The following is a 72,089-nucleotide window of genomic DNA, read 5'->3' on the forward strand; positions in this document are numbered from 1 at the left end:
CACGGGTGGTTCCCTCCCCTTGGCCTGCCTCACTCCCAGGTGCAACCTGTCCCTTCGTTCAGCTGCTGGGGGAGGGCAGCTCCAGTCGGTCTATGTCCTTCAGCATTTTCATGTGTGAGTCTGACACCAGGCCCTCCACAACTCAAGTACCAAGGGCACAGGTCAGGCCCTCTGGTTTTCTTGAAGGGTCTCATTCTTTGGCTTAAAATAGGGAGGCAACAACCCTTCTCTCTCTCTCTCATTGGAGGAGAGAACACATCTCTTTTGTTCCCTGAAGCTAGGTAGCTTGGCTAATTCTGGCGAAACAGGTTTGGAGCCACTCCTTTTGCAAATCTGGCCTACTTTAGCCCTTAGTGTAAGGTGCTCAGCACCTATTGTTCCCCAACCTCCAGCCAAAACTCTGAGCCAAGGTGACATTAACATGGATCCTGGAGGGGAAACCAGTCACTGAAAACACCTCACAGTACTTCTTGCACAGCGGGTGCCTTTGATCTCCCGGCCCTCAGCCAGCCACAGCTGACATGTGACTCAGATAGGAAGTCTATTCACACCAATGCCAAAGGTGTGTTCGTTATTGCTATGCCACAAGATGTTTGAACGACCAATATGTTTGTCTTGCTCCAGCACAAATCTCACGCTTTCCAAATATACCTGCTGTTCATTGAAAAGAGTAAAATTAGTTCTATATAAATTATACTCAGTCTAAATGCTTTCATACTCACTGATTGGTGGCCTTGTGTATCACGACTTACATTCTTCATATTCGTCTTGGGTGGCTCACTGAGTGATGTAACACTACACCCTGACAGCTCCCAAATCTGCCCCTTTAATTAAGGAGATAAATCCTATGTTCAGCACAATTAAGGTATTCTGTAATCTGTGACTGGCTTCATTCTTAAGAATGTATCTGAACAGTAAACTCAAAGACAGCTACCCTAAAGTAATTGTTGCCGATCCAGCACTTTTTAATTTTTAAAGGGGATCTCTACATGCCAGCCTAATATATGCCACGTTGGCATATTGGTTATTTTGAGCTGAAGGCAATTGAAAAACAACAGCAGACAAAGAAAGAGCTCTCTGCCCTCCTCCTTAAAAACAGGGCATAAAGGTGACATAAATTTCCATTTATAAGGGTGTTCCCCTCTCGAGAAAACAGAGATGTGAGAGATGAGTCTGCATAACAAACCTTATTAAACAGCCCTTAATCTCCATACATTTCTTACTCACTTTTCTGTAAGTTTCTGCCCCTGGAACCCAAACACCCTTTCCTTTGTCTGGTCACCTTTCTATAATTTATCTCGTGCTCTTAAAATTCTACATAAGCCCTCAAGTTTAACTGCTTCTTTGGGTTTTCATTTCTTTTCTGTGAAGCCCTGTGCCCATGAAAATATTAACATCAATTTAAAAAATATATATGCCTTTTCTTCTGTTATTCAGTCTTTTGTTTAATTTGCATGCCCCAGTAACAGAACTTAAGAGGTGAGAAATTTTTCCTCTTTCACACTTTGGGTTGCTAGCCGCTGAAAAAGTAAAAAACTAAAAGATTTGGTAATGAATTAGGCTTTTATTGACAGGTTTCAGAACATGTTACCCCAAAATATAGCACTTCAATATATTGAAGATTTCAGGCTGAAGAAATTTGAAGAATAGTTTGTGTAGTGTCTGACCTTCCTTGAAGCAAGTCATAAAACTAAGGAAAGACTTTCTAATCTAGCTCTGATGCAGGTCAGATATGCTATTTTTTCTTACCAGATGAAAAGGAGCATCCTTATCTCCAAAGACAGATGGACAAAGAGAGAAATCTGAACAAACACCTTGCTAAGCTTCCTCAACTTACTACCCTTAACTCAAACTCTTTGTCCTAGCATATCTTTCCGCAACTTTCCACTCTTCATCAAACCTCGGATGAAAACACTCAGGTTTAAACCTTTCCTCGGGTCTTATTTCTCTTATGAAAACTACTGTGTCATGTAAAACTTTTCACCACATTCCAGCCAGATCCGTCTTTTTCCTTGCTCAAATATGCCAAGTTCTGTCACAGCTCAGAGATTTTCCTAGAATACCCCTTTGCTACGTTGTCTCATCCTCATCCTTCAAGTCACTTGCTCAGGGTGGCCTTCCTGTACCAACTCATGTAAATGCCACCGACCCCTTTCCTAGTTACTATTTAACCCATCACCCTGTTTATTTCCTTCATCGAGTAGCTGTAATTTTTTGTCCAATTGCTTCATAATTTGGTGTTGACTCTTCCCTCTCCTCTCTTCCCCTACTCCTATTACATTAATCTTTTTAAGGTCAGATACCTGGTCTGTCCTATTCATTCCCTTATCCCCTGCACCTAGAACAATGCTTGGAACATAGGCGATGCTCAATAAATACATGTTGAATATTGAAGGATTGAAAGCTACAGCCTTGTTCCATGCATCCCAGCAGTCTTCATGTTTGCTTCCTTTCTACTTGAATGAGATGATCTTGTAAGTTACCTGTGTTTGTTTCCTAGAGTTACCTTAACAAGGTACTACTAACTGAGTGGCTTAAAACTACAGACATGTATTCTCTCTCAGTTCTGGAGGCGAGAAGCCTGAAATCAAGGTGTTGGCAGGGCCATGCTCCCTCCTAAAGCTCCAGGGGAGAATCCTTCCTGCTTCTTCCAGCTTCCGGTGGTTGCCAGTGATCTTGGCATGCCTTTGCTTGTAGCGGCAGCACTCCATCTCTGCCTGCATCCTCGCAGGGCATTCTTCCTGTGGGTCTTTGATAAATGCTCCTCTCATAAGGAACCAGTCAGTAAATGTGGCCGAATCCAATCCAGTATGGCATCATATTATGTTGATTACATCTGCAAAGACCCTATTTCCAAATAAATTCACATTCACAGCTTGAGGGGTTAGGACTTCAACTTACCTTTGGGTGATACGTTCAACCCACAACAATAACTGATACAGTATTGAGGCTAGAGGCTCCAAAAAAGAAAATCCTTTCAACTGACTTTTCCGTGAGCCCTACCTGAAATTCCCTGCTTAGATTGATTGCCAGCCCTAGGCCGTTGGCTTACCTGAAGCTCTGATACCCTCTAATCCTCTGAGCTCTTCCTCTTGGAAGCGAAATCCTGGTATGTTAATAGCTCTGGTTGAACCCCCTGGTTGCCAATTGCTACTCATTCCTCAGGAGCCGACCACTAATACACCAGAATAGCTTTCACATGACATGTACTTCATTGGATCACTAGGAAGACCTAATATCCATTGTAGTTGTATAATTTAATTGTAGCAGCGGCTTTTTTTAATGGGATAGAGGAGCTAATCTGGGAATCTAATGGCCATTTTTAACACTGCATTTGTCCTTAGAAACATTGTAGATTGAATTGATAACCTAAATTACAAATAAACTGTTGGAATGGAATTGCATAAGTAAACAGGAACACATAGATATAAGAAAGTTAAAGATGATGTGAGAATCAAATAACAATATGCTTGTAACATAGGATTACAGGGTAATAAACAACTGATGACATTTACAAGTGCTATTGCTTCTAGGGAGGTTACAAATACCTTCAATAACTCCGAATCTCAAGGAACACAGCTCCAATCAGTTTTACTCAATGCCATACATAGGAGATACTCACTCCATCTTGCCATAAAGAAGGGAACTTGACAAAATGGGATTCTACCCAGGTAGCAGTCTCGCTGGCAAGAGATGGTAGTTTGAGGCCACCCTTAGCCGGCCAAAGGAGCTCTGGCTCTCTGCCTATTGGAGGGAAGAATTCCAGTACTTTCTTCCATTGTTGGGTGCATAGGGGGAATTTTATGTGATGTTATTCTTTGCTGTAGGACACACCTCCTCCTACGTTTCCAGAAGACGCAAACACATGCCATTAACTCCTCATAATAAAATGGGTATTTGCTGGATTGCATTGCACTAAATCAACAGTTACCTGATGAAGTGAAAGACTTCTCAGCGGTCAGAGGGGTCTGGATCATGGAAGCAGAGAGGGCAGATAGGAGTGAGGTATTTCTTTTAATTATCTACAAATAAAAATCTTTGATCTGAAATGGAAAATAATGTTTAGCTGGGCTTGATGTACCAGAGACTCTTGTCACGTAGGAATAATATTTGCCCAAGTGATACCTTTCTGAGGAAATAAACAGGTACACACCTACCAGGTCTTTAAAATCCTCAGAGCCCCTTGTTCTGGGATGAAGGCATCACTCCTTTGTCCTCAGTAGGTTCCCAGCAAGCAGAACCTAGCTGCTGATGGAAAGAACACAGACATTTTCCCTTAGTAATTATACTCTGGAAGGAAGATGTTTTTCACTTCTTAAAGGACAAACCAGCCACTCCTATATCTTAAAAATGAATCTTTGAAAGCATTTTGAAAGCCCATTTATCTCCAGGCTAGTCTCAAATAGATGGAGAGAGAAATGGAATATTCATCTTTATTCATCAAACATTTCTTGAGTCCCTATTGTGTGAAAAGTCTTTTTTCAAGGCACTGCTATGCATAACACAAAGATGAATGAACAAAACACCTGCATTCAAAGGAGAAGAGAGCAGAATTATGGTTGCAATCCCGGTGGAGTATGAAGTATGCTCTAAGGGCTTGACCTAGGTGGGGTTTCTAATGGGGGATCTGATCCTTGACTGATGATGGGCAAGATTTTTTAATATGAGGTGGAAGAATATTCTAGGCAGGGAGAAAAGCATGAGTTGGAGGTGAAATTACCCAGCCACGGGGCAAAATGTCATTTAAGGAAACAGAGAAATTCCAGGTAACTGAGTCATTATTTCACACTTCAGGTGGAAGGCAGAGTGAACACATAATTTATTATAACCTGGTTCTGTCCTGGACAAACTGGGACCTATTGTGTCACTAGTAATTGGGAAATTGCAAGAACAGCCTTTTTTTTTTTTTTTTTTTTTTAAATCCTTACCCAAGGAATGAGGATATTTTTTCCATTGATTTTAGAGAGAATGGAAGGGAGGGGTAAAGGGAGAGAGAGGGAGAGAGAGAGAGAAAGGAGGGAAACATTGATGTGAGAGAGATACATTGACCAGTTGCCTCCTGCCTGGGGTGGGGATCAAACCTGCAACCCAGGTACACGTCTAAGACCAGGAATCTAACCTGTGACCCTCCAGTGCGCAGGCTGACACTCTAACCACTGAGTCATGCTGGCCGGGGCTGCAAGAGAAGCTTTGATTGGGAGGAGACTGCAGTGACTTCATTACAGAGAACAGGGGTGGGGATGGGAGAAAGGTGGGGAGGCGTGGGCAGGCCTAGGAGTACTATATTAGTTCCCTGTGGCTGCCACCACGAAGTACCACAAACCAGGTGCTTAACATACTAGAAATATATTCTCTCATGGTTCTGGAGGCTGGCAGCACAAGGTCACGATGTTGGCTGGGCTGTGCTCTCTCTCAAGGCTCTCGGGGAGGATCCTTCCTGGCCTCTTCCTAGCTTCTGGTGTCGGTAGAAATCCTTGGCTTGTGGACAAATCACCAGCGTCTGCCTTCGTGGCATTTCCTAGTGTGGTCTTCGGCGGCATGCTGTCTCTGTGTCTCCTGTCTGAGACACCCGTCATATTGGATTAAGGATTCACCCTACTCTAGTATGCCTTCGTACTAACTGAACTACATAGGCAAGGACCCCATTTCCAAGCAAGGTCACATTTGGAGGTTCTGGGGGACACTCCTCAACCCAGTACTAGTACCAAACAGGGAAGTTGGACTGGGTGAAGATGCTCATGACACTCAGGCAGGAGGGCAAGGGGACAGGGACAGGGAAGTCCAGGTTTGGAACTGTGCTTCCGTGGGCAGCTTCCCCCAGGGGCACAGGGGGTGCTTTAGCTCTGAGAGTGCACTGGAAATGTCAAGGTGAGGTTGGAAGGCTGCCCACTGTATTCCATCCTGTGTCCAGCCCATGTTCTCAAGTCTACGCTTCTCTATTCTCTATTTTCCTCTTCTGGAAATCAAACCAGACTTGGAATTGGGTGATAGGAGTTCAAGTCATGATGACTCAGCTACTTTCAACTTTGGGCAGTCCTGTGACTTCTGAGTCTGTTTCCTCCTCTATAAAATGAGGATGTTGGAGGATGATCCATAAGGATCCTTCTGGCTCTAGAAGCTCTGACTTTAGGAGGAAGAAGGTGAACTATGCTCCCCTGCCCCTGTTAGGATACTTTCAATAGGACCCTTCATCATCCCCATCTTTTCCCCTCAATGTATCTATCGACAACATTTGTGGTTGCAAACAACAGAAATTTATTATCTTTTTAAAAATATGTTTTTATTGATTTCAGAGAGGAAGGGAGAGAGAGAGAAACATCAATGATAAGAGAGAATCATTGATCAGCTGCCTCCTGCATGCCCCAACTGGGGATCAAGCCCGCAACCCAGATATGTGCCCTAACCAGGAATCGAACCGTGACCTCCTGGTTCATAGGTTGACACTCAACCAGAGCCACGCCGGCCGGGCCAGAAATCGATTATCTTGAACACAACAGAGATTTATCAGAAAGCAATTGGGGGCTGGCACCAAGAACAACCGGGTCCCCCCTCATCTCCCATGAACTCTCCAAGTTTGTGATCTCTTACTCAAGGGTCAGCTCCCTGGGTGAGAGTCTCCTCTGTGTTGGGTGTGAGCAGAGAAAAGATAAGATTCCCCAAAGGGAGATTGAGTTGCTGATAAAAGGAAGGGTTGGACGGTGGACAGCCAAGAGAACATGCCTACAGCCAATAAGTACAGTATTTGGAATTCAGCCAAGGATGAAGATTTTCATAGTATATTTAGCCATTAGTATCTCTAAAGTTGTTGTATTATTAGACTGTTATCAATCTTATTTTAAGTTAGTGGTGAAGAGCTCATATTCTGGAGTCAGAGAGACCTAAGTCTGAATTCCAGCTCTGCCCCAGGGTAGTGGTGACTTTGGGGGAAGTTATTTATTGCTTATACTTACATACAAGGAGCCTGCTTCCTCATCAGTAATGTAGGGATGGTCAGACTGACCTTATAGGTTATTGTTAAAATTAAAGGAGATGATATATACAAAAGAGCTTAATGCAAAGCCTGGCCCACAAAATATACATTGCCTAGTAGTACATTCAGCCAATTTCCAAAGAAATGAGTCAAGTTACCGGCTCCATAGTACCTCTGAGTTCAGAGGCACAAACCAGAGTGAACTCTTCCTTGTAGAAAACCCCACTGCAAAGGACTACACGGAAACGCAGATGGCTTGAAACAAGGACTAAGTTCTCTCGGAGCAAGCACATTTCACGATTAAGGCAGAGGAGGTGTGGCAAGGGCTTCCCCACGGCGGCCCTGCGGTGCCCGGCCTCCCCCCGGGGGAGGGGACAGGCTGGGGTCCCCGCGCCAGGTGAGCGAACCTCGGCGGGCAGGCGCCGGAGGGCGGAGAGAGCCGTCCGGACCGCCTGGGCCCGGGCCCCCGGACGGGGAGCCGAAAGGGAGGACGGCGCCCGCAGGAGCTGCCTCCAGGGGGAGCGCGGGGCAGCCGCGGCTCGGACCCCACTGCAGCGCGGGACGGCTCCCCGCCTCCCTAGCCCCCCGCGCGTCCCCGTCCCCGAGTCCCGGTCTCCACGCATCCCCGCCTCCTCCGGGTCCCCGCCCCCGCGCTCCCCCGGCCCCTGCTCGCCCCGCCCCGCGCGCCCCCGCGTTCCCGCCCCGCACGCCCCCCCTCCCGCGCCGGACGCCCGCCAGCGCCGCGGGCCGAGTAGTGGGCGCGGGCGGCCGCCGGGAGGAGGAGGAGGAGGAGGAGGGGGCGGAGGAAGAGGAGGAGGAAGGCGGCGGGAGGAGGAGCCGTGGGGAGGAGGGCCGCGGGGCAGTCGCGCCGGCGCTGGGCGAGGAAGCGGAGCGGCCGCCTCCGGGTGAGCGTCTGCGGGGGTCGGGGCCGGCGGTGTGTCTGCTGCCTCCCCGGTGACCCGGCCGCCGGCCTCGGGACGCTTCTTCCTGGGGCGGCGGGGCCGGGGCCGGGGCCGGGGAGGCGGCCGGGGCCGGGGTCCCGGCGGCGCGAGGCCCTGCGCCTCCTCGGCGGGCCGGCGGGCGGGGAGCGGCGTCCAGGAGCCGGCGGGAGGGCCGAGGCCTGCTTCCGCCGCCGCCGCCCGACCCTCGGCCTCCCGGGCCGCCGCGCGCCGGGCCGGCCGCCGCCTTTGTGGCTCGCAGCCGCCGAGAGAGGCCGGGCTCGGCGAGGCCTGGGGCGGCGCGGGCCTGCGCGCTCCATCGCCCGCTCCACGCCCGCTCGGCCCGCTGGACCCCTCGGCTCGGGGCTGGGGACCGGGGACCGGGGACGGCGGGGCCCAGGCGGGGGTGGGGCAGCCGGGACCCCGGGCTGCCCTCCGCGGGGTTGCTGCTGGGTGCATTCCCTCCCCGGGCTGTGTGGATTGTGGGGTTCCAGCAGCTCCCCTGGACCCGGGGCAGGCCGCGGTTTCGTTTGCTTCGGGAGTTGGCAACTTCAGGGACACGGCGGTGGCTCCGTGTGGAGCAGGACTGAAATGTTGACATTTCTCAGTGTGGGTCCTGGCACAAAACTTGGAATGGGTGCAGGTACCTGTGTGCCAGCGTCACGTGCAGCCGGAATGTGGAATTCGGGGTTCCGTCCCCGCTCTCTGGAATTCGGGGCCAGGTGGGAACACGCGGTAGAGCCCAGGCTTCCGGGAAGGAAAGCCAGACCTTTGAATTCAGTGCCACCCAAGTTCCTTGACCGCTTTCCCTGGACCAGGCGACGCGCATCACAGTAACACTGTGAACGAGACAGAAGGGCTCCAAAACACGTTTCCAATGGGCCGTGTGCCCTGGCATGAAAACATGTTTGTCATCAAACAAAAGTAAACTGCTTTCTCCTTTTAGATGAAATCACTGGGGTGTTCTCACCCACAGGAGGCATGCGTTTCTCCACGTTTTTTTCTTAATCCACCAGATACCACCACAGGAAACTCGCTTCACTTACTTTAATGAATGAATGTTAAGTGGCTTATTTAGTGCTAGAGAGAGTTAAGCGTTATTGGAAAACACGAGTGGCATGGTTGGCCAAGTTTCACAGGTAAAACCCCAAAACGTAGCCCCTGATACAACTTTCCCCAGGCTCCTGATTTCTCAGTGCCGCTCGCCTGGTGCGCAGGTGGTAAGGTTCAGGATTTCACGGGCTCTGATGGAAATGTGTGGCCTCAGCACTTAGGTTCCAGCCCAGTCCCTGATTGCCCTTAGGGAAGCTGGTTCTCTGATCGGGGACCTGATAAGAATTCTTAGAAGAAGTTACTCGGTTTGGTCAGTGCTTGCCACTGGTCTAGTTGAGGATCAAACATGTTATTCACCTGAACATTTGTCTTTTTTAGGACTCCCTTCAGCATCTCTTTGAAACATTTTCCTCTCTTTATTATGGTCCTTAAATATCTTCTGAGTTGGTGGGAAGTATACTGTCCCTTTCCCCTTTTTATTTTTTATTTTTATCGATTTTTTTAGAGATAGAGGAAGGGAGAGGGAGAGAGAGAGATAGAAACATTGATGAGAGAGAAACTTCAACATCAATTGGCTGCCTCCTGCAACAGCCCCCACTGGGGATTGAGCTGCAGCCAAGCATGTGTCCTGACCTGGAATCGAACCAGTGACCTTCTGGTGCATGGGTTGATGCTCAACCATCTGAGCCACACTGGTTGGGCCCTTTCCCCATCTTTTAATGGGAAGATCTTAAACATGACTGCCACAGGATCCAGGGACACACTGCTGGGTGTCACCTGGCGCCCTCCCAAGGCAGCACCTTGCCAGGAGTGGCAGAGAAGGGGTTTGGGCACCATTCACCTGGGCTGTGCTATGACCTGGGAGGAAAAGCTGGCTGTAGGGACTGGATTCCTACTCGTTCCTTTCAGTGGCCCTCTTTATAGGGAACAGAAGCAAGTATCTTAAGACTGTCTTGTTATGCAACTTCACTCCTCACAGATAACTGGTAGTTTTCTCCATTGTGGTCAGTTGTCAGGAAACTTTCGTGTTACTAATAGTGTGTCTTTTATTTTGCTCATGGAAGTCATTGTGCGATCTTATTGAAAAGTCTTAACTATACTCTGAAAAAAAGGAAATGTTCATTTCTGAGTTTGTGGCAGTTACTGTCTTCTCTCAGAAATACAGTCATGTGAAATGGTACAAACTATGTTGAATTATGATCTTTATTTATAATCCAGTATAAATTTATAATCCAGTATAACTAGTGGGTGTGTATGCATCCATTTTAATACTTCAGAAGGGTAGACATGTAAATGACCCAGAACTAAGATCACTTTTTTGCTGTTTTCTGTTTGTTGTGCCTGTTATGGGAAGTGAAGGTTGTCTGTTTTGGTCCTCTGACCTCATCCCTCACCTCCTCCAGTTTTGGCAAGGGTACATCTGTGGTCCCTGTGTACTTTTGTAAAATTATTCCTTTTACAAGGGAGGAATTCAGAATGTCACAGAAAGAGCAAACTTTTTTGTGTGACTAGATTGATCAAAAGAGTTGTCCAGGTAAGTAAACTGGGAACAGCGGTGGGACATGATTTATGTTGGACCAATAGTGAAATTGGCATTAATATTTTATGGTTAATTTATTATGCTTATAAGTAGTGAAAGCTTTAGGACTAAGTGTACATTTTATTTATTTATTTTTAAAATATATTTTATTGTTTTTTTTACAGAGAGGAAGGGAGAGGGTGAGAGAGTTAGAAACATCGATGAGAGAGAAACATCAATCAGCTGCCTCCTGCACACCCCCTACTGGGGATGTGCCTGCAACCAAGGTACATGCCCTTGACCGGAATCAAACCTGGGATCCTTGAGTCTGCAGGCCTACGCGCTATCCACTGAGCCAAACTGGTTAGGGCACATACATTTTACTTTAAACTCGGGGTCTTCTTTGATGATTCACACAAACATCAAATTTTGCTTAGTTGGAACAGTTGTTTTTAGGGGGCTGCTAGTCTTCTTGATGCTTTCAAGAATAGACATACTAGGTAAAGTCATTTAAGATTTCAGTTCTCAAATTGCACCTAAAGGACATTTTGGAGGTGTTAGATCTTCAGTAAGTATACCTTACTAGCTTTGTGACCTTGAACATGTCTTATGTTCCCTCAGAGTCTATTCCTCATATGGGGCTAATGTGGGGGATACTCATCCATTTGACAGTTATTGTGAGCGTCATTTGTTTAAAGTAAAATCCGAGCTCTCATGGGTTACAGTATTTCTATCTGGTTCTGCAGAATTCACAGGTTAGGTATTTATTTATTTTTAATTGACTTTATTGGGGTGACATTGGTTAATAAAATTATATAGGTTTTGGGTGTACAATTCTATACTAAATCATCTGTATATTGTATTATGTGTTAACCACCCAAATCAAGGTTCCATCCATCACCATTTATCTCCTCTTTACCCTTTCCTACATCCCTCTACTCCCCCCTCCCCTTTCCCTCTGGTAATCACCATTACCAGACATTGTCTGTGTCTATGAGGTTTTTTTGCTTAACCCCTTCACCTTTTCACCCAGCTCCATATCCCCAGTCCCCTCTAATAGCTATCAGTCTGTTTTCTAAAGTCTGTTTCTATTTTGTTTGTTATTTTGTTCATTAGTTTCCACATATAAGTGAAACATATGGTACTTGTCTTTCTCTGAATGGTTATTTCACTTAGCATAATGCTTTCCAGGTCCATCCATGTTGTCATAAAGGGTAAAATTTCCTTCTTTTTTTTTATAGTTTTGTAATATTCCATTGTGTAAATGTACCACAGCTTTTTTATCCACTTATCTAGTGGTGGACACTGATGTGTTTCCAGATCTTAGCTATTGTACTAGTAAATAATGCTGCAATGGACATAGGGGTGTGTATATTTTTTTGAATCAGTGTTTTGGGCTTCTTTTGTTATATTCCCAGAATTAGAATCACTGGAACATAAGACAATCCCATTTTTAATTTTTTTGAGGTATCTCCATGCTGTTTTCCACAGTGGCTGCACCAATCTGCATTACTACCAACAAAGGACAAGGATTCCCTTTTCTCCACATCTTCGCCAACACTTGTTTGTTGCTTTACTGATGGTAGACATTCTGGCAGGTGTGAGGTGATACCTCATTGTAGTTTTAATTTGAATTGCTGTGATGATTAGTGACTTTGAGCCTCTTTTCATATGTCTATTGGTCATCTGTATGTCCTCTTTAGAGAAGTGTCTATTGAGGTTCTTTGCCCATTTTTTAAATTGGATTGTTTGTTTTTTTGGTGTTGAGTTTTATAAGTTCTTTATAAGGGTAGGTTTTTAAAAATAAACAGGAAATCTTATTTGCTTTATCTGTACAACTGCCTTTTCTCAGCATTGGTGTGAACTTTAAAGAGACAATGCATGTAGATGTGTGAGTTCAGTGCCTGGCCTATAACAAGTACTACTAATAATAATTAGATTAAAATACACTGTGATCGGTTGAAAGGAGTATTCTGGCTTATCAGCAATGTCTATGTAAGACTTGTTTTTTCTTGTTAAGGAAACCCTGTGTGGGAAAGGGTGAGAGTCCAAAGGGACAAGAAAAATGTCAATAGGAGAGGAGAGAGTGGGAGTCCACGTAAGTACTAATGGTGCCAGCTACTAGAAGCGTGAGGTTGGCAAATGCTTCCAGTGTCAGCCACCATTGGGTTCCTTGGCCCTGGGTCATGGCGGTCAGTGGTGGAGGATCGAGAACAAAAAAGGTACTACACATGGCCCTCTGCAAGGCCCCATGCTCGATTCATGCTGTTTTAATATTGCTTTATCAGTCTTAACAGCTATCATACTAAACTTGTTTCTTTAAATTATTAAAAGGGCATCCACTCGGCGACTATGTTTGGGGAGCAGTGGCTATCCCCTTGTCCCTGGGAGCAGACCATTGAATAAAGAAAGAAAGAGGAGAAGAAAGAAGACAAGATCTGGTCTCTGAAGACCTAGATGACAAGCAGTTATCTGAGCATCACTGAACCCTGAAGGTGTCACTGTGCCATCCTGAAATTTGCCAACAGGTAAATTTGGTTATCTAAAGAGGCATCCATCTCCAGCAGTTCGGTAGCAGTCTGAGATTACTGTATATTCAGTGTACACATTTGTATTCAAAGCTTTTATTCTGAAGGCAGAGGAATATATAGTTCGTATTAGATAAAATTTTCATCAAAAATGATAATAAGAGTTTAATGTTATTCTTTAAAACTATGTAGACAAGGTGTGCTCACCAAGTGCTCTAGATAGCCTCTTAGGTCGCTGCTTATGGTTGAACTTGTAGTGGTAGGTGTTGTTCTGGCCACACCAGAAACATGCTGAATGGTTGAAGCAGCAGTATAGTAACACACTTTTAAATCATACTTTGTATGATTTTCCTTTTATGAATTTTGCTTTGATGTTTATAATAAGGAAGGTGTTTGTTATTCAAGCTTAATTTCAGTTTTAAAGTAAATATTTTTTGGTAATAGTTATTTTTGTCTTTTGTCATTGCTTTTAAAGTGAACACATACATAGCACACACACGGAATAACAGTACTACCAGTTATAACAGACTCCGATTATGTAAGCATGTATCAAACGTAGAATTGCATTAGGATTTTAGTGATTTGGCACATTTGCAAAATTATTTCATTGTAGAATTAGGAGGAACCTCCTTATTATTAACCAGCTTCTTTCTTACCTAGATGATGAGGAAATTGAGACTATAAGTGATTGCATAGTCTTCCCAAAGTCACATACCACATTACAGATTTCATAGTGGAGTCTGGTGTAGACACCTCTTCTTGCCATTGATGCAAGATGTTTTATTTCCTCCTGGGAGCAAGGGAATTGGTGTTTGTGGAGGAAACCCTTCATGGAGGACGTCACAGTTGAGCTGGCCCTTGGAGGGTGACCTGCGTTTGATTGGGAAGAGCTATAGACGACAGGAACATTATCTCAAACAGGCAGAATCAAACCGGAGCTGTATGTTTACTTCCCTTATTTGATGGAGCTCATCCTCCTAGTGACTTCCTAGACAGGTGATGGGGCAGGGGGTCACGTGTGTGTGTTTGACACCTGGCATGTCAGAAAATGTCCATGTTCTAAATATTTGATGTATAGTCCAATTGGGTATAGATTTCTAGGTTACCATTTGAGTCGGTGGCAGCCTAACTCTGAAATCTGAGCAACAAATAAAGGTGTGTTTCTCGCTTTCACCACGTGGGCCTCGCGTTGTGCTGTGGGCCTGGCGTTCCTCTAGCTTCTTCCTTGAGATCCAGCCTACTGTCACCTGCGTTCCCCTCCCATCACCCATGTCTCGGGCTACCACAGCAGATGCATGGAGAGCCAGACAGGCTGGCACTGAAACACTTGGCGCAGAAATGACACATGTCGCATTTGCTCCACAGTCCATTGTCCAGAGCCAGCCATGCCCCTGCTGGGATGCCGAGAGATGTGGAAGCACACTGAAGTGATTGGCCGAATGTGTGCCATGTTGAAAGTCAGTTTCTCTGGGAATTTTTAAGGCGTTGCTCTGCCAGCTTCTAGTGCTATCTCTTAGTCAGCAGCATTACACATCCCAATCATTTGTATGTAATTATTTTCTCTTTCTGGATGCTTTATAGTACCTTTGTATTATCTCCTTAACTCTAAAATGTTACCATAATGTGTCTGATCGTTATTTTTTCTTTTTGGATAGACTGAGCAGTCCATGGATCCTTAGACTCTACACTTGGATTCTTGGATTCTGGCAAAATGTTTAAAATTTCTTTTATAACTTCTTCCCCTTGAATTTCTTTCCCGCCTGACTGAAGCTCTTTGTTGGATGTTGGGCCTCTTGAATTGATGTATTAATTTTTTCCCCTCAATTTTTAAGAATCAGCTTTTTTTGTTGTTGTTGTTGTTCTTTTTTGGGTGGTGAATATTCTCCATTTTTCTCCTTTTGAATTTGAATTCTGGCTTCAGGAGTTCTTGTTTTTTAACTGTTCTCTTCCCCACTTTTGAAAATAAATAGCATATGATTCTTGTTTCAGATTTGCGATAACTTTTTGTAGGTGTGTTTTTTGTTGCCTTCCCTTCCAGTAGGCTTCAATTTCAGCTTTCTCCAGTTTCTCTAAGCCAGTTAACACTGTTGTTGTCGTCTGCTTTCCATTCCTCATTGACCTTGTGTTTTATGGGGGTGAGGAAGAGGGATAATAAAGATAAAGAAGTATATGTTTCATAAGCTCATGCAAAATTTTTTTTGTTCTTTTTAATAGTTTGTGTTTGTTTTTCTAGCATCGGTGAATATTAAAGCCTTTTACCTTAGGGGGAACTCACATCTAATTTCTCTTTAAATAAAGATTTTCAGTGTGTGTTCAGCTAGTGTCATCATGGAGGCACATCTCTGTCACTGAGCTCCATGTAACTTAAATATGAAATGCCTGCTCTCCTATAGTGGGCAATTCAAATTATTTTAAGTTGGATCATTTTTAAAAAATATGTTTTTATTGATTTCAGAGTAAGGAAGGGAGAGGAAGAGAATCAATGAGAGAGAAATGTCATCGATTGGCTGCCTCTGGCACGCCCCCGTACTGGAGATCAAACTCGCAACCCCAGCCATCTGCTCTGACAGGGAATCGAACCATGACCTCCTGGTTTATGGGTCGACACTCAACCACTGAACCACACTGACTAGCCTTAAGTTGGATCATTTTAATATCGAGAGGTCACATGTGCAGATCCTACAATAAATTTTATGTTAGATAATTATCAGTTTACAATGCACATAATGTTTTCCATTTTGTAAGATTATTATTTGCTTAATAGGGCTATAGTATTAATTTGAATAATTATTGCTCCCCAGGATACCCTTTATCTCTAAAAATCAGAAGTGAGGTTTATGTATGCTCTTTTTAAAAAAATATATTTTATTGATTTTTTTACAGAGAGGGAGAGGGATAGAGAGTTAGAAACATCGATGAGAGAGAAACATCGATCAGCTGCCTCCTGCATATCCCCTACTGGGGATGTGCCCGCAACCAAGGTACATGCTCTTGACTGGAATCGAACCCGGACCCTTCAGTCCGCAGGCCGACGCTCTATCCACTGAGCCAAACCGGTTAGAGCTTATGTATGCTCTTAATATATATTTAGTAAATCTTATGTGTATTACTTTTTGTATCCCAAATCAGCTATTCGTAATTTCGTTGTACTTACAGAAAATGAGGAAAGACGATATTAACTGAAAGTTCATATTCTCTAATGCACTCTGAATGAAAAACTCATATATTCTATGCAAAAGCATTTGAGTAGTTGATAAATTGTTATTTAAATTGGATACTTTGTGTTGAGCTCTAAAGGCTGAGAGCATTCAAAACAGTTGTGTCACTTTTCAGTATTTATATTTTTAAATACTTTAAAAAGGATTTTTAATTGATTTTTTTTTTTGAGAGAGAGAGAGAGAGAGAAACATCAATGTGAGAGCGAAACATTGATAAACTGCCTCCTGCATGCCCTCTACTGGGAATCAAGCCCACAATCAGGGCATGTCACCTGACTGGGAATTGAACCAGCATCCTTTGGGTGCATGGGATGATGCTCAACCAACTGAGCCACACTGGCCAAGGCACTTTACAGTTATTTTTATGTGCACATTGCCTTTAGGAATTAAAAGTTTTTGCTTTAGTAGTTCAATATATTTAAAAGATTTTGTGTGTAAATAAATATAACTTTAAATTTTGAAGAATGAAAAGTAATGAAAGAACTTCATCATTGCACTGTTTGGTACAGTACCTCTGCCACTGAATGAAAACAAAAACAGCAGACAGATCTGTGGGCCTTACCTAATTATAACTATCCTATATAATAAAGAGCTAATATGCAAATGGTCATCACGCCCTCAAGCCCTCGTGCCAGAACTGCTCAGACACTCAACACTGGGGAGATAGGAATGGAGACCAGCCAGGCACAAATGAGCTGGCCAGAGAGGAATGGGGACAAGCCTCCCACCCCAGCTGGGGCTGCAGCCTGGGAGAGGGATAGTCTGCCAGCCCTGCAGTCCCAGCTGCCAGTGGCTGTGCCTGTGCCTAAGGCCCAGAAGAGGGACAAGCCACCTGCCCCGTGGTCCCAGGCTCCTGCGACTGCAGCCCAGGCAAAGCTGCCCACCCACAGTCCCCTGTGGCTGTGGCTGACCCAGGCGAAGCTGGCCCGGGTCCTGGGTGCCTGCGACCAGCCAAAGGTGGGAATCCTGGGTCCTGGGTGCGGGCCGAGGCAGAGGCAGTTAGGGGCGATCAGGCCGGTAGGGGAGCAGTTAAGGGCAATCAGGCAGACAGGCAGAGGGGTTAGGGGCAATCAGTCAGGCAGGCAAGCGGTTAGGAGCCAGTAGTCCTGGATTGTGAGAGGCAGTCGGACATCCCTCGAAGGGACCCGGATTGGAGAGGGTGCAGGCCGGGCTGGGGGACCCCCCCAAGCACGAATTTCATGCACCGGGCCTCTAGTTCGTCATAAATTCTGAAAGGGTTTTACTTGCTCAGTAGTTTAAACAGTGAGGCCATTCTTTCTCACAGGCAGTCAACGTGCTGAGATTGCTAAGGGTATTTGCTATGTTTTTAGCTAAAACATTGGTGAGTGCCTAGAAAGGTATAAAAATATGTACATTAAAAATTTATATGCACATTTATAAAAACTGAGGATTTGTTACATAAGTATACTTCTTTTTAAATCCAACATGTTTAAATCTGAATTAGAAAATTAAGAAATGAGTTTATTTCATTAACTAATTCTTATAAGCCAGCTCCATTAATATTTTAAATGATTGAATCTATGAACTCTTGTTTCATATTTAGTTGACTAGTAATGGGTTAAACACAGTTACAGGGAAAGATGCTTAGAAATGCTCACTGCAGGTTTAGTGTCTGAGTATCTGCATAGTTTTATTTTCATTCAATCAGATACTCTTGGAGCTAGATAGGTTTTAGAGATCAATGTGTTATGGGAAACTGAGACTCGGGAGATTCACCCAGTGTCACACAGGGAACTTAGTGATACTTTATGTTTTTATGTAAGTGTTCTACAAAGTGGGAGTGAATCACTTGAACATTTTTATTAAAACTTTTGCTGTGATTATAAATTCATTCTTAATTTATTAAATTTTAAATTAAAAGTGGACAACTTTAAGTCCACTTTTTTTTTTTTTTTAATCCTCACCAGACGATATGTTTTTATTGATTTTAGGGAGTGGGAGAAAGAGAGAGAAACATCAATATGAGAGGAAAACATTAATCGGTTGCCTCCCGTATGCACCCCCACTGGGGATTGAGCCCGCAACCTGGGTATGTGCCCTGACCGGGAAGCGAACCTGCGACCTTTTGGTGTATGGGACAATGCTCCAACCAGCTGAGCCACACCAGGACAAGTCTACTTTTCTTAACTTGGTTATCTTTAAATTTCTTTATCCACCTTTGTTAGCCATACAAGTATTCCTGTTGCTTTTTAAAATGAAGCTTATTGTGGTAAGATCTAGAGGCCCTAAAAGAAGGCAAAGCAATTATATTACATTTACTCTGTTTCAGTTACTTTTATTTGCATGTAGTTCTCAAGAATGTGAAGAGCCAGAGATTTTAACGCTATGTGCAAATTAACAAGATAGCTTGACACGGTTACATGGTTGCTGCCAGGAGACATGAGACGCCTGGGCCTGAGATAAAGGACTTTTTTCAGGATATTGTCCTTAGCCAGGGTATGAGGCTTTGTGCCACCTCCCTGAGCACCAATACCTTGTTGAGAAAAGAATGTAGGGGACCAAAGGAGAAAGCAAGGAAAATACCTAGAAGGCCACTCTGCAATAATGCCGGTAAGATAGGACAGTAGCTTGGACCAACAAGATGGTGGAAAGTGATTGGATTCTGCATGTATTTTGAAGATAGCTGAGATTGGAATGTGGGGTGTGAGAGAAAGAGAGGAGCCATGGATGATCCAAACTCTTTGTTCTGAGCAGTTGGGAGAATGGAGTAACCACAAATGAAAGTGGGAAAGGCTGCAAGGAGAGCAGGGGTGGGGTGGGATGGGAATGATCCAGAGCTTCATTATGAACTCATTAAGTCTCAGTTATCTCTAAGACAGCAGAGTGGCCACGTCAAGAAGGGAGTTGAGCCCTAGCTGATTTGGCTCAGTGGATAGAGTGTCGGCCTGTGGACTGAAAGGTACTAGGTTCGATTCCAGTCAAGGGCACATGCCTGGGTTGTGGGCTTGATCCTCAGTAGGGGGCGTGCAGGAGGCAGCCGATCAATGATTCTCATCATTGATGTTTCTATCTCTTCGTCTCTCTTCCTCTCTGAAATCAATAGAAATATATTAAAAAAAAAAAAAAAAAAGAAGGGAGTTGATTGATCACTGGGTTAAAGAGATAGAAATTTAGGCCCGGCTGGCGTGGCTCAGAGGTTGAGCTTTGACCTTTGCACCTAGAGGTCACTGGTTCAATTCCTGGTCAGGGCACATGCCCAGGTAGCAGGCTCGATCCCCAGCAGGGGGTGTGCAGAAGGCAGCCAATAGATGTTGAGGTTTTTCCCTCATCGATGTTTCTTTCTCTCCCTATCCTTCTTTGCTCTCTAAAAATTAATAAAAAACATATTTAAAAAAAAGGAAATTCGGGAGTAGATGACACATCAATATTATTTAGAACATGAGAATGAGTGAAGTTGCTAAAGACATGAGTGTAACTGAAGAAGAAATGACCAAAGTCGAGTGCTGGGGAGCTCCAAAATTAAGAGATTAGAGGCAGTTGGAGGCGTGATCAGCTGTGTCAAATGCTGCTGAGAGAGCACCTAAGATAAGGACTGAGAATTGATGCTGGATTTGCAGTGTGGACATTATTAGTGACTTTGATAAGAGCAGTTTCTGTGTAGTGGTAGAGTTGGTCTCTGGTATGGTTTAAGAGAAAATTGGGAGACAGGGAATGATAGGCCTCAGGTATGCATGATTTTCCCAAGGTGCTCTGTTGCAGAGGGGATTAAGAAATTGAACCTCTTTCTCCACCCATAGCTGTGGGGCAAGTGGGGTCAAGACAAGTTTGTTTATACATGTAAGAAGTGATATTTTTAGGAGTGATCCTGTAGAATGGGAAAATTGTTGGGTAATGAAGGAGATCACGTGTGCCAAGTGGAGGGTGCCTTTAGAAAGGTGTGGGCACCTGCACAGAGACAGGATAGATGTGCAAACGTGTGTTGCCAGGTCGGTAGACGTAAATTGAAGTGTTGGAGTTGAAATTTGCTTGTGATGTTTTTAATTTTCTCAGTGAAACAGGAAACTGGCCCATCAGCTGGGATTGAAGGTGGGGCGAGTAAGTGTTATAGGAGTGAGGAAAGCTGTGAAATGCCCGCAAGTGCAGAGTGAATGGAATGTAGTTTGATTTCCAGGCACATGGAGGCTCCATCTGAAGTTCAAGTCATGACCATAAAGTGAGATCAGTCAATGCTTATGGGTTTGTGTAGCCACACTCCCCTGTAAGGGCACAGGTGTGGCCCAGGTGGAGTTGGATTTAACCAATGTTGTGGTTTTGCCAAGAGAGTTTTTCAGAGTGAGAATGGGGGAAGGATTAGGGTTAGGTCTGTGCTGGGGAATGATTAGGATTAATCGTCAAAATAAGTGGAATAAAGAGGAGAAAGGGACACTGAAAAGTTGAGCCTGTGACTCTTGTCTTCATTTATTGTTTATGTTTCTTATTTTTTTAAATTTATCTTCATTGTTGAAAGTATTACAGATGTCCCCTCCTCCCCACCCCCCCACTGACCCTCTCCTCCCCACTCCCACCCTTTCCCCAGGCCTTCATTGCACTATTGTCTGTGTCCATGGGTTATGCATATGCTATATAATAAAAGGCTAATAGGCAAATTGTCTCCTCCACCGGGAGTTCAACCGGAAGTTTGACCAGGGGGTCGGGCTGGCATGCAAACTGCCTTCGGCCCCTCCCCCTGGCCAGCCCGGCCCAATCACCCTGATCAGGGCAGGCTGGCCAGACTCTACCCGTGCATGAATTCGTGCACTGGGTCTCTAGTATGCATATAAGTTCTTTGGTTAATCTCTTCTCCCTCCACCCTCCCACCCCCACCCCTTCTCTCTGAGAATCATCAGTCTGTTGCATGCTTCCATATCTCTGTATTTATTTTGTTTGTCAATTTCTTTTGTTCATTAGATTCCACATAAAAGTGAGATTGTGTGCTCTTTGTCTTTCTCTGACTGGCTTATTTTGTTAGTATATTACTCTCCAGGTCCCTCCATGTTGTCTCAATACTCTTGTCTTTTAGACTTTGAGTATTTCAGGCCATTCCCTGAATATATATACACCAAACAAAATGTTAGATTTGCAAAACATTATTTTGGGTGGGGTGAGGAGAAGGAGGAGGCTGCCTAGGTTCTAATAAGACAAAGATAATACAGTATTCTTATCTATTGATTTATATTTTTGTTTGGTTTCCAGTCACAGTGTAACTGGAAGCCAAGAAAAGGCCTTGCATTTTGATTTAACCTGATGGATTTGTTCAGCCATTCCCTTTAAAAAAGGAACAAACAAGTTCACATACTTCATTTTTATAAAAATGCCCCATATTTATTAGAGAACATTTAGAAAATAAAGTACTGGAAATAATATTTACAAAGTCTTCTGCAGTCCAGTTGATGGTTCTGCTGTATTTCTTACTGGTCTGGTTTTCCTCCCTATTCTTTCTACATAATCAAGACCACACTTTACATATGATTTTGTTTCCTGTGTTTTTGCACATAACAAATGAACAATAATATGAACTTTTCCCCACGTTATTTATAACTTCGTATAAATATCAATTTTAGTGGTTCCCTCAAGTCCCATTGTGTAGGTGTGCGGATTTTATTTACAGTTCTCATACTATTGGAACTTAGAATGCTTCTGATATTTAAGACTTAAATTTATTTCTTTATTATATATACTAATGCAGGTGACATTATGCTTTGGTTTTATATTATTTCTTTAAGATTTATAAAAATAGCATTATTGGCTCACAGAGTATGCATATTTTTAAGATTTGCATATATCCAAGTTATATTTTTACAACTATACTAAGACATTTTCATGTAAAGGATATAATTATTTAGATAAATCTTTTGCTGATTTGACTTGTGTAAAATCATTACTATTTTAATTTGATTCTTATGAGGGTTGGTATTTTTCTGGGAATGTGTTGAGCCAGTTGGTTACTTATGTGAAAAAATGCACATTATTCCCTGCCTCACACATATCAATACTAGATTAATCAAGGACTTACATTTGAAAAATACAATTTCGGTACTTTTATAGGATATACAGGAGAATTTAAAGCTGTCAAGTGTCAGGGGATTTCTTAAGATAATAGAAGGGCAAACAATAAAAGAAGACTGACAAGCTTGACTAAAGTAAAATGAGAAATTTCTGTTCAAGGTACTACAAAAAGAAAGAAAGTCAGGATACAAGTCCTACACACTATACAGCTACAGAGAAAAGAAAGATGATCTGTGGAACTGTTGTGGAGTGATTTCTGGGGCTCTGGAATATACCTGCCATCTCATAAATCTTTTTGTTCTATATATGTAGCCATGCATTTGAATTATTTTTCCCATAGTAATAAAAAAAACCACGTTGTTTAAAAGCCAACCCATTTTACATTCCCACCAGCAATGTACGAGGGTTCCAGTTTTTCTACATTCAGGCGAACACTAGGGCTCTTCATTCTAGTGGGTGTGTAGTGGTATCGCATTGTGGCTTTTAGTTACAGTTTCTCAGTGACCAGCACTGTAAGCACCTTTTCCTGTGGTTCTTAGTCATTTGCATGTCTTCTTTGGTATAAGGTCTATTTCAGTCGTTTGCCCATTTGAAAAATTGTTGTCTTGCATATAAATATATGTAAATATATATATCCTATATAATAAAAGCCCAATATGCTAAGTGTCCAGTCGACTGGTCGGCCATTCAACCAATCAAAGCGTAATATGCCAAGGCCGCTCAACCGCTTGCTATGATATGCACTCTCCACCAGGGGGCAGACAGTCGACCGGTCCCTATGACGTGCACTGATCACCAAGGGGCAGACAGGCAACCAGCCGACCAGTTGCTATGATGTGCACTGACCACCAGGGGGCAGACAGTCGACCGGTCGACCAGTTGCTCTGACGTGCACTAACCACCAGGGGGCAGACACTCCGATGGATAGGTTAGCTTGCTGCTGGGGTCCGGCCGATTGGGACTGAATGAGATGGGACGGACACTCCCTGGACCCCTCCCCCAGTCCCTCTCCTGCTGGCCTACTTACCACATCTCTCCCCAGCCCCGATCGTGCAATTGTGCACTGGTGGGGTCCCTTGGCCAGGCCTGCGCCCTCTCGCAATCCAGGACCCCTCAGGGGATGTCAGAGAGCTGGTTTTGGCCCAATCTTGCAGTGCAGGCCAAGGGATCCCACTGGTGCACGAATTCATACACCAGGCTTCATACACACACACACACACACAAACAAACAAACTCGCACACACACACATACACATACACACAAACAAACACACACACACTGAGTGGTCAGATTATTATCTCTGAACGCATAATAATCTGGCCACTCAGTGTGTTTGTGTATGTGTGTGTGTGCGCTGTGTGTGTGTGTGTGTGTGTGTGCGCTGTGTGTGTGTGCTGTGTGTGTGTGTGTAATATATATATATATATATTTTTTTTTTTTTTTTTTCCTGGGTACAAATTCTTTATCAGATATGTGATATGCAAATATTTCCTCCCAGTCTGTGGCTGGTCTTTCTCTCAACAATGAGTTTTGGAGCACAAGAGTTTGGACTTTTGAACATTGTTTTAATGAAGTCCAAAGTTGAGTGGTTTTCGGGAGTAAGTTTCTCGGTTGGTGCTGTTTGTCTCCAAAGAACTGAAGTGATTACTTTGGACAGGTGGCCCCACTTCAGAGCTGTGTTTTGCAGAGAGGATTTATCAGCCTCTTCCATCATGCTAGACATGGATCCCCTGGGTGTGTACTTTTCTTATGCCCATTTTCAGATGAGGAAACTGAGGCATGGATGCCCCAGGTCCTTAGGCAGTAGTGGCTGTGGTCTGAGCTCAGTCCATGTAGCTGCAGAACTTTGCTCAGGATCACTGGACTTTGTCCCTGTGCCCCATGATGTGTTCACACACTCGGTTAAAGTGGTGGTTACTGATCATGTTCTGAGGGGTCAGCAACTATGTCTATGAACCTCCTGAGGTTTCATTTCCTCTTCTCTAAAATGGAGATAAAAGATAGTATGTTCCAAATTGAGTACTTGGGAGGATTCCAGAAGATTCATGTACATTTCTTAGTATGCACACAGTAACCTTTGACTGGGTGGTGGTGGCAGTGTTGTTAGTAACGGAAGTAGTAGCAGGGTGACAGGAACCTCCCCTCCTTCTGGTGTGAGTTGGGCATCTCAATGATGGTAGCATCCTAAATATTTATTTTAGGGGCGGGCAGGTGAGGGCATGTACTGGGGGGTAGGGGAGGCTGGGGGGAGGTCAATGGGGGAAAAAAAGGAGGCATATGTACTACTATTTGTAATACTTCAAACAATAAAAAAAAAAGAAATCGAACCCGTGACCTCTTGGTGCATGGGACAGTGCTCAACCAACTGAGACACACCTAAATAAATAAATAAATAAATAAATAAATAAATAAATAAATAAATATTTTACAGCCCTTCTCATAGTCCTCTGTCAGTGTTTGCTTATAGTGAGTACTGGCACCTAAGGATCTTGAGGGTCTAAGGACTTGCTTTTTCATCCTGTGGTTTGCAGCTTTCTCCTTAATACCTTTCAAGGGAGTGCAGCGTTTTATTAGGACCAGGATGTGACCTGGAGTGATGAAATAAGGCAGGCAAGGGAGGCGAAGAGGTCGGCTTCCGTTTCGGAAAGTTACAGAATCGTAGTGGCTGATGAGAACTGCATGCTGTATGGGGTGAACTCAGGTGCCAGGGTTGTTAGATGTTGTGTGTTGGGCTGGGTAAGGTGTTCATTCCTGGTGTCCATAGGTGCAGAGCTACCAGAAGAGTCTAAGTTGTGAAGAGGGAAGACGAAGACTGAAATGTGAGTGTGAGGTCCGTGGAGGGAGGCAGGTGTGGAGGGGAAGACTGTGTCACAGATTAGAAGGTAGGAAGAACCAGGTACAGTTGAGAACTTTTAGCCGTAAGGATTAAAGAAAGCTCTGGAGACCTTTGACCTCAAGGGCATCAGAGACCTGCTTCTCAGGATTCCAGGTGGCTGAAACAGACACACATTCTACACGCACTGCCTCTTCTCTTTTGTAAGTATGGATAGGGTGGTTTTTCTGTAGTAAAATAAAACCTGCCCCATGGTTACAGAAAGATCTGATGTAGAAAATATGGACTGCTGGGGTCCTCCGGATCGCTTTTCCTGTTCCTAGAGATAATCACCTTTTAGGCATTTACTCTACATATTTAGGCATCTAGATGTATACACAAATGAGGTCATTCTTGCCTTTTGTTCTGTAGCTTGCCTTTTTCCAACAATGTGTCTTGGACCTCTTTCTTTATCTGTGTAGTATTTCATTGTATTGATAGATTTTAATTAATTATACTAATCTACTGATTTTTGATGTGTATTTTTTTTTTTAATTTCTTTATTGATTAAGGTGTCACATATTTGTCCTCATCCCCCCATTCCCATCCCACACCCCTCCCCTTGGATGCCCCAACCCTCTGTTGAACTTAAGCATTGGTTAGGCTCATATGCATGCACACAAGACCTTTGGTTGATCTCTCCCCCCTCCCCCCACCCTCCCCTATCCTCCCTCTGAGGCCCGATAGTCCGATCGATGCCTCCTTGTTTCTGGTTCTGTTCTTGTTCATCAGTCTATGTTGTTCATCATTTCCCCTAGATGAGCGAAATCATGTGTCACTATAGATATACTTATAAGAATTGAATGTGCGACGAGCAATAATAGTTATGCTGACAGGCAAATGAATCAGTCTGTAGTGAGTTTCTTTCTGGACCAACAGTTCTTTTGAGACCCAATATCAATGTCCACCGGTTCCCTATGAGTACATGTCGGCACTGACCCCTCAGCTCTGGATGGTGGACAAATGGTGGTAATGCAGGTCCGACTCCCTCTGGTTTGGTCTCGGCTGGACCCAGGGGCACTGCTTCACCCGGATCCAGGGGCCCACGGCCTCACCCGGACCCGGGGCCCAGGGCTCGCCCGGCTCCAGGGGCCCGCGGCTTCGCCCGGACCCGGGGCCCAGGGCTCGCCCGGCTCCAGGGGCCCGCGGCCTCGCCCGGACCCGGGGCCCAGGGCTCGCCCGGCTCCAGGGGCCCGCGGCCTCGCCCGGACCCGGGGCCCAGGGCTCGCCCGGCTCCAGGGGCCCGCGGCCTCGCCCGGACCCGGGGCCCAGGGCTCGCCCGGCTCCAGGGGCCCGCGGCCTCGCCCGGACCCGGGGCCCAGGGCTCGCCCGGCTCCAGGGGCCCGCGGCCTCGCCCGGACCCGGGGCCCAGGGCTCGCCCGGCTCCAGGGGCCCGCGGCCTCGCCCGGACCCGGGGCCCAGGGCTCGCCCGGCTCCAGGGGCCCGCGGCCTCGCCCGGACCCAGGATTCAGCCTCACCCGGACCCAGGGGCGCATGGCCTCGCCCGGACCCAGGGGCACGTGGCCTCACCCGGACCCGGGGCCCATCCTCACCCTGACCCAGTTCCCAGCCTCACCCAGACCCAGGGGCACGCGGCTTCACCCGGATCCAGGACCCAGCGGGGTTTCGTCTTCTTGATCCCATTTCCTGTTGGTCAATTCCATCTCAGTAATTCCTTCGGCCATTTTCTCAGAGCTCCAGGGCAGCCGCCGCAGAACTCGTTGGGCGGCGGGCTCGGCGAAGCTCCGGTGTGCCCGGTGCGCGGCAGCGGGCTGGTCCGGGGTGGCTGCGTCGGCCCTTGGGTCTGCAGCGGTGGCCAGTCACCGAGCGTGCGCACCTGGCCGCTTCCGGGGCGTTGAGATTCTTGAAGGACTCGGAGGTCAGCAAGCGCGGAGTCTCCCACCCCATGACTCCCAGGGGCTCGTCTGTCCGTGCTCGGCAGCGAGTGGGGCCTTCCCCTCAGCCGGAGACCGCTGGGGGAACTGCGCCGAGCACGTTCCAGGCCGCCACTGTGTCGTCTGAGCCGTAGTTCTTAAAGTGTGATCTTTGGGTCGCCGGCATCAGCATCATCCCGAGTACCCCTCTCTTTTATTCTAGTTGTAGAGCGTCTGCTCAGTCAGCCCTCCGGTGGTTCTGGATGGTGTCTGCTCCGCTCTCCCGTCGTAGACTCAAAATTGTTGTGGTGGGCAGCAATCAGGCTTCCGCCCTATGCCTCCGTCTTGGTCTTCCTTTGTATAGTTAAGTCTTGATTGTTGTTGGTGTCGCTGGGAGGAATTGTCCTCCAGGCCAATTGGCCGTGCAGATCCTCTGTGTCTATAAAGGAAGAGTTGCTGTGTAGGAGACAGATTTATGGGCCGGGTCTTGGTGCAGCAAGGCTTTGGCGCTCATTGATTCTGCCTCTGGAATGTGTCCTTTATGGGAGTGGTTGAAATCTGGTGTCATCTCACACCGACCACTAGATGCCCTCGTTTCTGGGTCTCCAATGGTGTGTAGGTCAGCTACTACCTGAGACCACTCAGCAGGACTTACGGCAGAAACTGCAGTTTCCTCCTCCTGTCTGAGCGTCCCTAGAGCAGTCCGACTAGAACCGCAGTTTATCTGGTCAAGCTGCCATAGGGCAGGCCACCCACATGCAAAAGCCGTTGCTTGGAGCCCAGGTGTGCCTGCAAGACGTGCGGGGCGGGTCTGCAAAACGAGCGGGGCGGGTCCCAGGGCGGGGCGGGTCTCAGGGCGGGGCGGGGCCTCAGGGCGCCACCAGGCCATGGCGAGGCGAACCGCACTGGCTGCAAGTCTGCTTTTTCTGTTTTCCACGTTTCCAAGCCCCCTCATTCCGCACTCCAGCGCAGCAAACACTGATTGCTGGGCGCACCTCCACAAGGAAGTCACTCCCACTCTCCGACAGGAAGGCCGAGAGTCCAGCCTCTCCCGCAGGCGTCTGGGGAGCTAATCTCCCCTAGGGTTGGAACAAAAGCCACAAGTCCCTTCCCCCGACCCACGCGCCTCCGCACCTCAGCTTCTCCAGAGTTCGCTCTTTCCTCTTCTCTCTTAGCTGTAAATCCACCATTCAGCCAGCTCTCCTGTGGTTCTGGGTGGCAGACGCTCTGTGTGCGGCGAAGTTCCTTTGTTTAACTTTGAAATTGCTGTGCGCGAAGTTCCTTTGTTTGACTTCGCTGCCTTCTTAGTTCTCCTCTCTCAAAATGGCTAGAGGACTTGAGTGTAAGACAGGAAGTCTTAAGAATCCTCTAAGTCGGTGTTGGCGGTCTCCGGGGCCCCGAGGATCTCAGTGGGGAGCTGGGCCAGGTCGGTGATGCGGGTGGGCCCGTCTCGCAGAAAGATGGTCTCTTCCTTCACCGAGAGCCGCTGCGCCGAGTCCGCGGTCGCCGCCACAGCAGCTGCCGCGGCGCCCACGAGCTCATGGCCCCGGCGCCCACGAGCTCATGGCCCCGGCTGCGGTGCTGGCTGAGAGGAGCCGCCGCCCGGTCTGGGGAGACGCGAGCAGGAGTCGCCGCGCTCACCAGTCCATCTTTTAGTTGTTTTTCCAAAACTGCCATGCGAGGCAGCAGATCAGCCGTTCACCTCCGCCGCCATCTTCTAAAATTCTTCCTGATGTGTATTATTATTGTTGTTTCTTGGAAGATATTTAAGTCTGCATTTTTACCAAAATGAATTAGGCAGTAGAAGTCTGTGTAGTGATTAAGTGGGCTCATTCTAAAGAATCAGTTGTGTGATTTTAGGCAAGAGCCTTAATCTCTGCCTCAGCTTCCCCATCTATGCAATGGGAACATTACTATTGTTATTGCTACTATTAGCCGCAAACACCCACATAGCCTCATATGTGCTAGATAATTTTTAAAGGGCATCACATATATGAACGTATTTAACCTGCACAACTAAACTCGAGTGATCGATACTGTTATTTCTAAGATCACACAATTGTTAAATGGTGGAGCCAATATGTTTGTGAATTTATGCATTCTGATTCCAGACAAGCACTCCTGCGTGCATAATACCGAATTTACAGGGTTATAAGAATTAAATGAGACACAACATATTCTGATGGCTTAAACTAAGGCCTAGCATCTAATAGGCCAATGTGGCCTATTTTTACCAACAATAGACCAGTACTAGGTACATGATCAAGTATTGTTAGTGTTTGGAAAAAAATATCAATGCTGTAGAACATTGTTTTCCATATGTCCTTGTTTTGGCATGAATATATATAAAAAAGACAAATTCCTAATAACATAATCACTTGGTTAAAGCATATGTGAATTTAAAAATTTGATAAGTATTTCAGATAATCCTCCACAGACTGTACCATTTACACTTCAACAGTAAGTTATGAGTGCCCAGTTTCCCGTACCCTTGCCAACATTGTTAGTGATTGAACTTTTCAGACTCATAGGTGGAAGATATTATCTTGTTTTGTTTTGAATTTCCTTTTCAGTGAATTTTTAGAGTTGAGATACAGTTTGCATACAGGGAGACTCACTCTGTAATGTACTGTCTGCTGTTTATACAAGTGCATTCAGTCATGTCACCACCACCAGCACACCCAAGATTTAGGACAGTTCCATCACCCCAAATTTCTTTGGCTTCTTTTTGATTAATAAACTGAAAATCTTCTAGGGTGTTGATCGGTCACTTAAATTATTTACCCGTCTCTTGCTTGCTTTAGTTTTGCTTGCTTTCTTGCCTGTCTTCCTTCCTTTCCTTCTGTCATTCTTTTTGTGTGAACTGTTCATTTGGACATTTTGCCCATTTGCTGACAGAATTGCGTGTTTTTCTCTTACTGATTTCTGAGAGCAGAGTCTGTATTACAGAAATTTATCTTTTGTCATATGTGTTTGCAGTTTTTCTCCAGTTTATCTTCGTTTTCTGCCATTTTTTGGCAATCTAAAAATTTATAAATTATGCTTTATTAGATTTTCAATCTTCTCTTTTGTGGATTCAAGGTTTTATGTAATGCATAGAAGGGCTTCTTGCAGTGCAAGATTTTTATTGTAATATTTCCCCCCCTCCAGACATTTAGCATGTCCTTTTAATCACATACTCTTGATTTGTATCTTGGTCTATTTCTTGACTTTCTAGTCTTTGTTTCCCCCTTTAATTTTAAGCTGTTACAGTGTGTTTTAATGTCTTGTGCATCTCATTCTCTCTCATTTGTCCTTTGAGTTTTTTACTTCTTTCATTGTTTATGCACCAAAGTTAGCTTCATTATAATTTTGTCAGGTTCCTTACAAATTCATTGTTGATGATTTCTTGGATCTTGAGTTAATATTTTGACAGGAGTGAATTGTTTTATTTAAGAGCAAGGTCTGTCTGCCCTGGCTGGTGTGACTCAGTGGTAGTGTTGGCCCATGGACTGTAGGGTCTCGGGTTTGATTCTGGTCAAGGGCACATACCTGGGTTGCAGACTCATTCCCCATCCCCTGTCGAGGTCCATGTGGGAGGCAGTCTATCAATGTGTCTCTCTCACATCAGTGTTTTTTCCCCTCTCTCTCTCTTTCCTCCCCTTCCACTCTTTAAAAATCAATGGAAAAATATCCTCGGGTAAGCGTAAGGTGTGTCTTTCTGTATATCTGTAGAACAAGGATGATCCTCTGAGTAAAATTCTTGATGTGGTTTCAGATTTTGCAGTGCAGCTAACTTAAGAAACTATCACTTGTTGATTTTTGGTGTAGTATCACAGAATATCCAGTTATGTGGAAAGGTTATATGAAACGCTCCTCCCTTTTCCAGCTCTGTGTCTGTAGGAGGCTGGATTTTCTTCTTACACTTGAACTAAAACAACATACTGGAGCAGACCAGATACAGATGCAGATGTGAGAGTCCACTGCCTTAAGTCAGCCAGTAATCTACAGCAGTGCCACTTCTCTCAGTGAGTTTTTATTGTTTGGAAATTGTATTTATTTTTCATGAAAATATTATTTATGTTAACATGAATGCATATATTGTCATTTAAAAATGAATTAATAAAGTGTTTTTAAATCTTCTCAGTTTTAATTTCTAAGAGGATAAATTTCAGTAGCATGACCCACATAGACAAAGCTTCTTGTGGTTCACATTCAATTTTAAGAAGATAAAGGGGTACTGAGTCTAGAAAATTTGGGAACCACTAAGTTGAGCGACGGACCAGCAGGGCAGTTTGTTGTAGGGGAAGAGGTGAGCTTTGGTGTCAGCAGCCAGGCTCAGATTCCAGATATGCGATTCCCTAGGGACAAATTATTTTTAACTCCATTGGGCAAATTTTTCTTTTTGAGACCCAGTTTTCTCACTTGTAAAAATGACAATAAAAAGCTGTTTTAGTTGTTAAAGGTTAAGTAGTTTGATGCTGTCTTTTAATTTATTAGGTGTTACAATGACAGGTATGACTCTGTCCAATCATTTTTTAAAAAGAGATTGGGAAATTTCTTAAAGTTGTTCTGCCCATATGTATAAAATATTCATGTCTAAAACCTTTTCACTTATAACTTCATACACATTTTCAAGTATATATGTAAACTTAAGTTTTTACAATTAGGAAAGCAGTAAAACTAATTCAGAACATGTACTTCTGCATCATGAGACAGATGGTAATCCTATAAAGAGATGGCCTATATTTTTAGAAGTGCAAACAGAAAAACAGATACTCTTAAAAATTCCAGAGTAATCTTTGCCTAGAAAATGAAGGGATGCGATAAAAGACCATATAGCCTAATAGAACTTTTTATAGTTTCTCATGTCTAGAATTGAATCTTATTTATTTAGTGTTAGTATTGAGTTGCATATGGATTGGTAGTTGAAAAAGAAATAATCGATCAAGTAGATAATTGCCAAGTCCTTTTATTGTGGTGATCAGTCTCTTGCTTTCTATGAAATGGATGCAATAGTGGGAAACAGAACCATGTGACCCCATATTTAGTGAGGTTAATTTACATGTGAATACTTGTCACATGGGAGCAACTATATAACACATCAGCCTATCATTGTGGAGCAGTGTTCTTATTAGTTCACTGCACTGTTCATTCAACACATACTTATTGAGTAATTTCTTTGGGCCAGGTGTAAGCTAGGTGCTAGAGATAAAAAGTTGAGAAAAAAATTGACACACTCTCTGTTAGGATGATAGACATTAATCAGATAATTATACAAACAGGTCTAAGCATACATACTAGATGGGAATTCTAGGCAGGAGAGGTATACAGCCTTCTGAGAGCCTGGAATTGGGGGATTTCACATAGGAAGATAAGGGATTCTTTAGGAATTGGGAGATGAGCTGAAGTTTGAACAAACTAATAAGAGGAGAGTTAAAAAACAACAACAAACAACACATTTCAAATCCAAGGGCCATTAGCTTAGAAGTTCTGTATTTAGAGAGACTGTGATGAATATGAATGCTTTCAGTGTGAGTGGAGCAGAAATCAAGTCAAGAATGGACATACCATGTAGGATCTCATGGGCCACATTACGGAGTTTTATTACTTTATTCTAAATAATGATAAATTGTCCTTTCATGTGAGGAACGAGAGTGAAGGTGGTCAGGGTATCTCATTAACATACCTGATTAGAATTGCATGTCTAAAATTTATTTACTCATAATTACTGAGCATCTCCTACAACCTTGGTCTGGTCCTGGACTCTTGGAAGACATCAGTGGATAAAGTAGGATTAAAATTACTGCTTTTGTAAAGCTTACATTCTTTAATATAAAGAGGTGGAGAAAGACAAAGGACATAATAAATCCGACTAACGTGATGCAAACACATTATACATCTTTTTACCAGAAAGCCAATTTGTTCATTTTTGCTTACTATTTATTTCCTTGTCTCTTGCTATTTCTGTTGATTTTTTTTCTTGTTTTTATTTTTTATTTTTACAATTTCAACATATTGTGTGTGTGTGTGTGTGTGTGTGTATATTGTTATTCCCAAGTGAACTACTTCTTTTATTTTACTTACATTTTACATAAGCTACTTTCTAATGGCAGATAGTAATTCATCTTAATTATATATCAATAAAATATCTAAATTCTGTTCCCTCCAATAGGCTTCTTATTCTTGTCAAAAGAGATTAGGTATTGTGATATGTCTTACTTTGCGTACAAAACATATACTGTCTACTTAAAAGGAGTGACTTGCCAGCTAAAGTCCATTGTCATTATATTATCTAATTTTCATAAATGCCCGTATTTTTGTCAAACAATATATGTTAATAAATGTTACATGTTTATGCTTTGATAGAAGGTAGTGGTACTTGGATACTGAGTTCATCTGATATATAATAATGTTAAAAAGTAACTGGTGTTCCAAATATTTATATGTATTTTGTTTTTTGCAACATGCTCAAGAACATAGGACATGACAATAAGACTTTAAAATTGCTTCTTCTTTATAGAGATAATGTTGCTGATCCCCCCAATAAGTTGTCTGATCTGACTGTTTTACTATAAATGATTTCACGTAGATTCTGGCTACACAGTAAGCAAGTTCCATTTATAACTAAAGTAATCGTTTGTAAGACATCTCTCTCCTTTCAATTTCTACTGTGTCATCATCACTATATCACTAATGGATTTGTGTTATAATTTATCTGTTGATCAATCTCCTACTGGATTATGAGGCCATAAACCCTTTATTAATTTGCATTTTACCACACAGTGCTGGGTATATAGTAGGGCTTTGTAAATGCACAGTGAATTAACGAATGTCATCAAGGTTAGGGGAGGTCACAATCTTACTCTTAATTTTGTTAGCATTTTGCTCAAGTTCAAGCTTGTTACATTATACTTTGATGGTTGCACAAACTGCAGGACATGGCCACAGAGGAAATAAACCATGTAAAGTAAACAGAATGATTTCTGTGATCAGTTAATATGAGTTAGGAAGCCACATTTTTTTCCTCTGAAATGACTTTCAGAAAGTCTCTACAGAATTGAAATCCTGTCATTTCAATGATGGAACAGTGTATAAAAAAAGTTTAGAAATTATGTTTCTGCATACAGAAGTAAAAATTTGCCATTGGACATTGCAAAAAAAGAAGAGGAAGACATGATAATTCTGGAACTATGTTTCATGATCTTCTTCCCAGTAGATCTCCACTGGCCATACCCAGTTGTATGGGAGTGCCAAAGGTGGGGCACTGGGCCGGGTGTAGCGGGGTTGGGGAAAGAAGGTGAATGGGCCTGGAAGGGAGAGAGCAGCATTGCTGAGCTTTCCTAGAGAGCGTATCACAGATTGTGGGATGCTTTTATCTTTTCATATTTACAGATGTTTACATTTTTAAAAACATGTATAAGTTGTTGAGGAATCCACTAGGCTTGATATTCTCCAAGTTTTCATAGTTCCTCCTCCTCTAAGTGTTTGGTGTTTGTGGGACACACACTGGTGGCTGGGCCCTGTGTGAATTAGTGCTGAAGGTGAGCATTAGGAAAGACCAAAACTCTGACCCATAATTCAGGAGACAACAAAAAGCAAGGTATAAAAGGAAACAGGTAGATTAGGGTTTGTTCTTTAAGCATTATTCGTCAAATGCTGATTACATAGGAGGCACTGATCTATTTCGCTGGGGGAAATGGGCGAAAAAAAACCACCTGTTTTAATGGACCTGACCTTATGAACATACCTGGGTGTCTTTGTTCAAAAGCTAAAGGATTGAAACTGAGTAAGATAAAAGTTTTGTGAAAAATTTTTTAATGTGACCTTTTAATAATATTTATTTATTTATTTTAGAAAATGGCTCCAAAGGGTAAATGAAGCTGGAAAAATATGCAGATGCAGCGTTGCATATGGCCTGTCCTGATGTTCAAGGACAGTATTCCAGAGAGAAATTGATTCCCTTGGATTTGGTCACCAGTCATAATGAAGAAAATCAGTCTTAAAACCTTCCGGAAATCTTTCAATTTGACTAAAAGTAAAGAGGAAGCGGATTTCATGGTAGTGCAACAGCCCTCACTAGCCGGTGATTTTGGGAAAGAAGATTCCTTGTTCGGTAGCTGTTATGGGAAGGACATGGCCAGCTGCGACATCAACGGTGAAGATGACAAGGGGGCCAAAAACAGATCCAAAAGCGAAAGCCTCATGGGTACGTTAAAAAGACGGCTTTCTGCCAAGCAGAAGCAGAAGGGCAAGGGCAGCGGCCCCTCCGGGAGCTCTGCTGACGAGGACGCCTTCTCCTCCTCCTCAGCACCCATAGTCTTTAAAGATGTGAGAGCTCAAAGGCCCATCCGGTCCACGTCCCTCCGCAACCATCACTACAGCCCTACACCATGGCCTCTGAGACCCACAAACTCTGAGGAGACATGTATCAAGATGGAGGTGAGAGTCAAGGCCTTGGTCCACTCTTCCAGTCCAAGCCCAGCCCTGAACGGGGTTCGCAAGGACTTTCATGACCTTCAGTCGGACTCGGTGTGCCAGGAACAGAATAGTTCCCTGAAGAGCTCAGAGTCTCAGAATGGAGACCTGCACCTTCACCTTGATGAGCATGTGCCTGTCGTTATCGGACTTATGCCTCAGGACTACATTCAGTATACTGTGCCTTTAGAGGAGGGGATGTACCCTCTGGAAGGACCCCGCAGCTATTGTCTGGACGGGTCTTCTCCCATGGAAGTCTCTGCGGTCCCTCCTCCCGGGGGAGGGAGCTCCTTCCCCGAAGACGAGAATCAGGTTGACCAGGAGCTCGTGGTGGCCCCAGAGATCTTTGTGGATCAGTCAGTGAATGGCCTGTTGATCGGCACCACGGGGGTCATGCTGCAGAGCCCCAGAGCAAGTCACGACGATGCCCCTCCACTCTCACCGTTGCTACCTCCAATGCAGACGAATCCGATCCAAAGGAACTTCAGCGGGATCACTGGCGCAGACGCCCACGTGGCAGAGAGTATGCGCTGTCATTTGAACTTCGATCCTAACTCTGCCCCTGGGGTTGCCAGAGTTTACGACTCAGTGCAGAGTAGTGGGCCCATGGTTGTGACAAGCCTTACGGAGGAGCTGAAAAAACTTGCAAAACAAGGATGGTACTGGGGACCGATCACACGCTGGGAGGCAGAAGGGAAGTTAGCCAATGTGCCCGATGGCTCTTTCCTTGTTCGGGATAGTTCTGATGACCGTTACCTTTTAAGCTTGAGCTTCCGCTCCCATGGCAAAACACTTCACACTAGAATCGAACACTCAAATGGTAGGTTTAGTTTTTATGAGCAGCCAGATGTGGAAGGACATACGTCTATAGTTGATCTAATTGAGCATTCAATCAGGGACTCTGAAAATGGAGCTTTCTGCTATTCCAGGTCTCGGTTGCCTGGGTCTGCAACTTACCCCGTCAGACTGACCAATCCAGTGTCCCGGTTCATGCAGGTTCGCTCTTTGCAATACCTGTGTCGCTTTGTCATACGTCAGTATACCAGGATAGACCTAATTCAGAAACTGCCTTTGCCTAACAAAATGAAGGACTATTTACAGGAGAAGCACTACTGAAATTAGGGGAGCCCCGCGTCCTGCACTTTGGGAGGAAGGAAAAGAGATTGAAATACAGTTTACAGATGTTCATTGCTATCAGAATCTTTGCTGCCATACTATTTCAGTTTTATTTGTAAAAGAGTAATCAATTTGTTTTCAGGTGGGAAGTGTGGGCAAGGTGTCTTGGTTTTATTTTGGTTCTTTAAAAAGGGAATCTTGAGGCTTAACAAGTGTGAGTTCTCTTTCATCAATGTGCAGAATAATCACAATGTGAATTATCAAATTCTCCTTTCCCCCACCCCCATCCTTTGCTGCTATCCACTGTGATTTTTATGCATTAAAAGCACATTTCATGTGTATTCAACCCTAAGTAAAGTTGAATGAAACTTACAGAATGAAATTGTCATGTCTCTTTAAATGGCCCATTTTCAAAGATAATGTTGAGTAATCATACCCTTGTGATAGAACACAGAATTTACACGTACACTGAAAATGATTTTTTAATCTCATACTTGAGAAAGATTTATTTAGAATTATGAATTGATGTAATCTTGGGTACTGGAACGTGGACCTGCAACATATTTTTTATAACACTCATTTCTAAATTATTTTAAAGGCTGTGCTATTTTTTTGTTTTGTATTGTGAAAATTTGAATTTTTCTGTTGCCTTCATTTTCATCTTGTGATTTGTCTATTTTAATAAATGGCCTTACATAAAAAAATCATAAAGAAATGCATATCACCAGTTTAGAAATTGTTGCCTTTTCTGTCCTAAGTTCTGGTACAAATTGGCATAACATATAAAGATCTATGGAACTAGAGATATTAAAGAAGTCCTAGATGGTCATAGTTTCCTGTGATAGCGGTGTTTTTGTGTTATCTTTATTTTTCTTTGCTAAAATGTTTTTTTGTCTGTGATTTCTTTTGCTTAGTCAACATTTTCTTGGGTGAACTTGATATAGAATTGATTTTCGTAAATGGACTAGATTCTGTTGGAACATTAAAATTTCTATAAAATTGAAATTGATTTGAATAGAAAGAAAACATTGTTTTAAAGTTGGATTTATTTTTTTTATGTGTAGTCACTATTAAGATGTGCTAGATTTGACCATTCATCCCACCAAGAAAACAAACAACAAACCCAGTGATTTTAGTTGAAAAGTTGTAGAAATTGCGAACACCATGTAAGAAAAACATTAAAACCATATCAGATATATGGAAGTCTTGTTGCCTTCCCTATATACTGCCATTTAAAAACCGGTTTTTATTGTTTTATTTTTTTTAAGTCTTAGGTAAATTGGCATTGTTAGTTATTTTAACTTTTAGATTCAGTTTGGTTTTTTTTTTGGGGGGGTGGGGGGTGATATCCCTAGTACTTTGTAGTTATTTTGAAATATAGTGTTTACTCACTTCATGATTCTTTAGTGTAGTATTTTGGGAATGCCTCATCCAGAAAATGTTTTCATCTCAGATGCAACATGTAATTTAAGACAGTTTTACCTTTGTCACTCAGTTTTCCTAGCTTTTACCCCCCCCCCCCCCCAAACACACACACCCCACATCCCCATTTAAGAACAAGAGTAAAGATCTTAGGTCAAACTTAATGGCTTTGTCATTCAGACATAGTAGTATCCCTTTTTTTCTCTATTTATTTTTTAGGGTCAGAACTGAGAATTAAGAAGAAAAGGCACAATGCCATAACATGGTGTTACGGTATTTTAACTTAAAGGGGGAAAGGTACTTAATTTTGGTGGAATGTTGATTGTACCTTGTTACAAAGCCTCATTTTCTGATGTTTTCACCTAAGAAGATGGAGTGTTGAGTATACTGTAATAATATAATTTAAGTGTTCACTATAAGCTATTTGGATTAAGAACTATAACAGAGTTGTAATCTTATCAAATTAATGCAAGACATTTAAACTTATTTTTTTGCAAAACTATTTATTTTTAAACAATTTAAAGTCTATCTAGGGTGAGTTAAAAGTCCCTGTGCATCTATATTAGATGGCAGGTATTGTCACAGAGTCACTGTGTATTAATAATAGATGTTGAGATGGCTTCTCCATGTTTCTAGAAGCATTTACATGTACCCTTTGTGAGATCACGGTGCACAGAGGTCTTTGGACCGCCCAGAACCCCATCTCAGCATGCGGGCGTAGCCTGTTCCTTACATTTTCCTCATGGGAATGTGTTTAAGATCTAGCCATTTAGTTTCCAGTTAAGATTATTCTGATTTTCATCTGAATGTTTTTAAAATTGTATTTTGTGTTTTTATGGAGAGCAAGCGTTGATACTCTTCTAATTTAGAAAGTCAGTTCTTATGTGCTTTTGTATATTGGTATATCAAATTCTTTAAAGTAAAATGCCCTATTCTAATTGAATTTGAAATTCCTAGGGTCTGATACTCTGTTGATAAAAATAAAAGTATTTGCCAAGAAATTATTTACAAACAAAAAGAAATATTGCAGTATTTTCTGCTTTTGCCTAGAGAGAACCATTTGTAATAGGCAATGCAATATAATAGGAAAGATTGGCTTTATAGGATCCTAAAACAGTCTGATTAAAAATGGGAAGGGGAAAAGAGAGATAAATGTTCATACTGTAGTTTGGTCTAGATACAATTTGGATAAATTTCTGGATTATATTGAATGGTGGCTTAGATGACATGGACACAAACAGGGAGTGATTTTTTTAAATATGATTCTAAAAGTCTGAACTCAAGGCATGAAAGAAAACAAAAGCGGTATCCTTTTGCCATAATAAAATGAATCATCTGTTTTTATCAAATATTTCATCAAAAACCACGATGGAGGCCAGAACTATTTCCAGGCTTACTAGGACACTATTATGCATTTTTATAAAAAGAAAGCATAGAAAGTACTTGAAAAATATCTCACTCTTAATCTTTCTAAAGAAAACTGTTATCTTTCTACTTGGTGCAATAATCTGAAGATTTCGGAGTCAAAAGTATTATATCACAGGAAATGATCACAGAGCTAAAAATAGTTTTTAAGGAAGCCAGCTGCACAGGGCAACCTTCTTGCTATGAAGAAAATCGTGTGCCAAAGGCTAAATCATTGGCACACAGGAACTACAATCAAGTATACATTTTCATTTCTGAGCCAGTATTATTGAAACAGGACAAGTGTTACTAACATCTTAAATAGAGGTTATATGCCATGTCTCTGCTTGTGCTAAAGTCTAAGTATCTTTCTTAACAGTGCTTTCAGAAACACCAGTCTTAATCATTGTACATTTCACATTATATACGAGAGATTTGCTTTATGAGTGATTCCGATAATATATTTTCAATCTTAGTGGGTTTTCATCAAATGTGCAGTCTGATTTTGAAATTGAAGTCTCTACCAGCATTAGACAGTTTTGTTGAAAACTATTAGTTTCAATTAGGAACAATGGCCAGTTCCGTAAATAACTTAAAAATTCTGAAGTATGGGTACACTAGTAATCACAAATTTGGTTTCTCCAAATACTTTTTTAATCCTGCAAAGATGGTTTTTTATAAACATCCTTTGTATTAATTAGTCACAACATGGCAGATGCATAGTTGCCGTTTCTGAAAAGTGATCCAAACAGTCCATCCAGAGGTGATGAGAAATTCTTACAGAATTTTGTAATAGGTGTACACGTTGAGTTAAAGGAATTTTGTAGTCGTTGGAGTGCCATGAAATTAATCCTTGCAATCCAGATTGCTGTAGTTTACACTTTTCTGTATGTTTTCAATCAGGTGTGTATTATTTGTACGAGAGCACCACACAATGAATTATCCAAAGTCCATTGATTTTAATACGTGTTTTGGTTTGTACACGAATTATAGTAATTTCTTGCACATTTTTGGAAATTAATTGTATAAGAATTTATGTATCTGCTTCTAGATACAGTATGTAAATAAAAATTTCGTTCCCAAGATCTGCCTTGTAGTGTATTTAATAACCAGGTGCAGATTTTAATTCATAGAGGGTTAGTAGATAATTTCTAGATGTCCCATAAACAGGGCCGAGACTGGAGGGCAGGGACCAGCAAATTTTAGTAAAAAGGGGAAAGTGAAATAGTGTCATTCAAGGGAGACATCAAATTAGGGGTCAGCCAATGTTGCTAATATCCTGAAGCCTTTGACATAAAGGCTGAAGAGAATAGGCATAGGCAGAACATTTAAACAAAGGATCGTTAAAATTAACATAATACTGTAATTGGATTGTGACATTTAAAAAAGCATGTCTCTTATTGCTTAATAGTATTTCATGGAACTAGAGCCAAGTTATCCAAGTGCATTGTGTAGAAGTTATTTAGATATTCACAGACAAGAATGATTTTTTTTTGTCTAAAGTTTTACCTATGTCTCCTTTTTCCCCAATTGACGCCCCCCGCAAGCCATTCCTACCCCGAGCAAGCCCCCACCACCCCAGTGTCTGTGTCCGTTGATTATGCTAATATGCATGCATACAAGTCCTTTGGTTGCTCTCTAACCCTCCCTCCCCGACAATTTGTCTCTAGATCGATCTATTCTTGTTCATCAAATTATGTTCATCATTATATCCCACATATGAGTGAGATCATGTGATATTTATCTTTCTCCGACTGGCTTATTTTGCTTAGCATAATGTTCTCCAGTTCCATCCATGTTCTTGCAAATGTTAAAAGTTCCTTCTTTTTTTATAGCGGCACTAGAGGCCCAGTGCATGAAACTCGTGCACAGGGTGGGGGAGGGGTGGTCCCCTCAGCCCAGCCTGAACGCTCTCAAATCTGGGACCCCTCGGAGGATGTCCGTCTGCCGGTTTTGGCCTGATCCCTGGAAACCGGCAGTCAGACCTCCCTCTCACAATCCGGGACTGCTGGCTCCTAACTGCTCACCTGCCTGCCTGCCTGATCACCTCAACTGTCCACCCCCCCCCCTGCCCCCCGCCAGCCTGATCACCCCTAACCGTCTCTGCCAGCCTGATTGCCCCTAATTGCCTCGCCCGCTGGCCTGGTCACCCCCAATTGCCGCCCCCCCGCCCCCCGCCACTGGCCTGGTCGCCCCTCTCTGCCCCCCTCTGCTGGCCTGGTCACCCCTCACTGCCCCCCTGTCGGCCTGGTTGCCTCACAGCCTGCCGGTCAGTTGTTTGGTCGTCCCTCGCTAACCCCCCTGCTGGTCTGGTTGCCCCACACAGTCTGTTGTTCCGTTGTTACTGTGAGGGCATCGTAACCAATTTGCATATTGCCCTTTTATTAGTATAGATAGTATTCCATTTTGTAGATGTACCACAGTTTTTTAATCCACTCATCTGCTGATGGGCACTTAAGCTGTTTCCAAATCTTAGCTATGGTGAATTGTGCTGCTATGAACACAGGGGTGCATATATCCTTTCTGATTATTGTTTCTTGTTTCTAGGGATATATTCCTAGAAGAGGGATCACTGGGTCAAATAGGAGTTCCATTTTTAGGTTTTTGAGGAAACTCCATACTGTTCTGTATCCCCACCAGCAGTGCACAAGGGTTCCTTTTTCTCCGCATCCTCGCCAGCACTTGTCATTTGTTGATTTGTTGATGATAGCCATTCTGACAGGTGTGAGATGGTATCTCGTTGTTTTGATTTGCATCTCTCGGATGATTAGTGACTTTGAGCAGGTTTTCATGTGTCTCTTGGCCTTCCTTCTGTCTTCTTTAGAAAAGTATCTATTTAGGTCAGTTGCCCATTTTTTGATTGGGTTGTTTATCTTCCTTTTGTTAAGTTGTATGAGTTCCCTATAAATGTTGGAGATTAAACCCTTATTGTTGATATCATTGGCAAATATGTTCTCCCATGCAGTGGGCTTTCTTGTTGTTTTGTGGATGGTTTCTTTTGCTGTGCAGAAGCTTTTTATTTTGATGTAGTCCCATTTGTTTATTTTCTCCTTAGTCTCCATTGCCCTAGGAGCTGTATCTGTAAAGATATTGCTGCAACATATGTCTGCTATTTTGCTGCCTATGGAGTCTTGTAGGATTTTTATGGTTTTTCCGTCTTACATTCAAGTCCTTCAGCCATTTTGAGTTTGTTTTTGTGTATAAGTTGGTGATCTAGTTTCATTTTTTTTGCATGTATCTGTCCAAAATTCCCAGCACCATTTATTAAAGAGACTATTTTGACTCCATTGTATGCTCTAGCCTCCTTTGTCAAATATTAATTGAGCATAATGGCTTGGGTCAATTTCTGGGTTCTCTGTTCTGTTCCATTGGTCTATATGTCAGTTCTTGTGCCAGTACCAGGCAGTTTTGAGAACCACGGCTTGGTAATATAGCTTGATATCTGGTATTGTGATCCCTCCAACTTTGTTCTTCTTTCTCAGGATTGCTGTGGCTATTCAGGGTCTTTTTTTTATTCCAGATGAATTTTTGGAGAGTTTGTTCTAGATCTTTGAAATATGCCGTTGGGGATTGCATTGAATCTGTAGATTGTTTTGGGTAGTATGGACATTTTGATGATGTTGATTCTACCAATTTATGAACATGGCATGTTCTTCCATTTGTTTATGTCTTCCTCTATCTCTTTTTTCAATGTCCTGAAGTTTTCCGAGTACAGGTCTTTTACATCCTTAGTTAAATTTATTCCTAGGTATCTTAATTTTTTTGGTGCAATGGTAAATGGGATTGTTTTTTCATTTCTCTTTCTGTGAGTTCATTATTGGTGTATAAAAAGGGCATAGATTTCTGGGTGTTAATTTTGTACCTTGCTACATTGCCAAATTCATTTATTAAGTCTAGTAGTTTTTTGATGGAGTCTTTGGGGTTTTCTATGTATAGTATCATGTCATCTGCGAACAAGGAGAGTTTTACTTCTTCTTTTCCAATTTGGATGCCTTTTACTTCTTTTTTGTCTGATCGCTATGGCTAGCACTTCCAGTACTATATCAAACAGGAGTGGTGACAGTGGGCATCCCTGTCTTGTTCCTGTTCTTAGGGGAAATGAGTTTAGTTTTTGCCCATTGAGTATGATGTTGGCTGTAGGTTTGTCACATAGGGCTTTTATTAAGTTGAGGTATGATCCCTCTATTCCCACTTTGCTGAGAGTTTTTATCAAGAAAGGCTGTTGGATTTTGTCAAATGCTTTTTCTGCATCAATTGATATGACTATGTGATTTTTGTCTCTCAATTTATTTATGTGATGTATCACATTTATTGATTTGCGGATATTGTACCATCCTTGCATCCCCAGGATAAATCCCATTTGGTCATGGTGTATTATCTTCCTAATGTAATGTTGAATTCAATTTGCTAGAATTTTGTTGAGGGTTTTAGCATCTATGTTCATCAAGGTTATTGGCCTGTAGTTCTCTTTTTTTGTGGTCTCTTTATCTGGTTTTGGGATTAGGGTAATGCTGGCTTCATAGAAAGAGCTTGGAAGTGTGCCTTCCTCTTGAATTTTTTGGAATAGTCTGAGGAGGATAGGTTTTAGTTCTTTGAATGCTTGCTAGAACTCCCCTGTAAAGCCATCCGGACCAGGGCTTTTGTTTGCTGGAAAATTTTTGATCGCTGCTTCAATTTCTTTCGGTAGTTATTGGCCTATTCAGGTTTTTTGATTCTTCTTGATTGAGTTTTGGGAGCCTGGATTTTTCTAAGAATCTGTCCATTTCGTCTAAGTTGTCCATTTTGTTGGAAGATAGTTGTTCATAGTATTTTTTCATAATAGTTTGTATTTCTGTGGGATCGGTTGTTACTTCTCCTCTTTCATTTCTGATTTTGTTTATTTGGGTCCTCTCTCTTTGCTTCTTGGTGAGCCTGGCTAGAGGTTCATCAGTTTTGTTTATTCTTTCAAAGAACCACCTCTTAGTTTTGTTGGTCTTTTGTATTTTTTTTTTTTGTCTCTATGTTATTTATCTCCACTCTGATCTTTATTATTTCCTTCCTTCTGCTTACACTGGGAAGAATGATTTCTCATATCACTTAATTTAATGACATGCTTTTAAAGTTCTTAAACTCCATGTTGGATTAAAGGTTCACTTTAAAATTTTGTTCTATTTTTAATAAGTTCTTTAAAAATCCTAGTTAATTCAAAGATAAATTGTAAAATAACCTTGTTTGGAAATATCACAGATTTTGACTTCCCTAGAATCCAAGTAACATGGCATTCTGTTGTTCAGAGCTGGTCTCAGGCAACAGCACTGACTTTAATTTTAAGCTCGTATTAATCTGTTTGCTGGTGGTAGTGCTGAAATACAAAATGATGGGAAGAGAATGGGCAGGCCTCAAGTGTAAGAGGCTAGACTTTACAAACTTACACCATGCCAGGCAAACAGTTTTATTCTCATCTGCCCCTTCTTGAAGTCCTTCAACAGATGGAGCAATGGGGAGTGACCGGGTGCTTGAGCTTCCAAAAGCTCAGCACGGAGAAGGGAGAGGGTTGGAGCGGACACACACACACACGCACTCGCACACGCACTCGCACACGCACACGCACACACGGCGGTTGTACTCTCCATAAAGATTAAAGACCTCTGACACAGTAAATGACTTGTTGAGAATCTGGGGTCGACCTCTGAACTTCCATATTTTTTCATCATGCTGACCATAGCCAATTTCTTTTATTGTCTGCCACCCCACCTTTTACTTACCTCACAGGTTTTACTTACCCTCTTACTAGGCTTTCAGCTTTCTGAGCCAAAAATATTTTAACTTTTATTTCACTTGAATTTAGTCCTTACTGTCTGCTATTTTAACCTCCAGTCTAGGTTTTTATAATTATGTTTTTAAAATATTTAGCTTTATTTAAATTTTATTAAAAATTATTTAATTCTTTATTTTATTTATTTTATTTTTTTATTGTCTAAAGTTTTACATATGTCTCCTTTTTCCCAAATTTAACTCCCCCTATTTAATTCTTTTAACTTTTTTATATTCCAGTTTCCAGTTCTAAGGGTTTCCTAACCTGAAACTTTTTTGAAAATTTGACTGTTGTGTTCCTCCTTTGTACATGACTTATCTTGCTAATCAATGGGTGTCTTTGGCCAGCAGCTTTATACCCCCTATCTTCCCCCACCAACACCTCCTCGAAGGAGTCCCGGCCCTGTGGAGTAGTAGGTTTGGGTAGCCAGACTCCTGAAGTTATTTTTGTCTTAAGCTGCATTTTCCCTACTTAATACCAGGCCACCTCACCATCTCTTCTGGAAGAATGAAGGTCCCCCTCTCATCCCCCAGAACAGGCTTCCTCAGGTGGTAAAAGCCGAGGTGAGGCTTGCCAGTCTGTGGGTTATTTGATAGGGGTCATGAACAGCACAAGCTGCCTTGCCTAGAGGTCATTTGGGACCGGCAAATCCTGTCCTTGGTAACTGGCCTGCAAATTAGGGTAAATCTTAAATTGAAAAGGAAACTCTTTGATGGTGTGACCTGGATTTCTCCATACCAGGAAAGTTCTAGGAAGCACAGGTCTCTATACAAGGCCATTTCTGATCTCTGTTGGCTTTGTGAGTCTAATAGACATGAGGATTTGGTTACACTAGCCTAGGTCACATGTGAATTTATACAGTGTTCTTTAAATGTATGGAATTTCATCCTGGAATCCCATTAAGGAGAGCCCCTGTGTTCCTTGTGTAAATAATGTGCTCTGGAGCCCCTCCCCCACAACAGTATTAAGAGGTGGCACCCCCAGCCCTCTCCATGGAGAACTGGCGTGCCGAGGCTCCTGCTCACCTGGCCACAGTCCATTTCTCTCCTCACTGCAGTGCTTGACAATCTGGTTTTCTTGTGGTTGGCAGGTGGTGAGCAGCATTTGGCGCAGAGGTTTATCAGCCTAATAGTGGCCATGGGATGTGACAGTTGCCTAGAAAACCAGTAGATTATGTATCTATAAACACAGGAGAATCCATTGCTCCACAACGAACAGACTCTCCTGGGATCTAGTTATTGGAATCAACAGATCAAACTAGACAGCTGGATTTTATACCCAAAGTCTGTTGCCACGTTTGTATAGCCTTAGACTCCTCTCTCCCTGGTACCCGCACTTTATTTCCTTTTTTTTTTCCTTTTTATTTTGCCTTACTTTCTTTAGATGTTGTATACTTAAGTTGATATAGTACCCCGTATAGAGGATATGCTCACAGAACCCTTAGAAGACATCTCTCAATGTCAACTCTGCATTACTGTGCTTCTATTACAAATTCACCTTCATTAACTGTGTGGTATGGTCCAGTGTTAATGAATTCATTCATCAGTTCATTCACTCAGAAAGGAAGTATTGAGCTCCTAGTATGCCCAGGACTGTGAAAGTAATTTCAAGTGACATGAGTGCCAAGGAAGGACAGGGTTCAACAAGACCTGACCTTGAGGGGAGGGGTGGTGAGTAGGGAATAGAATGTAGTCTTCAAAGGGGGAATGCTTTTGGTTCCCCAAACCATTATAATATGATGACTTGGTGGGTGGGACTCAGGGACTCCAGCCAGGATTTCCATGCTGTTCTCACCCTCTCATTTCACCTATAGTCTCTGGACGTCACCTTTATTCTCCAGCTTTTGCATGTGGTGAGGGATCTAGCCACTGGCAGCCCTGTGGTCACATTGTTAGAGTTTTGAAATCAGCAGGGAAAAGGAGTTTCTTTTCTCTAAGGTTCTAGCTAAGACTCCAAATTGCTTCAACTGCATCACATGTTCATTTTCGACCCCAATCACTGTGGTGGCCAGAATCATGGACTTGTCAGATGGGTGGAGCTGAGCCTCAGGGCTCCTGTGGTCAGGAAACAGGAGCCAGTTCCAACAAGACTTTCTCGCTCCATTCAAGGGGGAAGTGTTCATACATAAAGGAAATGTGCTAATGGAAGAAAAGATTTGAAATATGTATGAAAATGTGGGCGCTTTCCCACAGAGAGTTTTGTATCAAATATGATCCATTTATATGAAGCATATTTAAATATTGTGGTAGACCTTTCACATTCTTCTGAGGTAATTGACTAAGGTGACTTATATTTAGGTTATGCCTAAATACAGGGTGGGGCAAAAGTAGGTTTACAGTTGTGTGTATATTTAGATTTTTTTCATAGAATAGTGCAATTATCTGGCCAACTCATCCTTAGCAGGTAATATAGTAACTGATATGCAGATGTGGGACAGTAAACCAATATTGACCATTTCTTGGAAAATTATGTGAAAACATTTGAAATCTTTTAAGTGCCATGTGATTTTTTAAAAACCCTCAGCTTATTGATCCATTAATGGCTGATAAAATCATTGATTGAAAGGTTTCCTCTGTTTGCTCACTCTGTGAGAACCCACCTCTAGTCAGAATTGTTTTGTTTTCTCCAACTACCATTTATTAACTTTGTAAATCTGTTGATTATGTCAATCGCTGCACATGGAGTTTTGATAAAGATCAAAGAAAATGTAAAAAAGATGTCAGAATAAAGCCTTTCCCAATTGTTTAGGACAAGGGATAATATAAAGTGAGAAGAACAAGGAACACAATATTTGGAATTCTTAATTTTAAAAGATTTTTAAGAAGCAATGGGGCGAGGAGCAGAGAGAGAGGTTTATCTGAATTTGACTACTGGTTTGACTATTTTCATTTTAATAAATATTGCTTGAACTAAAACATTTTTTAAAACTCAAAAGTATCTTAATTAAGAATCACTCTGATTTATAATATTTCAATAGCTAATAATTTTCAGATATGTGAATTGCAGAATAGATAGAATATTCCCTTGGCGTAAAATTTTCTGTATCATCTTCATTTCCCATTTTTTGTTTTTTACCCTAAAAAAATTGTAGTGGTATAAAGATTCCGCTGTGCCGAAACCAGTTTGGCTTAGTGGATAGAGCGTCGGCCTGTGGACTGAAGGGTCCCAGGTTCGATTCCGGTCAAGGGCATGTACCTTGGTTGCGGGCGCATCCCCAGTAGGGGGTGTGCAGGAGGCAGCTGATTGATGTTTCTCTCTCATCGATGTTTCTAACTTTCTATCCCTCTCCTTTCCTCTCTGTAAAAAATCAATAAAATATATTAAAAAAAAAAAAAAGATTCCGCTGTGCCCAGAACATGTACTTTATTGAACAGTATCAGATACTACATGTATGGAAATAAAAGACTTTTTCTTACTGAATTATTTAAAGAGACAACTTTTATTGTGATAAGTTAAGAACTTAGTATGTATGCCTAATGTGCAAAACTTACATTTTTCCCCATTGAGTTAAATGTTTAGTTGTAAGGATAATTCTCATAGTACATATGACGCTACAATGGTGTTTAAAAATTCTAGATAATCCATAATCAAGAGAACTCCCCCCCCCCCTTTTATTGTCAGATGAATCTATTCTGGATGGAAAACGTCCTGTAATTAATTTGCTTTTATTCTGCTCTTTGCCACCCCATCCCAGGAGTCTTTTAACACTAACCCAGCCTCTTTAGCTTTCCAGAAACAGCATTTTTGTAATTCTGTATGGCACATGTGCATGGTGTTACACAGTGTCTAACAAAACTCCCTTCTTAAAAACAAGAATTGATTTCTTTTGGGTAGAGATTCAGTTCCAATATATTTCATCTGGTCTTCACATATAAATAAATTAAAGGTAAAAGGAATTTTAAGTGGCTGAAACTATTCCATTGAAGGTTAAAATTGATAACTTCTTTTCCCTCCTTTGGTACAGCCTTGCTTTTCTTTATGGATCTCCATGTGAAGCCATTTTAATGAAAAAAAAAATATGGCAAAGCACAAGGCAAATATGTAAATCAATACTTTTTCTCCTGCAGTGACCTTGGGGCTCTCAATAAAATGTGCTCGCGTGTCCCCAAATAATTTGCAAAATGATTTTTTCATGACTTTGATCACTTTCTGAGCTGCTGTCTCCATTTACCCAGGCAATAGCCTCATTTTCATGTGAGAATGCTTCTTGAAGGCGCAACATTAGGAAACCAAACTTTAATCTATATCCTTTGATTATGGGAAAAATATGAATGTAATTCACTTATTAGAAACCACATAATTTTGGAAGCCTTCAGTTGGAAAGTACAGCTAAAGTGTGGTGTGTAGAAGTTTATATTTATGTCTTTGAGGCTTCACTCAAATCTTGACTACTTATTTCCTCAGCAATGATAGCTGATGGTTGGCTTTGATTGCTTTAAAAAGTGACTTAGGGTTTTGTTTTTTCTCTCTCTATTTCTAAGGAAGTGGTTTTTCACTGTTTAGAATTTGAAGACAACTGGTGGAATCCAGAAATTCAGCCAATGCCAACTAGAAAGGGAAATCTGAACTTGAGTTTTTAGGGCAATTTGTACAAGATACTGATTCTCCCCCTCCTCCCCTCGCGCCCCACCCCCCACCCCGTTCTGCTTTATATAAAACTAGAGGCCCAGCCGAAACTGGTTTGGCTCAGTGGATAGAGGGTCGGCCTGCGGACTCAAGGGTCCCAGGTTCGATTCCGGTCAAGGGCATGTACCTTGGTTGTGGGCACATCCCCAGTAGGGGGTGTGCAGGAGGCAGCTGATCGATGTTTCTTTCTCATCGATGTTTCGAACTCTCTATCCCTCTCTCTTCCTCTCTGTAAAAAATCAATAAAATATATTTAAAAAAAACAAAAACAAAAACAAAAACAACAAAAAAAACTAGAGGCCCAGTGCACAGATTCGTGCACCGGTGGGGTCCCTCAGTCTAGCCTGCACCCTCTCGCAATCCGGGACCCCTTGAAGGATGTCGGAGAGCCTGTTTGGCCTGATCCCCACAGGCCAGGCCGAGGGACCCCACCGGTGCATGATTGGGGCTGGAGAGGGAGAGGGACCACAGGAGGGCTCCAGGGTGTGTCTGGCCCATCTCGCCCAGTCCCCATAGGCTGGACCCCAGCAGTCGAAGTGGTCAGTGCGCGTATATAGACTGGTCAAATGATTGAACCAACTGTCAGACACTTAGCATATTAGGCTTTTATTATATAGGATAACTACACATTTATATTGTTTCTACTCATTTGTAGTTTTTTAAGCCATCTATGTTTGCCATGTAAAAAGAAGATTAAATGTAAATTTTTCATTTAACAAAATTAATAATTTATTTAGTTTGAGTTATTCATTAGCTCAAGGGCATGAAAGATTTTAAGTACACTGACTAGGTAACATCTATCAACTACTAAATGCTAAACTTCATTGAGTGATACAATATTGGATTTTAACCTTGCTGCTAAACTGTTTCAGTTGAAATGATTTCTCTATAGGAGCTGAGTGATAAGGCTTAACAGGGTGGGAATATATTTCTATTGTTTTCAGAGGAAGTTAAAATACAAGTCTAAACATTCAATCACTAAAAACTCTTAAGTAAAGCTCAGAGTAAAAGAAATACATGTACTTATTTTTTTCCAGATTTCATTTCCATGTTAGCCTTAAGGTAAAAATTCACTTTTAATATCATAAAGTTGGTTTTCAGAACTTGTGATAGAAATGAATATGCTTGGGCCCAGGGGTTGAATATATATTAAGGTAATCTGTTTGCATTTTAGCATGAATTTTTCAATTGTATATATCTTAAAAACTTACAGCTTAGTAAATTTTATGTTTCATCTAAATAGATTATAGGATAAAGTTCTGGAGGAAACTGTAATCGCCTAGGTCTTTCAGGATACTGGATGAATTATTGTCTGTTTACAGCTCTCATTTTAGCAGTTAATCATAGACTGCATAATTGTTCACTCTATAGCTGTCTGGTCTCCACAAAGAGATGCTAAAAACTGGAAAGAAAGGTATGACATTGCTATAATATCCAGTGTGTAGGACTTGATTATATGATTAAAAACATCTAACTAACCCTCTTTAGGTCAGCCTCTTTCTGGCTGCCTTTCCTTTAGGCATGGCATGAATTCTGATGGCTCAGGCAGTCCATGAAATCTGGGAAGGGCCCCTGAGTTCCAGTCCTTTGAGGATATTCCGAGAGGTCTAGGACCAGTCTATCCAGTTGTGGCTGTTTAAAGTCATGGCTGCAAAGTTTTTGGCACGCCCACCATCCAAAGGTAGGCATCATGTGCCCGTCCCTTTTATTTGGGCTGGCTTGTGACTGCTTCTACCAGTAAACAGTAGAAATGACATGAGGTAACATCTGGGGCTGGATTATAAAAGACCAAGCTGCTTCTGCCTTATTCGCTCCTGGAGTCCTGAGCCACAGGGTACAGTGTCTGGCTACTCTGACATTGCCATACAGGGAGATCACAGGCCTGCTACACCAGTTCTTCAGTCATCCTTGCCCAGGCACATGTGCATGAAGGCTTCTTGTGCATGAAGCCATCCCTCACCCAAATTCCAGACCTGCCAAATCACCAACAAAATGTTTTTTGTCTTAAGTTAACAACAACTTGAAGTTTGGTATATTTGTTATGTAACAATACATGACGATAACAATATTTTATTAGAAGGCAGCTTCCAAGGGTGGCTCCCACACCCTCAACATCAAATTTGGCCTTGTGGATCTTGGCTGAAACTCCAAAACCCAGGGGCTCAGTGCTTTACTGGGGGCCATGATGCCAGCCTCCATCCAAGGTCCTCCGCCTACAGAAGACCACTATGAGCTCCCCGGGAAAGGCCACATTCTTCCCTTACTCTTAAAACAACTCTCACCTCCCCAATGTGTCTCACAAAATGAGTTAGCTCTTCTCTAGGCAAGGAAATTCAGAATTCAAGGACCTTAAGACTATCTTGCTTAAAAAGAAAAGAGGACAATTTCTCATGTGTCCATGGCAGGAGAAACTACCATCAATAACCAACCAACCCCCACCCCCATAAAACAAAATGTCTTATTCAGTGGTGTGGATTGGGGTGAGGAATGGGTTTTTGAATTTTGCCAATTAAAAAAAAAATTGTTGGTTACTTCCTGTACTATAGCCAGAGAGTTTTTATAGTGTGTAATTTTTAGTATCTATTAAATGTTCTTAATATCCCAAGATATGATAAATTCTTTAAATCTATCAAATGTTTATACCAAATACATATATGTGAATATATTTTAAAACTATCTGTTAATTATATTATTCAATTCTTTTTTAAAACAATATTTTTAATGACTGATTTCAGAGAAGAAGGGAGAGGGAGAGAGTGATAGAAGTATCAATAATGAGAGAGAATTATTGATTGGCTACTTCCTGCATGCCTCCTACTGCAATCCGGGCATGTGACCTTGACCAGAATCAACCCAGGACCCTTCAGTCCGCAGGCCAATGCTCTATTCACTAAGCCAAACCAGCTAGGGCTTATTCAATTCTTTTAATAATAATAAACATGTACGTACTATTTACTCTGGGCCAACCACTGTTCTAGATATTTATATAAATTAACTCTTCATCCATTTACTTTTAATCTATATGTGCCTTTATATTTAAAGTGGGTTTCTTGTAGACAACATATAGTTGGGTCTTGTTTTTTGATCCACTCCAATAATCTATCTTAATTGGTGCATTTAGACCACTGATGCCCAAAGTGATTATTGATGTACTTGAATTAGTATCTAACATATTTGTTACTGTTTTTCATTTGTTGTCCTTGTTTTTGTTCCTATTTTTGTTTTTCACACCTTATCTGCCCTTTGCAGTTTTAATTGAATGTTTTATATGATTCCATTTTCTCTCCTTAACCTGTCAAATACTTTTTTCTAAAAGTAATTGCCTTAGAGTTTGCAATATACACTTACCATTAACCCCAAGATCACTTTTTAAAAAAAATATTTTTATTAACTTCAGAGAGGAAGGGAGAAGGAGAGAGAGATAGAAACATCAATGATGAGAGAGAATCATTGATTGGCTGCCTCTTGCACACCCCACACTGGGGATTGAGCCTGCAACCCAGGCATGTGCCCTGACCAGGAATTGAACCATGACCTCCTGGCTCATAGGTCAACATTCAACCACTAAGCTACATTGGCCGGGCCCAAGTTACTTTTTAATACCACTACATTTCACCAGTTGTGTGAGTACCTTATAATAACAAAATAATCCTAATTCCCTACTCTAGTTCCTTATATCATTGCTATTATTTATTTCATTTATATGTAAGCATACATAGGCATAGGAATATACATAAGCATACATAAATACATTGTTGCTATTATTATTTTGAACAAACTGTTATATGTTAGCTCGATTAAGAAAAAGAAAAAAACTTTTATTTTATCTACACTTATTCTTTCTTTGATGTTCTTTCTTTATGTAGGTCTGAGTTTCTGGCTTAGATTATTTTCCTTCTGTCTGTAGAACTCCTTTTCATATTCCTTGCAAAGCTGGTTTGCCAGCAACACATTTCCTCAATATTTGTTTGTCTGAGAACCTCTTTATTTCCTTTTCACTTTTGAAGGATAATTTCTCAGGGTAGAGAATTCTAGTTTGGTGGTTTTCTTTTTCTCTCAACAGTTTAGAAATTGCCTTTTCACCCTCTTCTTACTTCATGGTTTCTGAGAAGTCAGATGTAATTATTATCTTTGTTCCTTTATAAGTAAGGTGTTTTCCCCTCCCCTTTGGCTGCTTGCAGGAGTTTATCTGCAATGATTTTCTGTGCTTTGAAAATGACGTGCCCTGGTGTAGACTTTTTATTTTATTTTTTTGCATTTATCCTGCTTGGTGTTCTATAAGCTTCCTCAGAAAAATGAATGTTAAATGAGGTAAGAGCCCTTTGAGGCTGGTGCTATCATTGCTCACTCCCACGCAAGCTTGATTGGTGAGCTTGAGGCAGTGAGAGGGTGAGTCACGTGGCCAGTATGTGGCAGAGCAAGGTTTGCACTCAGGCAATTTTATTTCTGTTTTAAAGGCTCTATGGTTTGTGTAGACTTTATCTCAAGCCACCTCACATTATTTTGAAAGTGTTGTAGTGTGCCTTAACAAATGAAAATAAAATGCTGGCTTAACCTTAGTTAATTCAAATAATATTTATATTCCTAAAATATTTTTTCCCTCTCTGCTACTCCTGGTTACTCCATTTTTGCTTTCTTTGTAGCCATTCTTTGAAAATCTCTCTGACTTTTAAGTATACTTTTATATTCTTTTGTGTTGCTGATTACCTTGTATTTTTCTCCTTTTCTGTTTATTTTATTTTATGATTATTATTCCAAACGTTTAGAAGTCAAAAAATGACCAGGATGCCTTCACGACAATGGTTTGAATGAGCTGGCTTGATTCGCCTTTTTGATCTGAGTTCTCTCTTCATCCGAGCATAGTTTCTGGGAGGTGCAAGGACCTGAGTCATTCATTTGGATTATTGTTGCATCATCAGGAGAGCGCCTGTCGGGGATTGAAGATATCTAGAATCTAACCTCCCCTGGCTTACTGGCTGTCTTTATGTGGGGCTAAATTTCGACTATGGTTTAAAGGTAATCCCTTAATTTCATGTTCTTTGCATCTTTTCCTCTCTAAAATAGTAGCAATGATCTTTCATCTCTCCTCCCCACCAGGATATTGAGAAGATGAATTATTATGAAAACAAAATGAAATTATCAATCTCTCCAGAGATGTTTGCTCTATAAATATAACAAACAAACAAACAACAACAAAAAAACAAAACCAAAAACAACAAAACCCTGGCTCTCATGAACTCTGTGGTCTTCATAGCTGTGCCTGGAGGGTAGGCAAGTAAGTAATTTCTCAATGAATGAGGTGTTTTGAAATTCCTTCCAGAGAAGTCTGGCATTTATTTTAAATTCACTTGGAGGCTGAGGAAGCCTGGAATCATTCCAGCAGGTTCTTGCTCTGCAGGTAAATATTTCCATGAATTAGCAAGCTGTTTTAGGCTGGTTATTCACAGATTTGGCGGTTATGTTGCATTGTTCTTGAATTACTTTGATCTTACTAGTATATCTTTGGGACCCCTGTAATATTGTAGGTCCCAATGCTTAATCTGAGTCAGAACATGTCTTTTAGTCATATGCAGAATACTAAACGGGAGAAACAATCTACCTGTTCAGAAAGGACACATATTGTGAACTTAGTAAGATGTTTAGAGGTAGGTGTTTCCAGATTGGTTGGTGACAATGTTCTGGGGTCCCTTGCTCTTCCTTTCCTTCCTTTCCAACATTGGTAGCATGTTGAGGTCTTGTCTTTAATTTTACTGTTTTGTGGTCACCAAATGGTGGCCACATCTTCAGACAGCAAGTCTTACTTGGCCACCTACGAGTGTAGAGGTAAAGGTCTGCCAAGATGGCAAGAGAAAAGAACATGCCTTCCACTTTCACCCAGGAACAAAAATCTTTCTCAGGGGACTCTTTCCCCCTCCCTACGTGGGAGTCTGTTCTGGGGGACTCTTTCCCCCTCCCAAAGTGGGATCCTGTACTTGTTCTTCAATAAATATCCACCTTTGCTATAAAAAAAACTTTCTCAGAAGGCCCCCCACCTGTCATCTGTTGGGGTAAGAGGGGGTGTCATGGCTTCTTTGAGCTGTGAGGGTGGCAGGACAAGGGTGCACATTGCTTTTTCAGCAACCACACTGAGAGACAGGTGGTCAAGGAGTTGTCATAATTACAATATAGCCAAAGTATTGAGTGATTTTTGTAGGCACTGGCTCTGTGGCTTATAAGTATTATTTCAATTGGTCTTCAATGCAATCCTATTGGGAGGATATTCTCACCGTCTTTTTAAGGGAACAGGACAGAGAGGTCAGGCAGTTTGCTCTGGGTCACACAGCCAATGAGCTGCAGAGACAGGATTTGTTCTTTTTGACTTTGAAACGTGTATTCTGAAGTTTTTTGAATGACCTCTTACAGTACAAGAACACTCTTCTTAACTCTTAGTGTGTTTTCCCACATGCTTTAAAAAATCAATAATTAAGCAACCAGTTTTAACTTTTGACACATTTTGGAAACAGGAAGGAGATGGCTCTTGTAGAATGAGGAAACAGAAAATGCTGGTATTCTGTGTCCCTTTTGATGGTGAAACTTCAGTGGTTTGGATTTGCTCTGGAAGGTTTTCCTTGAGAAAGCCTTGGCTCTTGGGTTTTCTATGCTGTTGGCAACGCAAAGACTGCTTCCTGTGAAAATGAGCTCCCCATTGTCCTGGGGAGCAAATAAAGAATTGTCTCACTGCCTGACAGCGTTTCAATCATTGTTTTTTTGAGTCGCAGATTTCTACATGTAAAAAGGAGGGTGGGAATACTAATGGGTAAATTATTAAGGTAAAATGGGCATATTTCTTAGTTGTCTCTTGTCTAGAAGACCTTTTCCAAGAGTTCTAGGGCTTCCCACGCAATCTTTGCGTATTTGTCTTCCTCCAGCTACTGTCCGGGGCCATTTTTATTGTCTTTCTCAGTCATTCAGTGAATGATTTCGGAGAGATCAGTTACCTACTCAACCACCAACTCTTCATTCATTCTCCTTTCCGATAGAAAAACCATGTTGTTGGGATTGACCTCACCCAACATCCAAGGTTGGATCCCGATTGGTTTCAAACAGTAAGTGCTTACTACTGTTTCCAAAAATATTCATAGTTGCAGAGTCCTAACCTTACACATACAAGGGGCAGGTAGAGCCTGCATATCTCCCCTGAGATCTCATAGAAAACCTTACCTGCACTCTAGCACAAAAATTTAAAACATGATCCACCAAAAGGAGCAATTTTTCAGCCCCTCCCCCGCCCCCACAATCAGCACTTACAGCTTGGAATTTCTCTTAATATGGAATAAATCCCCCTTTGTTTAGTGCTCCTGTTTTCTTTTAGTCAGTTTATAGTGCTCCCTTTTTCTTTTAGTCGGTTTCTGAATGAGTGGCTCTCTTTTTCCTTTGCTTGATTCTCTGGATCTGGCCTGCTGGATTCAGCACGTGGTTTTGTTATGGTGCAAGACCTGAGTCAGCCCGATAAAGACCAGAAGTTACCTCTTCTTGGATGTTGAGTAAATTAAGAAGCTTGTAGCCCTAGACACTCCTGGAAGCCATCTCCAGGGTAAGAGGAATCTAGCATAATATACACTTGCATTTATATTATGCTTAAAACTATCTGTAGACAAGAAGATGGAAAGATATACAAAATAAAAACAATTATTAATTGTTCAGCTATAAGGATACTTTTTCTTAAACATTTATAAAAATTCTATAATTTTGCTTATTCAGTATTCTTATACCAAACCAATAAGCATAACATAAGAAGTTGGTTTTTACGTTTTTTTTTTTTTCTTCTTGTTCTGCTGGAGACAGATAAAATAAAAAGGGGGTTAATGTTTATTGTGAAGGTAGCAATTTACAATGGAATCCTCCAGGGTCAGAGGCAAGGATCCAAGTTTATTTAGTGAAGCAAGCAAGTATGCCATACCTCCCACTCCTTTTTGAAACCACTGTGGCTGTTTGTTGAATTTATGTTTGCAATTTGATATGAGCCAGGGGGTCATATTAGTAAAGGAATAGTTTTAAAAAAGAGAAACCACACACGAGAAAAACTTCCGCCAATTTTTGGAACAAACCTAATTACTTATGCATGGATATCCTGAGAAGTAGCTCACGGTGTCCTGCACCATGCAGCTCACTGACTGGAGCCCTGCTGAGAGAATTATTTGGTTTGTTTTAATATATAGGGTGTCCCCCCAAAATGTATACACACCCTTTGAATAATTTTAAAGGCATTGCTTATTAAAATACAATTTATTTTCAAAATTGAGCTATCAGCTGTTAAAGTGTGTATACATTTCTTTTGGACATCCTGCATTTTCATTCCTTGGATTTATGCAGGTTCGTTTTTTAGGTTCAGGGATGCGTGACCTTCACCGCCTTCTGTTGTCTGGAAACTCTTAAAATCCGAGTTGACAGGGTCAGCATTTTATCCTTATTGTCTGTCCCAGTCATTTAATTGTGTGATTGGTACTGGTGTATTACAGCAGTTCCTAAAGGATACCGGCTTTTATCTGAGGATGCAGAGTTTCAAATAGAGAACAGCCTAGGGTTATTGGGCAAAAAAAGGTCAACAGCAAACCCAATTTCAAATAATAACCTTGAAACATTGCTGTCATGTGGAATGACAGGATAAGATACATTTTATTTTAGCTTCTTTGACAATTTATGAAAATTAACATTAATGTTTAAAAAACTAGCTTAAACGTAAGAATAAGAGTTTTACCGATATGAGAAAAATACCTTTACCTATATACAGTATATGAGCTTTTATCATATATATTTACTGCTATGTTATTTATCATCTTTGTCAGTTTTTTATTATTACCAAGTAATCTTTTGTATTAAATGTCCTATTAACTTTTATTAATATTGCTATTCCTACATGGTTTTTTTTTTCTTATTTACCTGATAAATTACTGCCCATCCCTTTATTGTCATAGTTCCCATTTCAACATTTCCACAGCTCCCACCACACAGAACTTAGAACGGTGCTTATCTGCTTCCTCACTCCCCCTTGACCATACTTGCTCCAGAGCATACTAGCTCCTCAGCATGGAGGGAAACTTTCAGGCTCACGTGATGGAAAACACTGAGGCTCCCGAATCCCACGATTTTCTGTGCTTCAGTGATGCACTTACGTGTCGGGCTATAAGAAGAACTCAGTAAGTGTGTATTCTTTCCAGTTGAATCCTTTGCCATGCTTTGTGCTGCTAAAGAGAAAGAAGATTCTGTCTGATCATGTGACTCAGAAACTTCATTCTGAATCAAGGTGTCGGGCGGACCAGGGTGGGTGCAGATGTGCCACCCAGGTCCACCCACACTAGTCCCACTTGCTTCTAGCTCTGTGATGATGGCCTCCAGAAATGAGCAGAGCTCCCTGGTCCTGCAATTCCTTCTGAACAGCTCCTTTTGTGTCCAGAATGCACCAGACAGAATGTTCTCTATCAGCAAACAGTCCATGTCCTTGAGAAAGGAGCTGGAAGTTCCAACATAACACTGCTTATCTCTAACACAAATCCCCAAGGCTGGGACTTGAAGACAGTGGCAAATGTTTGGTTAATTTAATATTAGGTAATGAATTGGAGGAGCCTTTCCTGGTCCCACCCAAGGGCCCACCCCCTCTGGTTGGACTGGTTGCCACCCACTCATCTGTCATCTTGCTCAACTGTCACTTCCACAAAGCCTTTCTTTCTACTCCTGGGCAGTGCCAATGGCTTCCTCCTCTGAGTCCCGCAGGCCTTTGTGTGTGCTATATTTAGAACTAAACACATTGTTCTGTGATGACTTGCTTAGACATCTGCCTCTCCCAGGAGGTAATGAGTTCCTCGGAGCCAGGGACTATGTCCTCATCGTTTCTATACACCCATCTCCTTCTGCAGAATAAGTCTTTGAGTCTGTTTTCAAATCTCTGAATCCCTCCCTGTGGTCCCTATTGTCATGGGCCTAAAACTCCTGTCTTCAATCTGTTTAACACCTCAACACCGTCAGAGTGGACATCCCAGCTCCCCTGAGCTCATTGGCTGCTCTCTCCCCTCTCTTTATCCATAATGTCCCCTCTGGTGGAAGGTATCTCCCCAAACATTTCTGCTCTGGGCTCACTCTTCCTCTTTCTCAAGATTGGTTAGGAACGCACCCTGGGTGTTCCTATAACAATCTGTGCTTTTTCCAACATGTGATTTTACACATGCTATTGTGATCTCCTGCCTGGTGTCTACTTTACCCCCTAGAGTGAAAGATCCTTGAGCCCATACTCAGTAAATATTTGCAGATTATATTCTTTACCAAGTCTGTGTAACGTATCATGGAACTTTGTAATAAAATAGAACAAGTGTGCAATCAGTAAAAAACTTGAATTCTTATCTAGGTTCTGCTACTTATAGCGGGGAGGAAAACAAAATAATAAAAGCTTGCCCAATTGTAAGAGTGCTTTAGCAAAAAGTAGACAGAAACAAAGAAAAACATTCCCTGCCAGGAAGTAGGACCAGAGTACAAGGACAGCGAGGAAACAGACAAGTCTGCTTAGCAGCACCTGGGGTCAACGAGGTCCAGTAGAAAGGGAACAGCAACTCTTTATTTTAGATAACTTATTTGTTGATTGATTTTAGAGAGAGAGAGGAAATTGATTTGTCGTTCCACTTACTTATGCATTTATTGGCTGCTTTCTGTATGTGCCCTGACTGGGGATCAGACCCACAGCCTTGGCGTATCCGGATGACACTGTAACCAACTGAGCTACTTGGGCAGGGCTGTGACAGCAACTCAATGGCCCGACCATGCAGGAACCACGATAGGCCTGTGCCCAGGTGGAGTGGCACCAAGACTGCCCAAGGGATAAAAGGAAAGAAGAAGTTGTTGGTTTTGTATAAAAATAGGACATCGAGCCTGAGGTTTATTTATTGGTGTGCATGTCTGCCAAGCATTCCCCTGGTGGAGCCGCTGGGACAAATCTGTCAGCCCTGGGGCCTTGCTGCATGGTGGGGACCTGGCGGAGCTCATGCTTCTGCAAGACCGGTGACATGATCGAAATATGACAGCTGCTTGGACGGCTTGCCCGGGTGTTGTCAACATGGACCACCTGAGCGAGAGCTGGCAGGTTCTGCAAAGCTTGGGCCTGAGCATCTTTCTTGGTGAAAATGAGGATGTAGATTTACATTATAAATTTTAGACAATAATTTAGCCTTTCAAATTTCATATATATATATATATATATATATATATATATATATATATATATTTGCTTATGCTTTCTGTCCGTGGCCACTCATGGCATTGACTATAGTTCTAGGGCAGTGGTCGGCAAACTCATTAGTCAACAGAGCCAAATATCAACAGTACAACGATTGAAATTTGAGAGCCAAATTTTTTAAACTTAAACTTCTTCTAATGCCACTTCTTCAAAATAGACTCGCCCAGGCCGTGGTATTTTGTGGAAGAGCCACACTCAAGGGACCAAAGAGCCGCATGTGGCTCGCGAGCCGCAGTTTGCCGACCCCGGTTCTAGGGGAACAGATATGTGTCTTGTGTCCTCTATACCACTACTGAGCTATTGTCCCGGCTGTCACACACAGTGGCTGTTGTAAAATGTAATTCACTACAATACATGTAGAGCCATTTCTCTTTAAATCTCTCCCTGGTGGGTGAGGCCCATAGAGCCTGTATTGGCAAACATTTCTTCCTTTTTAGCATATTCACTGAAGAGTTATCTGTCCCTCACCTGTGTCAGCACCGAGGACAGGGAGTCAGAGTAGAATGCTGCCTGAACACTGGAAACAGTGAGGGGTCTCGCTCACAGAATGATGATTAAGGGGGACTTATTGCAGTTGAGAGGGATCAGCATATTTGAGGTCCTGGCATTCAGAAGGCAGAGTGGTGGTGACTGATTGACATCACAAGCACTGGCTCTGGGTTCTGGTGCCTGCTCTCCTCTCTTTGCCTCTCACCATTTGTGTGATTTGGAACAAGTTGCTTACTTTTCCAAACCTCAGTCTCCTGACCGTGGGATGAGAATAAAGGTGCCTGCCTCCCAGGTCGATGTAAGCATAAGTCAGCGTAAGTAAATGAAGATTAAACTTTTCATTAGGAGCTGATTTGGGTTTTGAAGCAGTTTTGTCAGATACGCAAAAAGAAGCTCTCTTTACACTGCCATGCTGAATTAGAGATGTCCTTAGACTTGGGGAGAGGGGGTCTTTTAGGAAGAGAGCCTCTCTTCACGCTGAGTCTTCTTTTGAGTAGCTCTGTCAAGACTGAGTTCAGCTGTCACTGATTGCAAGCACAACATAGCCAATTCCTTGAACATGAACACTTTCCCGTGGACACAGACAAGTTCGTCCAGGGCTCTAGGGAGGCTCCGTGCCACCATCGGAGACCCAGCCTCGTATTGTTTGTTACTCACCATCCCCACAGCTTCTGTTTGTGGATGTACGGTGGCTCCAGCTCCAGCTGCAGATGCTTGGGAAGGACAGGGCAGGAGAGACCACCTTCTCTCCCAGAACTGGCACAGCCCATTCATGCTCACCCCCCTGGGCTAGCTGACACTTAGCCAAGTGGTCATGCTTACTGTTAGAAAGGTCGCAAAACAGAGTTTTTATTCTGGATGGCTGTACACCCAGATCAAATCTGGGGGCTGCATTTCTGAGGAAGAAGTGGGAAATAAGGAACAAGCAGCCGTCTTGGTTATGATAGCATTTACATTTAAAAAAAAGAACAGCCCTTGTGCATCTCTTGTTATGCTTATCACCAGTTGTTTCATCATTTTGGTTGGAATTGCAGAAATGGGTCTCCCTATCCATCATATTTTCTGACTTGGTGATTGATTTTTGTTTATTAGTTCCATGTATTTTTTATTGCTCCTAGTAATTTTTCATCAATTCTCTTCTGTTTTCTCTGTATACAAGTCCATCATCAGACATTGATTCCAAATATTATTTGTTATTTTATAATTTTGTATCTTTTCCCCCTTGGCCTTATTTCATTGGCTAATATTGCCAGTACAATTTTTTCTTTATTTTTAAATGTTTTTATTGATTTTAGAGAGAGAGGAAGGGAGAGGGATAGAAACCCATCGATCGGCTGCCTCCTACCACTGGGGACCAAGCCCGCATGTGCCCTGATGGGAATCAATCCAGTGACCTCTTGGTTTGTGAGTAGATGGCTCAACCACAGCCACACTGGCCAGGATCCAGAATAATTTCAATAATAATTGTGATGCTGATATCCTTATTTTTCATTTTAAAAGGAATGTATCTAGCCCAGCTGGTGTGGTTCAGTGGTTGAGCATCAACCCATGAACTAAGGGGTTGCTGGTTTGATTCCAGGTCAAGGCAGATACTCAGGTTGTGGGCTCGATCACCCGTCATGGGTATGCAGGAGGCAGGCAATGGATATTTCTCATTCATGTTTCTATCACTCTATTACTTTCCCTTCTTTTCTCTCTAAAAAGTCAATAAACTCTTTTTTTTTAAAGGAATGCATCTAGTATTTTTTTTACTAATGTGTGTACAATTACATATCTTTGAGATTTTTAAAATGTAGGAATGTTAACCCATGGACACAGATAATAGTGTGGTGAAGGCCTGGGGAGGAGGTGGGACCAGCATGGAGGGGGTCAATAGAGGAAAAGGGGGACATCTGTAATACTTTCAACAATGAAGATAAATTGGAAAAAAAAAAGTAAGAATGTTGAGTATTACCAAATACATCATAGCATCTACAGAGATGGTTATATGATTTTTCTCTTAATATGGCAAATTGTATTAATATCCTAATAGTAAACCATTTCTTCATTGAGCTATGAATTTTAGTTCATCCAGATATATTATTCACTGTGTTGCTGGATTCTGTTCACTAATTATTTAGGTTTTTACACTCAATAGAATAGAAGTTTATCTGTAACGTGTGTATGAGTTTTGTTTTTGTCAGATCATTGGAATCAAGAATTTAGTCTTTCTGAAAGTAACTTTTGATTTTTCTTTGTGTTTAAAGTTGTTTATCAGCTTAAGTAGCATTGGAGTTATCTTTTCCTTGCAGGTTTGGTAAACATTTCCTTTGAAAATGTCCAGATCTGGTAGTTTTTTTGGGGGGGATAATAGGTTGGCAGTTGTTCTATTTCAATCTTGTGTCTCTTCTGAGACCCAGTTTGACAATTTGTATTTATGTTTTGATAATTTACATTTATTATTTTTGGAAACTCAACCCTTCTACCTAGATATTCAATTTTTTTTTGGCTAGAGTTTAGCAGGGAGTCCCTTCTGATGATATATTTTTGAAAAATATATGAAATATTATCAGGAAACACTGATGGTCTGCACCATGATAGACCCCCTCCTGAATCCTATCCTTACTCTTTTTTGAAAAATTACCTTTCGTCCACATCTTCAGTTAGTTTGATAATTCTATCAGCTTTAATATTACTATATTGGTCTATATTTGAATCTCAATTTTACTTTGTTTCTGGTGATCTATATTTACAATTCCTCTACTCTGGATGACTTCATCCTTTAAGTATTTATGCTGTCTACTGCAGATGTCTACCCTACTTAGTTAATGTTTACCTAAGTTAGACCTATTTAATTATTCAATCCAATTTAGACTTTGGTCCTAGTTATGTAAGCATTTTGATATTTCTCTCCATGTTATCTTGGACTATTAGTCCTTGGAGAAAATTGCAATTAAAAAGTTGTGAAGAAATATCAGGGGAGCACATTGTAAAGTATGTGATTGTCTAACCACTATGCTGTACACTTGAAACTAATGCACAATAAAAATGAATGTCAACTGTAATTGGAAAAAAATTTGTGAAAACCAGTTCTCCATAAAGTAATAATAGCTATTAGTAAAAAACTACCAGTAGATTCAGTTACCAAGTCTCTTTGAGCAAGAGGAAGGGGAAGAATGACAGGACTGTGACTTACTGACCCCTAACAGCATGAGGGGTTGGAGGAGGGGTCCCAGCCTGGGCTTGGAAAGGTCCTCATTTATAAGGAAGAGGTTGAAAATCTGAGTGAGAAAGAAACGCAAAACAATTTATCTGTATCATTGAATTAAAAAAAACCCAATAGGACAGATCAGGTTTCATGATAATTTAAAATATACTAAAAATCAAATTAAATGTAATTAATTATGCTTTAAAATATTAAATGTGATGGAGAAAAACCTGAAACAAAATATAAATACTAAGCAAATAACACCATGTAATCAAATAAGCTTTAACAATGTAAACTGATGTTCATGTAGTAACATTCTAAATTGCCCACCAGGAATGATTATTAGGAATACATGAGAAACAGCTCGCATAAGTGATGGGAGGTATCCGAGTGGCAGGTACGGGCAATGCTGGGGTGTGGTTGGGAGAAGCCATCACCTGACTTTTAAATTACATCACATTTCATGTCTTAGAATGTGCCAGGATCTGACCTATGCCCTCGGGATGACACAGATTAAAAATGAACAGTTACAGCATAAGTTAGTATCGATAGTTGGGCATATCTGCTTTCTGGTCAAAGAAAGAATGTGCTAGAAACAAAAGTGATGAGGTCAAGGAAACTGAGACACAGAGACGTTAAGAACTTTCCTGAGGTCACACATCTAGTGAGGGAGTGCTTAGACTTGAGTGCACACTCCTGCTTAATGCTGACTCTCCTTGCCTTGCTACAAAGATGCAGAGTGTGAAGGCATATGCTAAGTACTCATTAATTTTAACTGCCATTTTTATAACCTTGATCTTAAGAAGTATTTCCTTGATGTGCCAACAGTTTGAGTTTCTCTTCATGGTTATAAGAATTATCTTTACAAAGGAGCCTACTGTGCCTCTCAGATATCTATCCCTTGAGTTTGTCTGTATCTGAACCAGCAGGTGGTCCAGACCCTCAGTATTTCTGACCAGGGTTACTGCAGCAGCCTCTGGCTCTTCTTCCTGCCCAGTCTTTCCCCAATCCCACCCTTTTCCTACAGGGCAATCAGTCATCGTGCTAAAAGCCAACCTGATTTCATTTGTTGATTTCATCAATCACCAGCAATCCATCAATATTATGAAATCAGTGAGTGAATGAATGAATGAATGGAATGAATTAAATAGAAGACTTTCATTAGCTATAATTCTCTCTCCATTAGGTAGTACTTAGATAAACACTACCACATTAGACTTTCTCTTTTGTTTCTAGCTTTCTTTACTAGCAGTCTCTTCCAGGGAATTAATTCTTTCAATATTTCATTTAGTCCATCAAGTGATATTCTGGGACTTAACAAGTAAAGTGAACAGTAGTGTTAGTTTGGTTTACACCCTAAGGGCACTTTATACTCTTCATTTTCAAATTGCTCTCCAATTTTCAGTAAATGATTATAAAGAATACTGGTTTCAATCTCACATGGCTAGATCTAAGATACGTTTTTCTCTTAATTTTGTTGCTTATCTAATATCCATAAACTTTCACCACACCCATGCCTTTCAGCATAACCGTCATCGTCATCATCCTTTTTATTAGTCAGCCATCATGTGACGCTTGAACTCTCGCCACCTTGACCCTTTACTCACCATTATGAACTGAATTGTGCCCCACCCCCCAAGTCATACGTAGAAGCCCTAACCCCCATGACTGTATTTGGAGTTAGTGCCTTGAGGGAGTTGATTAAGGTTAACTGAGGTCATAAGGGTGGGCCCTAATCTGATAGGACTGATAAGAAGAAAAGGACACCCCAGAGCTCACTCTCCATGTGAACCTGGAGGAGAGGCCATGTGAGGACCAGTGAGAAGGCAGCTGTTTACAAGCCTCACCAGTAAGCAATCCTGAAACCTTGATCTGGGACTTGTAGCCCCCAGAACTGTGAGAAAATAAAACTGCTATTTAGGTCCAGTCTGTGGTCTTCTATTATGGCGGGCTGAGCTAAGGCACTCACATTGCCATGAGAATCAGTAATCCAGCACCTCCCACTTTCTTCTCTTCTTCCTAGAACACCCAGGTGGAGTTGTGCTTCACCTGGAGCCCAGCATCTTCATCACTGGGCTTGAAGGGAAGAGAGTGGGCGAGAGGTGGGTGAAGACACAGGACAAGAGAGAATAAGGACTCTTGGGTGTCCAGCAAGTGTTGGGATTTCCAAGAATGAAGAGGGAATGAGGGTAGGCTAATGGCGAAGGTGAAGGAAGGAAGGCAGTCATTGTGTGGTGTGGACATCTGGGCAAGGAGCCCCCCATTCATGGGCCACCTGCTCTGACATAGGCTTCCCAAGACTGTGGGCTCAGCGATTGTGGTTGGGGGAGGTCTTGTGAGTGAAGCAGTGGCAGCTGCCCTTCTTTCTGGGCAGTCCTGATTACCTTAAAACACACATGGATTTACCTTCAGTTTTGAGCCTAAGACAATGTCAGCAATAACCTCTCTTTAACAGTTTCTGGCTTGTAATTTTATAACTTAGAGGGAAAGGGAAAGTTTCTTGTACCAACAAGTTTCATTCATGAACACAAAATATGTCTCCCCAGAGAGGGGTTGAGAAAACGGGAAGTCACTGGGTGAAGACGAAGGAGATGATGCTAATTAAATAGAAAAGGGAACAGAAAGTGGAGAACAGTGGGTGGAGGTGAATGTCAGGACATAGGGCCCCAGCTTCAGGATTCTGTCCCAGCCCATACACTTCAGTTCACCAGAACACAATGAAATAAAAATGGCATAGTAATCATTTCCCGTGCTTCTTGGTCACTTATGACCTTAGCAAGTACTGCAGGAACGAGGTGGGGGAATTAGAACTAAGTGGCCATGTTTCATTCATTCTTCACCTTCTCACAGATTTGGTCGTTGGTTTTGTTTTTTTAAAAATATATTTTATTGATTTTTTTTTTTTTTTTTACAGAGAGGAAGGGAGAGAGATATAGAGAGTTAGAAACATCGATGAGAGAGAAACATTGATCAGCTGCCTCCTGCACACCCCCTACTGGAGATGTGCCCACAACCAAGGTACATGCCCTTGACCGGAATCGAACCCGGGACCTTTCAGTCCGAAGGCTGACGCTCTATCCACTGAGCCACACCGGTTTTGGCTGGTCGGTGGTTTTCCCAGACACGCAGCCCAGAAGGACAGCAGAGTGGGTTCCCATTTGGTGTGTCGGGACCATGTTCGCTTCCACCTTCAGGCCCCCTAACCTCCAAGACAGCTCCAGGCTGTCCGTTGGACCAGATAATGTTGCCGTGACTATGTTTGGTGTCGGGGTGTGGGGACTAGACTTATGGGGAGCTCACTTCCTAAATTATATAAATAACTGACCACCGAAACTAGTGTAATATTGAATGTCCACTGTAATGGAAAACAAAACAATACTCCTAAGCCATCACCTAAAAGGATACAAACCCTGACAGTTGCTACATTGTTCATGCTTTAGTGGACAGGCGAGGCCATGGGAGCTTGTCAACGCAAGGTGGGTGAGGAGGATCTGAGGGCACTGTAAACGTTGTTGGGTAAAGAGTGAATTATTATTCCTTCTCAGAGCTCTGGGTGCTGAGGGGTGTTTCTGGTTTTTTATACCCAAAGCCATAGGGGCTTGAGTTCGTCACCATGGGCTGTGGTTGTTCAGCATTATGATTTAGAGATGGGGAAGCCAAGGAACATTCCAGAGCCCAGGACACTGAGAGTCTCCCCTCGACTCTGCTTTGGGTTATTCTCAGTCCAGCTGGATGGCCCTCAGCCTTGGGCGCAGCTCGGATGGCAAGGTGTGGACGTCACGGTGTGGGTGGGGTGGCTGCTGCCTGACCTTTCACGGATGATTTCTCCCACAGGGATACTGAGTGGGCGCCACTGATGGAACCAGGCGGCACTTCCCTCCCAGACCCTTTCAGGGCTGCAAGAGCTTTTCATCTCAGTTATCAGAAAACAAATTCAGCTCTTTCCCCCCTTCTCTGGACACAATTTCCCAATTGGGTTTAGCTTATTTGTGACCCCAAGTTTTGAGTAAAAATAGCTCACTTGCTAGGGCTCAGCCAACTCTTTGACAAAGCAATCAACCAGGCTCAGGAGGTGAGCTCTTCAATGTCTCCCCAGGGGGCAGGGCACCTCCCGGGTGGCAGTGGGCAGGATGTGGTGGTGGCAAGTCACTTGAGATGTGCTCCAATTCACTCCAGACCCGACCGCCCTGCGCTGCTCATGGCAGTGGACTTAGGGTGTAAAGTGTCTATGGTCAGGGTTGCTAGGGCACCAAATGCTCTCAGGGAGATGAGAAAGGAGCAAGTGCTGCTTGCTGGAGTGGATGAGGGGCAGGGCTCTGTGTGTAACCATGACAACACAGTGATGGGCAGGCCTTTCTACAGTGTTCCTGGTGCTGAGAGACAGATGTTACTTCCTGATTCTTTTCTTTAATCACAATTTTATTAGTGCATGGTATCAGGGTTAGGCAGAAAATGTATATATAATACACATTCATTGAGAGATTGTCAAAGAGCTCACAGAACAAAAATGAGCAAGTTTTCAATCTGTGAAGGTTACTCTTCCTGATTGTGAAAAATATATGTATACCTTGAAAAATATATTTACTCTGTAAGGAATTCAGACAATTAAAAATGTAGAAAATAACGAAGTGGAATTACCCCATAATCACTCCCCTCAGATATATAGCCACAGTTAACAGGTTATATCTTTTAAAAATCTCCTTAATATATTTAGGAGTTTTTGAAAAACTTAAGAGAGCATTAAAAATTCAAAGGACATGAAAGTATTGATCTCCCAGTTAAACAAAACTATCTCAAAACCCTTCCCCAATTCTATTGTAATATGTCATCGACATGATCTATTTCACTAGAAGGATGTTACTGGTTAACTCATAGATGAGACTTGTATAGATAGCAGCCCCGGAGGGAGCAAGCATGGACCCTGATGGAGTCTGCTTGTCTGAGCTGTGTCCACGAAGCCTACGTCTGAATCACTCATCTTTGGGATTGCTCATTCAGGTAATGCCACACAGTACAATATATCTTCTGAAACACACTCTCTCAGGATCCCCAAGCTTGAAATTGAGGCACTAATCCCTGACCCATAAAGCACACACTCAATGTGGTGGCATCTTGTTTTCTGAAGGTCTGAGAATGGCTTGCGGGGCTGACTCTAAGTGGTGACACACTTATCAGGAGAGGCAGCAGGTTCCTTCCTCCATGGAGCTGGGCAAAAAGGATGTAAGGACGCCACAGTGTGTTCGGGGACTTTTCCCCATTGAAGATGTCATGTAAATAGTTATGGGCGGGACATTTAAGCAGAGATCATACTTGGAAGAATTTTGTAGACCATTGTAAGGAATGCCTTTGTTCTCTCTGCTCCAGCTCCCCAGAATGCTTTCCCTCTGAATTTGCCTGTCAAAATGTTAATCCATTCTTTATAGGTGAGCTTAAATCTCAAGATTCGGTTTAAGGTCTTTGGTAAGAATATTTTCCTCATTGTTCTTTTTTACTTACACTTTTTAAAATACAAGCTTTGTTTTAATTATAGTAAATTGTCATTAGCCATTTCCTTCACTTGATAGCAAACTTCTTAAAAGCAGCAATTAGTGATCTGTATAGAAACTAAGTTAGTTCAGTGAGGTATCAGTAGATGTTTAGTTCACATACATTGAATGAACTTACATAGCAGTCCATACTGTAGTGTGAGGATAATTACATTGTTTGACAACAACATTGGTCACTTCCACAGGGGACTCTTTACAGCGCTAGAGCATCTAGAAATTAGGAAAAACATGGTCCACATCTCCTAAGGTTGGCTGCCTTCATTTGCACCTGCCTCTGCTGAGTAATGGAGCCAATCTTTTCTACTTTATTATTGTTCTTACCTTTCTCAGGACTAACAATCCATTGGCCAAGATATATGTCAGTTGCCTTCGCTTTTATTCTTTTTCTTCACCTTCTAATTGTGCCATGGAGCGCTCCAGTGTTGGCTTGCTTAGGCACGATTAACACCCTGACTGTAGGTCATTCCGTCCTCCACTTTGTACAAATGCTTCTTTGAGCAAGGATCACACCTCTTTGTAGCTTTGTTACACTTCAGTAACAACACCTGGGTGTTGGCTGTCCTTCTTGGAAGAACAGCATGGTCAAAGCATTCAGGTATATATATATATATATATATATATATATATATATATATATATATATATATAATTGATTTCAGAGAGGAAGAGAGAGGGAGAGAGAAATAGAAATGTCCATGATAAGAGAGAATCACGAATCGGTTGTTTCCTGCACACCCCACACTGGGGATGGACCCCGCAACCGGGGCATGTGCCCTGACCGTGTATCGAACCGTGACCTCTTGGTTCATAGGTCAACGCTCTACCACTGAGCCATGCCTGCCAGGCAAAACATTTAGTTTTGAACTCCATATTTGATGACCAAAGAAGATATTTATTAAAAATATCACCTGTTCCAAAACGTGACATTTTACTCTATGAGGAACCCGAGAGCCGGCCTGAGATGAAAGGACAGGCAGCCGACCTGCAGCGCAGGCCAGCAAAGCACCTTCTCTCCAGGTGCAAAGGTCTCCCTTCGGAAGATAATCAGGTGGGTGTATTTCTGTCCTCCATGCTTTACTCCAATTTGCTTATCAGGCAACCATCAGTTTTATCATTGTTTCTTCATTTGGAGACAGACCTAGCAAGTCTTGGTCAAGCCCTATGATTCATTTCCTTACTTTCAAGCAAAGGTCAGACAGCTCCCCGTTCAGAGTTCTGCCAAGTGGTCCCCTTGGGGGAGGGGTGCAGCCTGTGTCCTCTTGACCTAAAAGGGCTCTGGTGGGGCCATGAGTCATTAATTCCCTAATGTCTTTTCCGAGCGCAGATAAAACCCACAGTCGATTAAACTACGGGGCAAGGTATGGGATGAAGGTTGGCACTGCTCTCGGAAAAAAAGTACATTTCCTTTTCCAAAGTAAAATATTTATTTTTATTGGCTCACAAATAAATAGTAGGGCTAATAGTAACTAACAAAAGGGAAGTGCACTTTGGAGAACTGGCCACGTCTAAAAATGAAGAAAAAGTACCGAGCGGTGGGAAATTTTTACATCAGTCCTCTTGTGACTTAGAACCATTTTATAGGCTTATAAAATTTGCTGGAATGAGTAGCTCCATAGAGTGATTTAGAATTATAGGGATTCAGAGCTGGGGGCGGGGTGCATACTTTACAAAGTAGCTGATTCAACCCCCGTATAGTGCTGATGGGGGGAAAAACGGGCCACAGTATTCAGAAACAGGACCAGTTTCCAAATTCTTGTGTTCCTCCGATCAAAAAGTTCAGGTGGGTCTCAAACCTTGAGGGCCTTGGGC

General features: G+C 42.1%; 1 protein-coding gene across 7 annotated transcripts; it reads left to right on the forward strand.

Annotated features, from left to right (window-relative positions):
• The first annotated feature begins 7,794 nt into the window (after positions 1-7,794).
• On the forward strand, positions 7,795-40,455 carry SOCS6 (suppressor of cytokine signaling 6). Of its 7 annotated transcripts, none has more exons than XM_079783659.1 (4): positions 7,795-7,875; positions 12,815-13,008; positions 30,848-30,986; positions 34,816-40,455. In XM_079783659.1, the coding sequence occupies exon 4, from the start codon at positions 34,945-34,947 to the stop codon at positions 36,550-36,552; it is 1,608 nt and encodes a 535-aa protein (XP_079639785.1). In that variant the 5' UTR covers positions 7,795-7,875; positions 12,815-13,008; positions 30,848-30,986; positions 34,816-34,944; the 3' UTR covers positions 36,553-40,455. The 7 variants fall into 7 exon arrangements, with proteins under 7 accessions (XP_079639785.1, XP_079639784.1, XP_079639782.1 ...); XM_079783658.1 differs by having other exon boundaries at positions 30,862-30,986; XM_079783656.1 differs by lacking the exon at positions 30,848-30,986.
• Positions 40,456-72,089: the final 31,634 nt, after the last annotated feature.

This window comes from Cnephaeus nilssonii (assembly GCF_951640355.1).
Source record: "Cnephaeus nilssonii genome assembly, chromosome: 11".
NCBI lineage: Eukaryota > Metazoa > Chordata > Mammalia > Chiroptera > Vespertilionidae > Cnephaeus > Cnephaeus nilssonii.

Bases quoted from the DNA above. Each gene is read 5' to 3' on its own strand.
- SOCS6 (XM_079783659.1), top strand. From the start codon at position 34,945: ATGAAGAAAATCAGTCTTAAAACCTTCCGGAAATCTTTCAATTTGACT.